The following is a 72089-nucleotide window of genomic DNA, read 5'->3' as shown; positions in this document are numbered from 1 at the left end:
GTCTTGTCTTATTTGACCAGTTTGAGGTATATTTATTTTTGATGTAAATTGAGACGCCTTCACCTTTAGCCCCTGTCTGTATAATAGCTGGTCTAAATGCATGGAAGGCATTATAACCTTAAACTACTGGTGCACTTCCTTTTTTTTTTTAAACAAGAAACATCTTTATTAAATTATCGTGTATGACACAATCTTACATTTATATAAATGAAAATAAACCCTACCCACACAATCTCAGTTGCAAACATTATACATTACAAACCATGCCAACACAACTGTAGCTGCAAACATTACACATCACTTTTACTATATCCCGTCATTGTCAGTCAGATATTACATAGCTCATTCAATTCCTGCCTTCTTTGAAATCTTGGTCCTCCTCTGCATGTATTGATCCCACACTTCCCATTTTTTTCCTGTGTAACTTGCTCCTACCGTTTTCTAAAGATCCCAGTTCTAGTTTCTATCTCTGTTACTATATCCATTACTTCTAGTAAAGTTGGTTTAGACTTTGATTACCATTTTCTAGTAATTGCTTTTTGACAGTCATCATAATTTGACTCAGCAAAGCCTTGCTGTGTCTAGACAATTCAGATTCTGCATCATAACTCAAAAATAATTTCCCTAGTTACTCCAGTTTGCTCACCCAGCATCTCTGACAGATCAATCTCCAGGAAATCTTTAAAGTCTGACAACTCATTACACTTACATAAAATATATTCCCAGGTTACCTCTTTCTTCCCCATCACACATCCAATATTTGCTATCTACCTGAGGAAAAAAATCTTTGAAGTCTGCTTGGGGTTTAAAAATACCTATGTAAACACGTCCAGGCACAGATCCTAAATCTTCTAGATTTTGTTGCATATTTGGGAGACATACTTATATCCCCCCATTGTTTCTTTGTGAATTGATTATCTAATCTCCCTTCCCAATCTTTTCTAACCTCCTCTGATTGATTCTTATAGTTAACATGCAATATTTTATAAGCTCTACTAATTATTCCTTTCTTAATGGCAACTTCTGTTCTAGGTTCCACTAAAAACTCTACTAGTGCTGATCTTTCATTAAGGACCCCCCTATTTCTTTATCTTTGCCTACACTCTGATATCAGTCCTTGATATGAAAGGCAATCTCTAGTCTACAGTCCAAATAAGTTCTTGGAGTCTTCCCATTCTATTACCTTTCCCTCTCTAGTTATTTACTCCCAATACCTTAGTTCCTTTGTCAGTTTTCTCCAATATATTCCCACCCCTTTTACTTATTTTCTGTATACCTAATTGCAGTCATCCTTATCGGCAGAATCTCCTTTCTCTATTCCCATGTTGGCTTAGTTCTTAGAAGACTTTCTGCTACTTTATGAATATAATATTCTGTATGATTAATGTTGTTTTCCTTAAAAGTCTACGTCCAGAATCACAGTCTCTCCCTCTCACTTGAGCATCTCCCATTTTATCATCATCTCTTTCCACTTTGAATTATAGTCTTCTGCTTGTGATATGTATAGGAGCCTTAACTGTGTTGGTCTGAAATACCTTTTCAACTCAGGTAATCCCAATCCACCCTGTTCTAATGGAAGAATAAGCTTATCCCACTTGACTGTTACTGTCTTCCCCTCCCAGATAAAATCCTTCATCTCTTTATTAATTGCTATCCACAACTACTCTTCTGGTTGCTAAAAATATGCCTGACCAGTGTATAAGACTAAAGGGACTAAAAATATTTTAACTGCTTGTATCTTACTCTAGATATCCATATAACAGAGCTTCCATTTTCTCAATTTTTGTATTACCTTTTGTTTAGTCTCTTCACACATATCCTTAGCTGCCACACTGGTATCATTTTTAATCCATACTCCTAAATACTTCATTTTATCATGTCCCCATAAATATGGGTATTCCTGAAATAGTTCATGTGTGGGGACATAATTTACTGCTATTACCTTTGTTTTAGCTTCATTAATTTTGTATCCCAAAAAGATCTGAAACTGTCTCAAAATGTTCCACAACACTGCAATGTCTTTTTCTGGTTTTGCAGGTACAAAATAATATCATCTGCAAATAAAGTCAGCTTTTCTTGACTACCATACCGTTTATATCCTTGAATTTCTGAGTGTCTTCTTTTCTTTGCCAGTGATTCTAAATATAATGAAAATAAAAAGAGGAGAGAGGACACCCCAGCTGGTTCTTCTACTCAAGCAGAAACGGTTTTCAGAGAGTCGCAACCCACCTTAAGTTTAACCTCTGATCCCTCATATATCCTCCTAACCGACTTTATAATTTTATCATGGAATGCAAATGCTTCCATTGCCCTACTAATAAAGTAATGCTTTCTCTGCATCAAGAACCACCAACAACAGTGGTATTTTCTTACTTTCTGCCTCCCTTTGGATCACCAGTGTTGGGTTAATATTGTCAAATGTTTGCCAAAACTACATTGATCCATATCTATCAATTATGACATCACATTTTTCCCATTCTTTTAGCCATTATAGGTTCATAGGTTCATAGGTTCATAGGTTAGTACTAGGCTATCAGCCCTAGGGCCTATACAAGCCTAGCCATAACAATTCCCTGGCTATTTCTTCCCACATTATTTACTTTCCTGGACCCCTGTCTAGCAAGGCGACTGACGTGATCCCTGGGGTGAATTTCCTTTCTCCCATCCAATCGTCAAGGTTCCTCTTGAAGAGGTCCAAAGAGGCACTCTGCTTGACATGTATGGGCAATCTATTCCAGAGTCTGGGGAGTCTCTGGGTCAGGAACCTATCCCTCCAACATGTTTTGTTTATTGTGATGACAAGGTTTAGATCCCTGGAGCATGTAGCTCTGAGGGATTGGGATTTCTTTAAGTATAGCATGTCCAACAGCTCTGGGTTTGACATGGCCTTGTATGTTAAGCAGAGATCGCCTCTGAGTAGACGATATGCGACAGAGTATAGCTGGAGTTTTTAAGGCGGTCAGCATAGGGCATCTGCTTTAGGCCTGTGATTCTTTTAGTGAGGTATTTCTGAGGCCTTTCCAGTTGTTGCAGATGTCTTGAGAGGTACATACCAAATGGGGCATTGTATTCTATAATGGGTCTAATGAGGGATGAGTACAGTGGGACAATGACCTCCTTTTTTCTGGATGAAAAGCCCTTCGTGATGAGGTGTGCCACATAGAAGGATTTCCTGACTGTTGTGGCGATGTGGTTATCGAAGGTGAGACCACTGTCCACCTGTGTCCCTAAGTCTCTTATCACACTTTCTGTGTTTAGTGTACTGCCACCTATATGGTAATTCATGGATACATGTTTTTTCCCAAAGGGGATAACAATACATTTCTTGGCATTGAGCTTGAGCCCATGGCTCTGGCACCAAGCATCTGTTTCTGTAAGGCCCTTTTGTAGAGTATCCACAGTATCCAGTATTATAGACATAAACACTTTATAATCATGGCTTGGCATTGAAATGGGCCTGTATGAAGCTGGATCTGATGGATCTTTACCCTCTTTAGGTATTACAGCTACCACTGCTTTCTTCCAGTATTTTGGAACTTCTCTTCTTAAAATAACTGTCTGATGCAGTACCCCTAGCGTTAAACCATGTCTAATTGACTGCAAAGATCTCAGCATTCTCTAAGGTAGATGTGTCCAACCTGCAGCCCGCGGGCCGCATGCGGCCCTCAGAGCTCTTCCATGCGGCCCTCAACCTCTAACTGCAACATCGATGCACGCATGCCCCAAAACACTTTTTTTGTTTTGTGTTTTTCGCTCCCGTGACCTGTAATGCTAATGTCGGTGTGCGCATGTGCCAAAGCACCCTTCTAGTTTTATTTTTGAGCCAAAAAAGGGTCAGTGTGTTTACGCCATTATTTTGCGCCGAACAATCAGTGTGTGTGTGTGTGTGTGTGTGTGTGTGTGTGTGTGTGTGTGTGTGTGTGTGTGTGTGTGTGTGTGTGTGTTTGTGTGTTCTCGTTGAAGAGGGACTCGTGTATGGATTTGCCACTGTTGCCTCTGAAAGGGACAGCAATTACATGTGTTAATAGGTAAGTACGGAGTGAGTGAGTGCATGCATGAAAGCAGAATTGTGTGCATGAAAGTAGAAGAAGAGTGTGTGTGTGTGTGTGTGTGTGTATATGTGTGTATATGTGTACATGACTGAGAGAGACGCATACACAAAGAGGCTAACAATGATCAGTCTACCTACTGAACACAAACAAGTTAGCTCACAAATATATCATACATTAAGAGTACACTTTCATTAAATTGTGGCTTTTCCTGACAGGGAGAGTGTTGTATTGAACATGAACTCATACCTCTTAACTGTATGTATTTTCAAAGAATGTCTGGATTTTTGCCTCATTTTCCAATTTGTGTCTTTTGCTTAGGAAATAAAAGTAGTCATCCAAGATAATGCAGTTCCAGGGAGTAAGAATGAGACAGCAGCCTAGGGTTAATGGGTCAGTAGTGGACTGACTATGTGGGACTGTAGCATATAAAGTTGTACTGTTTTTTCAGACAAACAAAAAAGCACCTAGTACTGTTTTTTCATTGGTGGGTTCTAAGCAGTGGTAGATTGGACAACAGTAAGCATAGCTTTGGCGGATCATCAATACTGGCAAATCAAGTGGGCACAATGTCATTTTTAAATGTTGGGGATTTTAGTGTGTACGTGAGTGCTTATGTGTTGGGAGTGCTGCAACAGTAGATGATTATTAAAGACAGAGACTTACGGACTGTGGAGAATATGTTTCTTTGTTTCAAAACCTAATACTTGGGTACACATGCCAGAAGTAGACTTTTAAAGACATAGCTTCTTGCCATTTACAGTGGATGGATACTTACATTTAATGGACAATGTATTAGCGTGGGCCTGTGGAGTTCTGAAGGATGCCAAGTCTACCACTGCTAATGTCTTGTAAAGTGACCTGGAAATGGATATTGGAATGTTACTGAAAAAATATAGTAAGTGGGCTTAGAAATATAGTTTAATTAAACAAACTATACTTTCAATTTACAGGCCATAATTTAATTTATTTCAGGTAGTCCAGATACTGGTAGATTGTATACCATTAGACTTAATTAGGGAGAGCTGTCATTCTGGGGAAACAAGTAGCCCTAGTTTCAGTGAAAGTTCTGTGGTTGCTTGCAGGTAGGAAGTTGCAGGATGTTGATGCAATGTGTTTTATTTATTATTTTTAATGCATTTGTCATTTCCAAGCATGGTTTTCTTTGATGCAAAAGAAGGCAGGACTGAATGAGCCATATAATGCTTAACTGACAATGATGGGATAGAAAGATTATAAGTGACGTATAATGTTTGCAGCTACAGTTGTTTCAATGGTGTCTGTGATGCATAACTATTTTTGGGCCTGTGTCTCACTTTTATTTTTCGCTTTGTCCAGATTTCTTGCTCTAAGGTTGAGAGGTATGGTTCCATACTAAATCAGAAGTTGTATTTACCTTGGAAGTCTTTTCGGCATAATTATGAAAAACAAAGCCTTTTTAATATCTCTGCTTATTTCCAATATAAGCTGCCATGTAACCTTGCAAATAACCTTCTTATTAAGCTACTTTACTTCTTTTGGAATTGACAGGTATGATTCATCTGTTCGGACATAAGCATAGAGTGCTAATGTGACTTTGATTTCTTGGGGCAGTCTGTGGTTTACATAATCACAACTACTTTTCTGTGTTTCTGGGTGTGTAATCAGTTTAACAGCTTTAAAGATGTTTTCCAAAAATAAATATATAATAAATAAATAGTCCTCTCTACACTTTGAGCTATTGACAAAGTCTGGGAATTTGTTTTTTTTTCAAAAGCGAAGGTCAGCATTACAGCTCAGTAAACTGTCAATCTGTGAGTAACTTCTGCACAAATTAAAATGTCTGAATGTCAAATGGCTTTAGATTGGAGGGAAGTTTATTTTTATTTATTTTATTTTATTTTACATTTGTTTACTGGGAAAGTCCGACTGGACACAGGTCCATTTTCAGTGAAGACCCGGGGAGAAAAGCTCCAAAAATAACGCAAAACAATATAATACAATGCATATATAATAGAAGTAGTATAAGAAGTCACCCAAAGATCCTTCTTGGTAAAAACGAACAGCAAAATCTCCAAGAAACTTCAAAGGACCACCAAAAGTATAAATCATATAAAATTTTTATATGATTTATACTTTTGGTGGTCCTTTGAAGTTTCTTGGAGATAATACAATACATGAGAGAGAGAGAGAGAGAGACAGCAAATTATGGATGTAGTACTCATACAGTATGGCAGAGATTACATCTCGCAACAGTGAGAATCATTGAGGTACAGAATAAACTTAAAAACATTTTTTTTACAGTTATAATTACAGCAAGGCAAATATCAATGAGTAAAGTTTTTAGGAGAAAGCTGTTTGTACATAGCTGAACCAGTATGTAGCATTATAGTTTATTTTTTTCTTGTTGATTTACTTTTTGCCGAGCAGTTGTTTGTTGATTTATTGATGGTCCTTTTGTTGGTGGGAAATTACATGGATTAATCCATCTCTATTATGATTTTTTTTTCAGATATTTTGACTTCCAGACAATTTCATTCAGTGAGTGGGTGTCATGTGATTACTGAGGCTGCCTATTTTACAAGCAGGGGCTTTTGTGTGTGTGTGTGTGTGTGTGTGTGTGTGTGTGTGTGTGTGTGTGTGTGTGTGTGTGTGTGTGTGTGTGTGTGTGTGTGTGTGTGTGTGTGTGTGTGTGTGTGTGTGTGTGTGTGTGTGTGTGTAATAGAGAGAAAGATTTAATATGTATACTAAATATAATTTTGCAAATGGAATTCTTAGTTAAACATGCCCCTCTTCTTGGGCAACTAGACTTGAGTAACCAATATTACATCTTAGCCATCCAGCTGGGAAAGGTTAGTATGTGGATTTTCCATCTAGTTTGATGAAGACTATGCTACTTACACAAGGACTACATTTATGGCTATCCATCCAGCGATCGTGTTGCTGAACTACATTGTTTGATAATGAGAGGAGCTTTTTACAGAAGTTGAAGGTTTTTGTGTCAAGAACCTGTCCATAAAAAGTGGCTTGTTTGTGTTGCAGTGAAGGCTGTGGTCTTTGAGTGAGCGTTTTAAGTATAACCAGTATTTCTGAGGTAGAGGAAGTCTCTTAAGGCAGGATTTTTCTTAGCCTGGAAAGCAAGCCAATTATGACATTTATAGGGGCCAGTGAGAGACAGAGTAATGCAAGAAGCTTTTTAGTCTGTTTGGATAACTAAGTGAACTTAGTCCTTTGACCTTTTTTGTCAGAAATGGTTATAGTCTTTCTTTTGGCAGGGTGTTTTGCTGCGGCACATGCCAAAAGGGGCATTGCACTTAATAATGGCTCTTGTAAAGGAAGAATACAGGGATGTTATGACCTCCTTGTCCCCGGATGAGATACCCTTACTAATGAAGTGGGCCATGTAAAAAGCTTTCCTTACAACGGAGACAACGTGGTGGTCAAAAGCCAGGTTTCTATCAACCTGGGTGCCCAAGTACCATACGACTTACTGCGTGTTTACAACATTGTTATTAATGTAATCATTTGTGAGGACATCACTCTCCTCAAAGGGGATGATGATGCATTTTTTGACATTTAGCTTGAGGTCATATTTCTGCACCAGTTATTTGTTTGGGTGAGACCCTCTTGTAGCTTATTCAGAATTGTTTTATTAAGTCAGTAATGTGAATTATTTACTTTATTGCAAATTTGTTGGGTTATTTTTGTGGATTTTCTTATTGTAGGACTGCTGATGTTGACATTTTACGTAGTTGGACTGCTGGAATGGTTTTCCCAGTGAGAAATGCTAGTGCTGTAGTGAATATCTGTTTATTTGTATTTGTAAAAATAAATAAATATATATATATATATATATATATATATATATATATATATATATATATATTAACTAAGATGTTAGAGTTAACTGTTAGATTAGAGAACTGGAATTAGAATTTTAAGGCAAATATTAGGCATTTATTACATTTATTCATTGCTCAAATGCACCTACAGTACAGCCAGGAGGTCGACTGTGGTCTTGTGGTCTTCCAGAGCAACGAAAGAGTTAACTATATGATATATTTTATAAGCGGCCCCAAGACCATTTCTGTTCATTCAATAAGGCCCCAGCAAGCCAAAAGGTTGGACACCCCTGGGCGAGGAGAGATTGTAAGGAGTGGAGTTTTTTTGTTTAGACTCCTAGCCTTGAGCAGTAACACTTTTACAATTTCTTGGTTTTTATTTGCTATGTCAGAAGTACTTTCAGTTTGGCATTGCCTGAAAAAGACTTTATGAAGAAAGACAATGTTTTAGCTAGTATTAAAAAGCCTAGGGGGAGAGGAGCAGAACATCCCTGGCAAAGAAGAGAGTTTTTTTGAGCTGGGATATAGGATCTGAATTGCCTAGACATAGTAATGCCTTGTTAAGTTTAATTCTGCTGGATGCCAAAATAGCAATTGCTAGAAAATAGTGCAGCAACCATAAAAGTTCAACTAGGAAAGAAAAAGCAGTAAATGCACTGTGTGCAAAATTCTGTCTCTGTGTCTTGGGAATTCGCCCCTATTCAACGCTCATAACAGTCCACAACACCTTCAATGAAACCAAGTAGAAGTAAAAAGTTTATTGCAATGCCAACAAACAAAGAATGGTTAAGCGCTTTCACTTGAATAAAACTGAGGAAGCTTACTTTTTACTTCTACTTGGTTTCATTGAAGGTGTTGTGGACTGTTATGAGCGTTGAATAGGGGCGAATTCCCAAGACACAGAGACAGAATTTTGCACACAGTGCATTTGCTGCTTTTTCTTTCCTAGTTGAACTTTTATAATTGCTAGAAAATGGAAATCAAAGTCTAAAACAACCATATTTGAAGCAGTGAATACTGTAATAGAGATAAAAGAACTGGAAGTGGAATCATTAGAAAAGGGTAGGAGCAAATTACATAGACAAAATGGAAATTGTGGGAACAATGCATGCAGAAAATGGTTTAGAGGAGGAATGAGGTTTAAGCGAAGTCAGAAAATGACTAATTTATGTAATGTTAAAATGATTATATTGTACAAAAGAATATAGGAGATGTATAATGTCTGTAATTGTGAACGTGTAAATATGGTTTGTTTTCTTTTATATAAATGTAATTGTGATTACGTCACAAGTGATGATTCCTTAAAGATGTTTAAAAAAATTCTTATCCTCCATAATGGCAGTTTTAGGTGGAATATAAATACATGCCAGCATAATCCTCCTCCCTTGCCAGTATGCCCTTACTAGCACAGATCTACCATTGTCTTTTTTTCCTCTTCTATTACTACTGGAGCTCCTGTAGCATTTAGTACTCTCCTTTTCATTTGTCACTGAATATCCCTTCTGAAATCCTTTCACATGCTCATTTCTTTTCAGGTGTGTCTCCTGTAGCACTGCTATTTTTACAATGCATTTCTTAAAATAATTCAATACTCTTTCGCTTTTTTCTCTGTACTTGTGAGGCCATTAATGTTCCATAATAATATATAAACAGTGTAGTCATTATAATAAGAAACTATTATTCCCATCAATTTCATAAAATAGCTTTTTTAAGTGTATTTTCCCAGGCTTTTGTGTTATATACACCCGCTAATGTTAGGCAGGCTGATCTTGCAAACAGTTGTTTCTTGTCATCTCCATTTGAACCTATGTCACATTTTTCAAGACTTTTTGTTTTAATGAATACCCTCAAAAAGCACCCTCCCAGAACACCCCGAACCTATTACCCTAAAACAAAGACACAAAACTATGTACATCTTCAAATAATGAAGTTTAACCCTCTAGATAGGAATAATTGTCTTAAATTAACAGCTGTACACACAGGCATAATCTAACCCAAAATTAAGGTTATCTATACTAAGATAAATGTTAAAGTCTGTGTTCCTACTTAGACTAATTGCTCTCTGTTCTTGTATTATCTTTATTCCCCTCCTAGATGTAAACAATAGTTGTATGTTTTCAGAAACCATTAACTTTTAGCCATAAAAAGTGCACTGGCTTTTAGTGCATACCAGTCAGCTTGATTCCATGGAAACCTAAGAATAACATATCCAACTGCCCTTGGCTGCAAACTTTTCAAACTGATCATTTATTTGATAAAAGGAAACTTTTCATTACATTCAGTTTTCTCTCATTTACTTGTTTACACAAAAACTTATTAGATTAAACCTATGCAAAAGTAAGAAAAACATACAAACTCTCTACATATTATACTCTGTGTACTTTTATACCCTATCCCCACCTCATTTATTTTTTTATTTATTTATTTTACATTTGTTGACTGGGCTAGTCTAGCTGGACATGTATCCATTTTCAGTAGAGGCCCGGGGAGAAAAGCTCCAATACAAGCAATAAACAATAATTCAACACATAAAAACACTAATATGAATAAAATAATACAAAGGTAGACTTGTTTAGAAACACAAGAAATTACAAAAAGCAGACAATTAAAATAGGAAAATAAGTTTAAAAGTAATGCATCATGCTGCAGTTAGCCTAATCAAAAACAGAGGCAAAAACACAAGATGAAATTGCAAGGGGGAGGAAAACAAATATAAGGTGGAGCCTATTTCTAAAATATAACTCTCAAAAATTGAAAGTGTTATTTAGGAGCTCAGTCAGGGGAGGAGGCTGAAAGTTAGGAGTAAGGAGATGTGATTTCAGTCGGGGTTAGAACAAGGACACAGCCATTGAGTTTTAAGATGTTCTTTGATATGTTTTTTGAAAAGAGAGGTAGAGTCTTGATTAGCTATTTTATGAGGGAGTTGATTCCAGGTTTTACCAATGGAATTAGAAAATAATGAGTCCCCAGCTTTATTGTATGATTTAGTCAGTGATACTAGGAGTTTATTGGCAGAGCGAAGTGTGGCTAGGTTTTTATAAGGTGAAATCAGTTTTGTAAGGCTAGGGGTATCATCAGGGTAGTAAAGAGTCTTATGAATGATGAGTAATTGTTGATAGAGTAATTGGTTCTTTAGCTCTAACCAATCTAGTTGTTTGAGGTTGAGACAATGGTGAGTTCTGAGGGGAGTAGTAGTAATGAATCTAGCTATATTATTGTAACAGGTCGAGAGTTTGGTAATGTTGGTTTTAGATAAGTTAGTATATATAGCAGAGGCATAGAAAAAGGTGGATATCAGGTGGGTCTGGGCAATGGTTTTTCTAGCTGCTGGGGTAAGGAAGGGTTTGATTCTGTAGAGAGTACCAATTTTTTTGTTAACAGCTTTAATGGTGGTGTTAATATGGTCATCAAAATTAAGCCGGTTGTCAATAGTTACACCTAATAGTCGAGTGGTCATATCAGGGGTAATACTGGTAGCATTATTAGAGGAGATAGTGAAGAATGGTATGGGAGATTTGTGAGTAGGAGTAAAGAGAAGAAGTGTTGTTTTTTGGGGGGTTAAAGAGGAGGCAGTGTTGCATAAACCATTTTTCTACATTTTGGAAAACTGTTTGGGTGAGGGACTGGAGGGAGGCAACATTTTTAGCAGTGTAGATTAAAGTTGAGTCATCAGCATATTGAATGCAGGTGGCTTGTGGTATATTCCAGTGTAGGTCATTGATAAATAATGAAAAAAGGAGGGGACCTAAGATTGAGCCTTGTGGAACCCCAATATTTACTGGGAGTAAGGAAGATAGGTTGTTGTCCCAAAGCACAGCTTGTTCCCTGTTTTGGAGATAACTCCTAAACCATTGCAGTGCATGAGAGCCAAGAGAATAGAGATTAAGTTTGTCTAGAAGTATATCATGGTTAACCATATCAAAGGCTTTTGACAGGTCTATGAATAGTGCTGAGGAGAGAAGATTATTGTTCCGATTATTATTTATGGAGTCAGAGAAGGAGAGGAGGGCAGTTGTAGTGCTGTGGAAAGGTCTGAAACCATGTTGACAGTTGGCTAGAAGTTTATTTTGTAGAAGGTAGTGAAGAATTTGTTTGTGCACGTATCTTTCCATTATCTTAGCTAATGGGGAGAGTAAGGCAATAGGGCAAAAGTTAGAGAGCTCAATAGAAGAGCCCCCTTTATGTAGAGGAATTATATGAGATATTTTCCATAAGGTGGGGATTTTTCCTTCAGAGATGGTCCTGTTAATAAGTATGGATATGGGGTAGTCTATAGCTTTTGCAGCAATTTGTAGGTATTCAGACGGGAGTTGGTTAGCAGATGGGGTACAAGGTTTAAGTTTTTTGAGAAGCTTATAAATAAGAGATGTAGCGACAGGTTGAATATGAAAGGCATTAGATGAGGTAATAGAGGTATTTGGTAAGGAAGCAGTAGATGTGGGTAATGAATTAGCTAGGGTTTGAATGGCTTCTGTAAAATACTTATTGAAGGCATCTGGGATCTGGGTAGAATTGTTGGGGTTAAAGCCTGAAGGGGTAGGAGTAGTTGAATGCCCTGGTTTAAGAAGTTTATTGATACTTGACCAGAATTTTTGAGGGGTTTTTTGACTGGTTTGTTGAAGGTGAAGATAAAATTCCTTTTTGTCTCTAAGAGTATCTTTTTTGGTGGTATTTCTTAATTGTTTAAAGAGTAGATGATCAGATGTACATTTGGTAGCTCTCCATTTAGCCCAAATCTTATTTCTAAGGATCATTTTTTCTTTTGTTTGCTTAGTTAGCCATGGGGCAGATTTGGATCTTATCCTAGTAGAGCAAGTAGGAGCATGATAGTTAAGGATTTGTAGAAAGTTGGTGTTAAAGTAGGTCACTGCTTCATTAAGTTCAAGGTGAGTCAATGGAGACCAGTCGCATGCTTGTAATTCAGTTAGGAAATTATCAGGGTTAAAGAATCTTTTTGAGCAGGATGTCTTGAGTTTATGAGTAGCTGGAATATTCAATTTTTGTCTAATGACATATGTAAGCATATGATCACTAATATTATCAGGAAGGGTTCCTGGAGTGTAAATGCTAGGGTGGTTGTTAATAAGGATCCAGTCAAGAGTTGTTTCTTTCCTATTTGGTTTATGGATTCTAGTTGGAGTGGTTATTAATTGAGAGAATCCATAGAGATTAATATGGTTAGTAGGGTGCTGGGATGAACAGGTTATCCAGTCAATGTTGAAGTCGCCAAGTATTATGGTTTCTTGGGGTAGTTGGTTAGAAACCAAAGATAACAGCATATCAACTTAAACATGCTTTTATCCAGCTTTTCTTCTCTTTTTACATTGTAATGCCAACATTTCTTAAAACTAAAAAAGAAGAAGAAAGGCACTTGTTTACTTTAGTATCTTTATCATATATAGCAATAACCGAAAATGCCTTGTTATATTCCATGCAATTTATATAATGACATGTTACATACAAATATGGTTAAGAACAAAAAATATTTTACTTACAGTTACTTTTCTTCTCTATCCTTTTAGTGTCCTGTCAAACATTAATGACATGAAGTAGGATATATGATTTTCATTCCTGCATCAAATTTAACAAAGTCAACAAAAGTCCAATCTTTCCACTTTTCCTTGCAAAGCCATATTTCACAAATGTGACTGATGCTTTATAATCTCAAATTTATTCACTAAAATTCAGTGTTGCTAGTCTTCCTCCTATTCATCTACATCTCCAACCCCCAGACTCAGGTTCAAGTAAAAGGAACTCCAAATTCTTCTAGTCAACTCCTATGCTTTGTTCTGTCTCTCAAGCATTTTCCTTTGGAATACTGGAAAAGATTTCACTGAGAAAGTGTCTCTACGAGCTTTATTATCAGAACAATGAAAAGCACAGTCCCCTTCTGTTTTCTGGGTCACTTTGTGTTGGGCAAATCTTGTGTTTCCTCCTTAGTCTGTTTTAAATAAAAAAAATGACTTTGATCCCCCAGGAAAAAAAATATTCTAGAGATGGCTGGAAACAAAAGCTTCACTCTCTAACCTGCATCTCAACATTCCCTGATTGCTGAGATAAATGTGTTTCTCTTCTGGCTGGTGTGCAGTGAATTTTGCACAAACACTCTACTGTCTCCAAGTTTTAATATTTTGCCCTTCTGCCACAGTTTGGTCAGGTTCAACTCTTTCTGCCGGTATGATTGTATCTTTACTAATGCAGGTCTTGGCTGCTTTCTGGTGGCCAGATTCAGAGCATAGACATGATGTGCCCTTTGAATTAAAAAATCCTGCTGTGGAATACCAGTCCAGTTGCTTATTTGTGCTTTCATAAAATTAATACAGTATGTTCATTCTAGTTTCTGTGGTACAGCAGAAAATGTCAGATTTTCCCTGCATACTCTGGCATCTTTCTCTACCATTTTTTGAAACAGCTCTTCTTGAGACATCTCATACTCAGCAAATCTTTGTTTCATTTTGACCTCTGATTTTTGCAGTTTTATCAGTTCACCTGAATAGTTGTTTAAAGCTACTTTCATGTTTCCAGCCTTATGTTATTTGAGTTGATATACTCCTTCAATATTTCATTTATTTTAATCAGCTCTGAGTACATTTGGTTTATTTTTTCCTCTAGATTATTGGAAGCCATGTCTTGCACCAAATATGCCACTTGAATTTCTTTTTGCTGAACAGCTGCAGGATTCTTCCCAGTCATTGATTTATCTTCAATTTGTTTTCTTTTAGGCTCCCTAAGTTTCTTCCTTGCCAGCATCTAGGCAGTATACTTACTAGCCAGTAACTGACTTTACTACATCTGGCAGAGATACTGGCCCTTAACTCCCACTGATTGGTGTGCGGCCTTCTTGGAAGCCAACTTTGATCATTACTACTGTTATTTTTTTTTAACACAGACATCTAAGAAGGATGCAGTTAACAATGTATCTATATTTACTGGGTTTAAGGGAAATTTGTGGATAAAAATGACTGACCCCGCTAAACTGATAAAGTTAAAAAGTCATTAGTCTGTCTTTGCAGGAGTGCTGAACATTTTTGTAAAGCAAACTGGAATACTTTACTGTGACCGTTTTTATCACAGTCAGATGTGATGAGTACATATGGTCAGTAAAGTGGCCGTAATTGTTGAGAATGAGCTCTTGTGGATTATAATGGCAGCAGTCTGAGTGGTCTTTTATGAGTGAACTTTTCTGAAATGGGTGTTTTTTTCATTATTGGTTCATAAAATTTGTTTTGCTGTTTACTGAAAAAAAAATTTCAAAGCTAGACGTTTAAAACACACACAAATAAATATTGCTGTATTAAACAAAAAATATATTTTAACACAGTCAGGTGAATCAAAGAACACATGCATTTATGCATAGTCTTAAAAATGCTGGTGGGAGGAGTGCATGGTTTGAAAACAGCCTAAGGTACACTATCTGCCACTGGCCAAATTAATTTTCAAGGAGCATGAGTTTCAATGTATTTTCAATGAATGTGAGTTACAAGGGAAGAGAAGTCTACAGTTGCTCATGCTAAGCCTGTTTTCAATGTAAGACTGTTTTGTTTAGCAAAAGGCCATCAGTGTTTGTACTATGAAATTTGAAATAAACGCTTTAAATTAAATCCAAATCTCTGTAATCGTTATAAAAGTAAAGAAGAAAACAGTGAGAGAGAGAGATAAATAATGAGACACTGGAATGGTTGCAGGGGTGGGAGGTGGCTGGTCCATTACCCTGCATAGGGCCTATTTGACCATGACCTGCCTCTACTCCTGGCAACTATATGACTCTCTATTTAGCCTTTAATACACCTATAAGGCGGTAGCACTGATGTTCAGATTTATTGTCTGTAATAAAATATATTTTAACTATTCATTTAGCAGTGAAACTGAATTCTCTAGTAATAAGCCAGATACACTGCTTGACTTTCCCAAAGAACCTGTGCAAATGTTTCCCTTATGATCCAGCTTTCAGCCTAATCCTTCACAAATATGATGATCTGAAAAGCTTGGAAGTGCCAACAATCAGTCCAAGGTCAGTGGCCCACCCAAGAGTGACTATCATTAGTCAATGCACTGAAAATTAAAACAGTGTGCTCCACCAGCCTGGAAAGTTCTGCAGTACAGATGTTACCTTACACATTTATAGCTAAAGAAGAGCAAAACACAGTGTCTTCCTATTAAAAACTCAACATACAATGCAATATGTACAATGTTGTCAGGCATCCTTATCAATTATGTGTCTGGCAGGGAAGATGGATGGAGAGACGGACAGAATGGCTGAACAATCAGTCTCTCTTAGAACAATGTCTTCTGCATCCATTATTTTAGATGATACAAATGAGGCAGCAACCACTCAACAGGTATCTAACAGCCACAGACTGCTACAATATTAGAGCAAATCCATGGATTCTCCTGTAGTGAGGGTAAATATAGTTCTCAGGCATAGAAGTTCTGGACAGTGTATTTTTTCCTACCAGTCTCAGGAACATCACAACTTCTAAGCTATATCAGGACATCATAGTTCATAAGTACTTACTCAGCTATTGATTCATGGGGATCTTTAAAAGCCTAGTCCTGAATTCCCATGAAGTTTTAGCCCTTGTAATTTATATCTGAATAACATAGAGCCTCTTAACTGTCCAGATTTTTGCCTCATATTTTTGGATTGTTCCTCATTAAATTTGTGGCTTTCTGGCAAAACACTGAGGATGGAAGTCACTATACAGTAACATGCATTTGAGTGTCAGACTTTATATCCTTCAGAAAAAGCATGCTAAGACAAATCCTGTTATTCTTGCAACTTTTTAAGTTTATAAGAGCAATATTTAAAATCTATCCCTATTTTGGGGCCTTTGTCCCGACATTATTTTAGGCTTTGTCTTGGTTATTTATTTATTTTTTGTGATAAGAAGTTGAGAAGAATGAGCCAGGCAGAACATTTACATGCTACCCCTATCTTTAAGGGACAAGAGTTCTAAACCAGGGATAAGTTCAAGGTTTCCCATCCATTCATCCAGATTTCATCTGAACAGAGTAAGGGAAATACTCTGCAATAGAGGAGAGGAAGACAATTCCAAAGAAATGGTGTTCTCTGTGATACATATCTCTCTCTCCATGTTCTATTTGTGTTGTAAAAGACATGAAGATCTCTTGAGTGAGTGTTTATTCCACCAATGGACTTGCAATGTGCAGTAGATTAGAGAGGACAGATTATGTTGATGCTCTGTATGCAAGGCAGATATCTCCCCTCAATTGCCTGTATGATACTGAGAAGAGGAACAAGGCTTCAAGATGGTCAGTGTAGTTTTTATGATTTAGACCGTGAGTTTTCCCTAGAGATAAAGTGTTATAGTCATTCAAGTTGTGTTAAGTGTTTGAATATGTACATACTGAAAGGGGAATTATACTCAATGATTGGCCTAATAAGTGCCGAATACAATGGAATCCCTGGACTTAGACACTATACCCTTACTAATAAGCTTCCTGTGGAAGTTTGGAGAGAAAAAAATGATCTGAAAGGTTTTGTTTAACAGTATTTTAAGAGAAGAAGTACCAACATCCTGGAAGAAGGCAGTGATAATGGTAATACCAAAAGAGGGTAAAGGTATCCATCGGATGCAGCTTCATACAGGCTCATTTCAATACTAAACCATAATTATAAAGTGTTTATGTCTATAATGGCTGAAAGAATATCAAACGTGATACCATCATTTATATATATATGGCTCAGTGGGGTTTTGTGGAAGGCAGGCAAACATTTAACAATATTAACACATCACTGATGATCCAGAAGGAAGAAGAATATAAGGAAATACTACTTTTATTGGTGGGTCTTGATGTACAAAAAGAAAAATCTAGCAAAGATAGACTTTCCACTGTGTGATACCTTAAACCTCTTGTATCAGAGGCAATATAGGATATATGTAAATTACCCCTTAAAGATCTCAGGTATTTCAGCTAAATGGCAATTCTGAATGTCTATTACTTTTCTTTTACTTTTAAGTCTATTTGTGAACAATTTCAGGCCAATAAAGCCAAACCCTCTACCTGTGGACATACATGTTTCTGGCTTTCTTAGTGCATCATCAGCACAGCATAAGAGGAATGTTTGACTTTTGGAAACACAGGGTTGTCAAACCCAAATGATATCCATAAACATTAGAGTGTCTACAAAATACCCCAACTAACAAACTAAAACAATGAGTAAAAAGGTCACACAGAAAAAACAACTGGTTAAAAAACGCAAAAAAAAAAAAAAATCTAGCAAAGATAGACTTTCCACTGTGTGATACCTTATACCTCTTGTATCAGAGGCAACATGGGATATATGGATATCAACTGGGTATGACAACCTTGTGTTTCCAAAAGTCAAACATTCCTCTGATGCTGTGCTGATGATGTCATAAGAAGGCAGAAACATGCATGTCCACAGCTAGAGGGGTTTGTCTTTATTGGCCTGAAATTGTCCACAAATAGACTTAAAAGTAAAAGTAAAAGAAAAAGCCATGGACATTCAGAATTGCCATTTAGCTAAAACACCTGATATCTTTAAGGAATAATTTGCATATATCCCATGTTGCCTCTTATACAAGAGGTATAAGGTATCACACAGTGGAAAGTCTAGCTTTGCTAGATTTTTCTTTTTGTGTTTTTTAACCAGTTGGTTTTCCTGTGTGATTTTTTTACTCATTGTTTTGGGTGTTGATGTAGAGAAAGCATTTGACAGAGTAAACTGGGAGCTCATGAGCAGGGCAAGGGAAACACTTGCTTTCTCTGATACAATTATAATGTTGATTTGAAGTATATATGAGGAATTGGAGGTGAAAATTAAAATGGATGTGGTCCTCTCTGATAACTAATGCTTGAGTAGAGGAACCAGGAAAGGTTGCCTGCTTTCACCCTTGTTGTTTGCATTATAGAACCACTGGCAAAGAAAATAAGATACTCAGAAATTCAAGGATATAGTCAGGAAAAGCTGTCTCTATTTGCAGATGATATTACTTTATACATGACAAAACCAGAAGGGGACATTACAGTGTTGTGGAACATTTTAAGACAGTTTCAAGTCTTCGTGGGATACAAAATAATGAAGCTAAAACAAAGGCAGTAGTGGTAAATTATGTACCCACACACAAGTTAGTCAAACAATATCCATATTTATGGGGACATGATAAAATGACGTATTTAGGAGTATGGATTAGAAATTACTCTATTGTGGCAGCTAAGAATATGTGGGAAGAGACTAAACAGAAGATAATACAAAAAATTGAGAAACTACTATGATACAAGCCATTAAACTATTTTTAGTCCCTTTAGTCTTATACACAGGTCAGGCATATTTTTATCAACCAGAGGAGAAGCTGTGGATAGCAATTAAAAAAACAGTTGAAGGATTTTATCTGGGAAGAGAAGACAGCAAGGGTCAAGTGGGATAAGCTGATTCTTCCAATGGAACAAGGCAGACTAGTATTACCCAATTTGATGGGGCATTTTAGAGCAATACAGTTAAGGCTCTTATACATAGCACAAGCAGAAAGCTATAATTCAAAGTGGAAAGGAATGATGATGATACATTGGGGAAGCTCAAGAAATAAGGAGGCATTGGGATTTTGGATGCAGACTCTTAAGGAGAACAAAACAAATCATACATAATATTATATTCAGAAAATAGGGAATATTCTAAGAACTAAATCAGCAGGAGAATGGAGAAAAGAGATTTTGCCAATTGTGACGACTGTGGTTAGATATACAAATAACAGGCAAGAGGGAGTTGGAATTATTGGAGAAATCTGGCAAAGGAACCAAGGTATTGGGAGCAAATAACTAGAAAGGAAAATGTAATAGAATGGGAAGAGGCCAAGAATTTATTTGGCCTGCAGGTTAGAGATTGCCTTCCCTAACAAGGACTGATATCAGAGTATAGGCAAAGATACATAAATAGGGGGTGCCTGAATAAAAGACCAACACTGGCAGAGTTTTTAAAAGAATCTAGAACAGAAGCTGCCATTAAAAAGGAATAATTAGAAAAACATATAAAATATTGCATAATAATTATAAGAATCAATCAGAAGAGCTTAGAAAGGATTGGGAAGAGAGATTGGATAAGCAATTCACAAAGAGACAATGGGGGATATATGTATATCTCCAAAATATGCAACAAAGTCTATAAGATTTAGGATCTTTGCCTTGAAGTGTTTACATAGGTATTTTTATACCCCAGGTAAACTCCAAATAATTTTTCCTCAGGTGGACAGCAAGTGTTGGAGATGTGATGGGGAAGATAGAGGTGGCTGGGAACATTTTTTGGGGGTGTAATGAGCTGGCAGACTTTAGGGACTCCCTGTGGGCTGCTCTGTCAGAGATGCTGGGTGAGCAGATTGGATTGACTGGGGAGATGATTTTGCTTGAGCTATGATACAGAATTGGAATTGCCTAGACATAGTAAAGCCTTGCTGAGTCTAATTATGGTGGCTGCCATAAAAGCAATTACTAGAAAATGGAAATCAATGTCTAGACCAACTTTACTATACATAGTGAATACAGTAACAGAGATAAAACAACTGGAATTGGGACCTTCAGAAAAATGAAGGTGCAAACTACATAGGAAAAAATGGGAATTGTGGGAATGAGTTTTAAGAGGCATGATTTGAGTGAGCCATATCATGCTTAAGTGACAATGACTGGATAGATTATAGGTGATGTATAATGTTTGCAACTAAAGTGGTGTAATTTTGTTTGTTTTTCATTTATATAACTGTAAGACTGCCTATGTCATATGTGAAAATTTAATAAAGATGTTTGTGGGGAAAAAATAAGCTGTGCAGAGCAAAAGGACTTTCTTACAACAGTGGATACACAGTGATCAAGGGACAGTTTGTTGGTCACATAGGTTCACAGGTCTGTAGCTACCAAATCAATTTTCATGGGTATATTGTCAATGTGACAGCCACAGGGGATGTCATTCTTGCCAAAAGAGACTATTATACATTTTTTAGCATTTAGCATTAGTCCTTGGCTTTGGCATCAGCTATTTATTTGGGAAAGCCCCTCATAGCGAATATTGGTGTTCTCTATGGAATTTATGATGGCTCCAAGTTTACAGTCATCTGCAATCTAGGTCATCCATGGACCTTTTACATTAGCTTTCACCTCTGAGAAGTAAATGCCAAGGAGGAGCAGCCCAAGGACTTAACTCTGGAGTAAACCATTAGTGACATGTCTTTTGGATGAGATACAGCCACCTACCTTAATTTCTTGGATTCTATGTGTGAGTCAGTTTGCTATCCAATGAGTTACATAGGGGTTAACATTTAGCTGGAGGAGTTTATCAAAACACTGGTGTGTCAGATGGTGTCAAATGTCTTTGCAAGGTCCAGATGTGCAGTGTGTACTGATTTTCCTTCATCCATTGCTTCAGTAACATTCTCAAAAATGTTAAGCAGGCAGGCAAGATCTGCCTTTTACAAAACCAAAATGGCTTGGGCCAGGAGCTGGTAGGCTACCTATGTTCTTATTTATTAATTGCATGCTGATCTGCTCAGTAGCCTTGCAGCGTGGTGACTGTTGCTATCCTCCATTCATCTGGCACAGTCTGTTTGGAGACTGACATTGAATGGCCTCTGCAGGGGGGTGGCAGGCAGAGCTGGTAGCACTAGTGTGGGTGTGATTGGTCTCATTATCCTTATTCTGGCAATATCTCTTCAAGGTCCATTGAAGGTTCCTCTTCACACAGATGTCAGCTCAGATGAATAATTTTCTATTACAAAGTTCAGTAGTATACACCCTGCCTGTGTTTCCTCCTCTGGCCATCCTGAATCCTGAAAGAACAAGCTTGGTTAAAAGCCTACTAACCACAGGCTATGAAGAAAAGGGCTTAGATGCCATAATTTGCTCAAGAAATAATCTGTGGCAAAGTCATACTTCAAATAACAGGATATGTTACAGGGGTCTACTTTGCTTGGTCGAAAGCCCATATACTTGAATGTTATTTTCACGAGATGAAAAATAACAAAAACTGAAATACCAAACTATGCAGTTTTTCCAAGGGCAAGTAAACACTTGGGGGGATATGCCCTTTTCCTCACTGTAGTACGATTCCAGAGTTGGTATATATACTTAGGGGGGTATGTGGTGGATGTAGCCCCACACATCGGGGTGGGTGTGGGGGGTCATAGGCCCCCACTTAGGTGGGTTTCAGATACTATGGTGTGATTTTGTGAAGTTTTGGGCATGTGTTTACTTGCCATGGGAAAATGCACAGTTTGGGATTTTAGTTTTCTTTATTTTTGTCTTGCACAAATAATGTTTGAGTATTTGGGCTTTTGAGCAAGCAAAGTAGATTCATGTTACAGATACATGCTTGAATTACCCAATTAACATTTTCACTTACATCAAAAGCACCACAAGAGGATCACTAGTTCTACATTGAGAGTGTAGGCTTCACTCAGCAGCTGCTCCAGCTGTGGGTAGCATAGGAAGCAGACACCCATCTAGGTCTCACCTAGCTGTAGTGCATATTTTGAAAAACACCATTTTATATTACCCCTCACATCAAAGCACCTCATGTATCCTAGCAGATAAAACTGGTACTGGGAGATTAAATTGCCACAAACGTAGTGGGACTAACCTGGTTAAAAAAAACTAAAATAAATAATATAAAGTTTTTAAGCCCTTAAATCTAAGAATTTCAGCCTACTTTAAATCAGTATAGTTCTGTTAGCAGCATTTTACCTAGTGAGGAAAAATAAGAAGATTGGCAGAATTCCTCTTTGAACTTCCATTCCTGACATTCCATGAGAACAGATTAACTGTTCAGAGTCACAGTTCATATATGGGTCTAGGACTAATGATTGCCTACGTTTCAATGAAACTGAAATGGGCTATCACACTTTCATGAAAGTGTTTTTTCACAGAAAAAGAACTTTCTTGAAACTGAGCTAAAAAAAGAAAAAAAACATGAGAATGGCTTTTGCTGAGATCGCGGCACAGTGGGAATAAGGGAATATTCCCTTTTCACCACTGTAGTGTGATCTTGGAGTGAGAATATAAAAATGGGTCATAGGGGTTGCAGGGAGGCTTGGCCCCCTGCAGAAACATGATTACTGTTATCGTTTTTTGTTTGTGTGTTTTTTTTTTTTTTTTTTTAGCAGACTTTCGTGAAAGTGTGCTCAAATGTTTCTGTTTTGTTGAAACGTGCTGTCGGTAATTAGTCCTAGATCCATATATATATATATATATATATATATATATATATATATACACACACACATATGTATGGATTCACTTCAGAAGCTCGAAATACTGAAATCTCGAATTTCAGTATCTCGAGCCCAAGAAGTGGAATCCACAAAACAATGAAAACTAAAAACCGCAAAATTCAAAACCTCAAATAGCGGAAGTTTTGAATGTCGTGGTTTTACTACACACACACACACACACACACACACACACACACACACACACACACACACACACACACACATCCACTCTACTACATGAACATGGGGGGCTGCGCCCCCCACACCCCCCTACTTAAATATTCTCACAATGAGGTCGTACTACATACAAACACACACAAAACACCACCACACAAGCTACTTTCTTTTCGCACACACACACACACATCACAGCAACAAAACACACTGACACACACTACAGCCCCTACACAAACCCCTTAACACACACTTATCTTAATACATAACCATAGCGGAACTTTAGAAGTGCGAAATTCAAAACTTCTGGTATTCGAGGTTTTGAATTTCACACTTCTAAACATTCGCTATTATGTGGATTCTGCTTCTTGGGCTGGAAATACTGAAATTCGAGATTTCAGTATTTCGAGCTTCTGAACGGAACCCATTAAGATTATATATATATAATATATATATATATATATATATATATATATATATATATATATATATATATATATATATATATATATATATATATATATATATATATATGGGGCTACTTCACTTGACTGAAAACTCACTAGAATGAAACCCACTTGATTGAGCACACTTGACTGAAAGTTCACTTCACTGAAAACTCACTTGACTGAAATTTATTTCACTGAAAGGTATATGCCCTTTTCCCCATTGTAATGCAATCCTGTATTTAGTATATAGGAAGGGGGCTGTGGGGGGCACAGCCCCACATTGGGGGGTGCTTGGGGCATAACCCTCCACCTATTCTATACATTTTAAACCATATATATGGATACTTACAACTGCAATAAATAACATACAATTCACACAAGCACACACATCTTTTTCATGTTTAGTCATTGAAGCTCCACATGCATTATGGTTAAGGAACTTTTTTTTTCTTTCAGGCTACATAAACATACTCCCTGTACTGCTTAATCTACAAACCATCATAGTGATCAACTTCCTTTCTTTGAGACAGAACTGCATTTTATTAAAAAAGAGATGTAATGCATTTTGCAATATATTAGACATTATCAGCATACACACTTCTTTTATGCATGAATGTTATTTGATTTTAGCTTGCATTGACATTTAAAAAACACATTTACTACTTTTGAGCAATGTCTCAGAAATAGTTAACAGTGATACAGTGTTCCTAAAATTGATGTAATATAGCTAGGAAGAGTAAGGCAATGTGAGATAAAAGTTTTACAAAACATTTGGCATAGAAACAGCTTTAAAAGCACTTGTCATAGTAGCTTCTAAACATGTCACTACTACAGTACCTTTGCAGATTTATAATACAAAGAGCACTGAGGCATTAATAAATACTTTTGACTTTAGAATGTCTAATAGCAATTTTAAAGACAGTCATTTAGTTCCTTATATGCCTTTGAAGTGGTAATTGATTTTGGTACCTTTGAAATCCTTATTTCATGCCCACTTGAGGAAAATTGTACAGACTGGAAACCTGCAGAAAGAAATTGGTTAGGTTCTGAATATGACAGTTTGACCACTTGACACAAGTCTGTCTTATTGGACATGTCCCTGACCAGTAATTTATACCTAGTTCAGATAACTATTGGATAACTTCTTTTAGATACTCTGCTACTGATCTACTTGCCAAAGTGTCTTTTGGGTGTATCATGACTAATCCTCTGGCTTAAATTCATCATTATGAATTGGATTCTCTCAACATCAATTTCCTCAGTTTGACATCTGTCGCTTGACATCACACAGTTGTCTTTTTGGTTTGAACATCTCAGGTATGGCCTAGAAGTGTCTCATGTTTCTCCTTAATGCAGCCCCATTATCCAGCTGGGTCACATATCACCTCAGTTGAGTTTACTGTCACACCTGTTCCTTACCCTCTTCTTCCTCCAACTTGAGGTGAGCTGTTTGGCCTAGTTCCAAAGCGAGCAGAGGATGACTAGAATATCATCTTTCGATAAAGTACATATAGGCAGATATGTCCCTTTTTTTTTGACTGTTTTATATGGAAAATTCTTTGGCTGTAATTCTGATTAAATCCTAAGAATATTTGTGCAGATTTATCTGCTCAATGTACGTTGCACTGGACTCACAGTAGTTGCTTTGTGTGGAGTTGCTCTGTAATATATTAAGATGTTAACCATTTGAAATATGTGGGGACCCACTACAGCAAGTCCCAAAACTTGGACAATGATTAGCTGAAAAATGGACATACATATATTAAGTTCGAGATGGACATTTCTCAGCATATTCCCTTTTCTCCAAGGTAAGGCGATCTCAGAGTTACTATATATACAAGTTCAGAGAGATGTGGGGGCTTGCCTAACCTGCAAAAAAAGAAGTTTAAAGGAGAAGAGCGACGTTCAAGATTCACTCTTATCCTGCAGTTTAAATATTTTTATGTGGCATGCTAGCAATCTACAATTGGAGTGCCAACATTTCAATATGGAGCCCATTAAGATAATATCTATATCATCTTGACTTAAAACTTTTCTTAGCTGTTTCTACTGCTCCCTCTGCAGCACCATTTGATTAAGGGTAGTAGGGACTTAACATAGTATGGACAGGCCTGTATTAGTGACATTTTGCAATTTCATGGCTGCAAAGGGAGTTAGATCACTGTTGATTAGTTTTGTGGTGTATCCCCTGCACTGACAACTTTTTAAAACACCTTTATTAAATTATCACTTAAGACACAGGTAAACATACAGCAACAGAAAAGAAAACAAACCATTTTAACACTTTTCCATTTTAAATACAATACACATTACATATATTTGCTTTGCTATCATCATCATTCCAACTGTGCAAAACATTTGCTGAAGTCCCGCCTTCCCTTAAACATCACTCCTCCTCCTCCTCCTGAACATTATTTTGTATGTGTTGTTCCCCAGTTTCCATTCACTTCTATGTAAATTTGCTCCCTCCCTTATCTAAACATCCCTCTTCCAGTTCTTTTATCTCTTTTATAATATTCAATACCTCAAATACAGTCAGAGTAGACTTTGAGTTCCATTTTCTAGTAATTGCTATTTTTGCAGCCAACAGAATTAAGTTAATAAGGCCTTACTATCTTTATGCAAGTCAGATTCTGTATCCCAGCTCAAAAGAATAATTTCCTTACTTAAAGGCATTTGCTCACCCAATATTCCTGAAAGAGCACTCTGTAGGGAATTTCAAAATCCACCAACTCATTTCACTCCTAAAACATATGTTCCCAGCTACCTCTTTCCTCTCCATCACACCTCAAATATTTGCTATCCACCTGAGGAAAAAAAAAAACACTTTCAAGCAAAGATCTTACACCTTCTGGACTTGGTTGCATACTTGAGAGCCAAACATATGTCTTCCAATTGTTTTCTTGTAAGTTGCTTTTCCATTCCCTCTCTCCAATCCTTTCTAATCTCATCTGACTTTTTCTTATAGTTATCATGCAATATTTTATATGCTCTACTAATTGTCCATTTTAACAGCTACTTCTGTTCTAGAGTCAACTAAAAACTCTACCAGAGCAGCTCTTTCACTTAAAAGTCCCCTATCCGTTTCTGTTTGCCTGTACTCTGAAATCAAGCCCTAGCAGGGAAAGCAGTCTCTAGTCTGAAATTCAAATATCTTCTTGGCCTCATCCCACTCCATCATCTTTCTGCTTGAGTTATTTGCTCCCAATAACTTGGTTCCTTTGCCAGGCTTCTCCAGTAAATTCCAATCCACTCTTGCATATTTTCTGCACTCCTACCTGCAGTCATCCTTATTGGCAAAATCTCTTTTCTCCATTCTCATATTGGCTAAGTTCTTAGGATAGTTTCTTCTACTTTATGAATATAATATTCTGCATGATTATTATTATTCTCCTTAAGGATCTGCTTTCAAAATACCACTCTCTCTCTGTCTCTTTCTTGAAGCTTCCCTGTGCTTCATCATCCTCCTCTTATAGGTTCATAGATAGATTAGTACTAAGCTAACTGCCCTTACGAGCCATTTCAAGTCTAGCCAATTATCCCCTGTGAGATTCAAACCCTGCACCTTGTGTTTGTAAGGCAAACACCTTAACCATTAGGCCCTTCCACTTTGAATTATAACCATTCCACATAAGTTATATATATGAGCTTTAACTGTGTATCTCTAAAATATGGGTCCTTATCACGGCATTGAAAAGGACATTAATTGAATGGATTTAATATTGAGAATGCCGTTCATCGAGGTGTGTACTGTGAGATCGCAGTACAGTGAAGATTGGAAAATCTGCCCTTTCCTCACTGTAGTGTGATCTCAGAGTCAGTATATATAATTAGTAGGGGATGTGGGGGGACGCAGCCCCCCACAACAGCCACTTTGATGAATGGGATTTTCGATTTTTAAGCTGTTTGGTTGACGTCCTTTTTGATGCCGTGATATAGACCCTAAAAATATCCCTTCAAATCAGATAAACCTAAACCACCTTGTTCTATTGAAAGGATCAACTTATCCAACTTAACTCTTGCCCTCTTTCTCTCATAGTTAAATTTCTTAAATTTTTTGTTAAGTCTTGTCTACAACTTCTCCTCGGGTTGATAAAAATATACCTGACCATATACAAGACTAAATATCATACTATCCATATCCATAAATAAGAGTTTCCAGTTTCTCAATGTTTGTATTATATCTTTAGTGTCTTCCCACATAGTTAGCTGCCACGATAGAAGCCTTTTTAAAACATATTCCTAAATACCTCACCTTATCACGTCCCCATAAATATGGGTATTGTTAAACCAATGCATGTGTGGGTACATAATTTATGGCTATAGCCTTTGTTTTATCTTCATTAATATCTAGAAAAGACTTGAAATTGTTGCAAAATGTTCTGTAACACTGAGATGACCTTTTCTGGATTTATCAGGTACAAAATAATATCATCTGCAAATAAACAAACTTTTCTTTTTTTTTTTAAACAATTTTATTGATTTTAAGTAAATATATATAGACATTCACATGGTCTTTTAACACAACAAATTTGCAATTCAAAAAGGTGTTCACATAGACATTCAAATAACAATATTTAACAAATAAAATGAAATTACTAAAACTATTTACAAAGACACCCATTGATTATTATTGTAATGACTAGAATTTGATTTTTCCACATATATAACACAATAAGAGGCTGAATTTTAATTTATATGATATCATCAATCTCTTTTCAACAGATTCTGTAAATTGACCCATAAATGATAGTTATAAGTTTTTCTAGTTGTTCTAGATGTCATAGTTGCAATCTGTAATTGGCAAACTTCCATTAGAATTTTCTTAAAATCATTATAAGATGGAGAGGATTCAGATATCCAGTTCCTTGTTATAGTTTTCCTGGCTACTGCCAGTATTGCCCAGAGTAAGGAATGTTTAACGTTTTTTACACAGCAAGGTATAGGTGTATTGAAGAGTATTAATGATTTGCTCAAAGTGAAATTGTCTGTGAATATTGCTTGTAGAAGTTCATTGATACTTTTCCAAAATAAACTTATTGCAGGGCATTCATAAAATATATGGGTCCAGTCAATGTTTATATTAGACTTGCATCTGTTACATATGTTTTGTTTTCCATTAATTTTGTTCATTAGTTGAGGGGTGTAGAAAGATCTACATAAAAATTTCCAGGAATATATTTTCCATTTAAGTGAAAGTGTTGTTTTCCCTGCAGATTCTAATATATTTGTTATATCTAAATTCCTTGGAAGTGTATTTGTTATATAATAGTAGTTCCAGAAATTAGATGGACAACAATATGTTTCCTCCCTAATAAGTCTGTATATAAATGATATTTTGTCTGAACAAGTTTGTTTATGTTGGATAATTTAATGAAAAAAAGCTAGTAGTATGCTAGTGTCATGTTTGTTAACTGGAGTAATCAGGTCTATTTTATTTTGCAAGAATAGTCTGAGGGATTGTATATTAAGCCAAAGGGATTTGTCTCACTGAAATTCACTTATCTGATTTACGTCCTTAACCCTTTCATCTGTGATTATTTGGAACCAACACAAAAGACCCTTTTGTTTAAACAAGGTGATTTTATCTATATCTGAGGATTGTAAGGATTCTTGAGTAAAGGCTATTGGGAACATTATAAAGAAAAGTTCTTTATATCTAGAATGTTTATATATAAAATTTCTAAAATTTATTAATATATTGTGTAAGTAGCTAAATGAATGTTTCGGTATGCTGTGTTAGTGAAGTAGTCTTTAAGTATCCATAATACTGGGTTGTTTATTAATTCTAATTTGTAAGGTTGTGGTTTCAATATTAGTAGCATAGCTGAAGATTCCTAGAATATTTTCCATTTGGCCTGATATGAAGTATTCAAAAGTTGTGCTATGGATCTAATAATAATGGCATTAGAATAAAGGTCCATATCAGGAAAGGCTATGCCCCCTTTGTTCCAACTATAAATATGGTGTTTGAGTGCTATTCTAGGTTTCTTGGGAAACCAAAAAAAATGTAATAACAGGGAATTGAGAACTTGTTAATGAATACTTTATTGGGAAGTATTAAAATAGATAGTATAATATAGAGAATTTTAGGCAGAATTATCATTTTAATGATAGTTAATCTTTCCTCGGTTGTAAATATAATTGTATTCCATTTCATTAATAAGGTTTGAATATTTATATAACATTTATTATAGTTTAGTTTTGTGATTAATTTAATACCTTTAGCAAGGATGATACCTAAGTATGTAATTTGATCTGTGATGATTTTTTTTTGTATCATTGTTAATGTTTCCCTTATTATTGTTTGAATAAATAGGTATGTTCTTAGTTTTATTATCATTAAATGTCAGTCTAGATATGTTTTGAAATGTGTTAATGGCTTCAAATAAAGCTGTTATGGAGGAATTCTCTCCCTTAGTGGTGATGAGCACATCATCAGCAAATAACTGAATTTTAGAAGTTATTTATCATTTATTTCCAAACCTCCTATGTTTTTATTTCCTTGTATGTCATTAGCCCATGTTTCCATTATAAGGGTAAACAGTAAGGGGAATAGGGGGCATCCTTGTTTTGTTCCCTTAGTGATGGGTATTTGAATTGACATGTATGTTCCAATTTTGATATATGCCAGGGTCCCTTTATAAAGATGTATTAGTAGGTTAATAAAATTATCTGAAAAGTTTAAACATTGCAATAATGTGAAAAGATAATCCCAATGTATTGAGTCAAATGCTGAATTAATGTCAAGACTAACCAGTGACAAGTTTTTTTTTTTCTTTCTGTGTGAATAATCAATTAAAATAAGAGACCATTTAATGTTGTCATAGGTACTTCTATTAGTTACAAAACATGTCTGGTCATCATTAATTAACTGGGGTAAAAACTTTTTTAATCTATCAGCATAAATATTCATGAACATTTTATAATTAATATTTAAAATAGATATGGGTCTATATGAAGCACATAATTTAGAGTCCTTACTAGATTTTAGAATGGGCGATATAAATGTATATTTCCAGGATGGAGGCAATACTATGTCATTCTGGGCTATAGTAAATACCTTGTGGAGTAAAGAAATAGCTATTTTAGGCATAATTTTATATAGTTCGGGTATGATACCATCATTGCTTGGTGCTTTGTTCTGTTTAAGCTTATTAATTTGAGTTTGTATGTCAACTAGAGAGATTTGTTTGTCTATAACTTCCGACTGTTTATTGAGTTTGACATACAAGTTTTTTTTAATGTATTCTTTTATTTTATCTATAGGTTGAATGATATGTCAAGTTTGATTACTCGTGTGAAAATGTCTGAATTCATCTATTATGTCTTGTATATCATAAACCTTTTTCTTTTTTCTTAATGAGTATATTTCTTTAATATGATTTTGTTTAATGATTCTTTTGGTTTTGTTTGCAAGGTTAGTTAAATGTTTCGGGTTTGCTGAATAAGCAAGGAATTAAAATTTTTCTAAGGAAATCATAGTCTTATGATGTAAGATAGCATTATATTCCTCCTTAGTTTTGTTTATTTCATCTCAAATATTCTTAGGAGTGAACTTGTTAATTTTGAGGTGTAACCTATCTAGTTTGTCTTATATATTTTTTTAAATTTTCATCCCAGGACTTTCTTTTGTTATAATACCATTTATTTATTTGTCCGTATAAGTAAGCTTTTAATGCATCCCATACATATATGTCATGAGAGTTGGATGTTAAGTTGATTTTTATAAATGTTTGTGTTTCTTCTTCAAAAAAATGTTTGAAATTCTTTTAATTGAGTTATGTATGCAGGAATTCTTCTTATATGAGTCTTTGGGGTATCATTTAAGTTAAGCTCAAATATCATTGTATTATGATCTGAAATAGGGCAAGACACAAGCTTGGTGTTTATTAAATAATTTATTATTTGTATGGATATCATTACCCTATCTATTCTGGAGTATGTTTTGAATCTATTGGAAAAGAATGTGAATTGAGGTGAGCTCAAAACTGTATAGTCATGTATATATTTTAGATGATATGTATCCATGAATTGTATTAGTTGTTTAGCTTGTGAGGTAATCTTCCTTTTCCCTAAAGTACTAGAGTCTTTTTCATTTAAAACACAGTTAAAATCTCCTGCCATAGTAATATTACCCTCAGATTAAGATACAGTTTGGTTCAATTGTTGTTTAATAGTGCTAATTCCAATACCCGGTAACCAACAGTTGTTTATTAAAGTGAAAAGTTTTGTGTTTATTTTGATCATCACCAAGCAAAGCATCCCTTTATCATCCTGATAAGATTTAATAATTCTAGGTAAAGGGAGTTCTGTTCCAAAGAATTGCTACTCCTCTTTTCTTTTTAGAATGTTCAGAACTAGCAATAACTATATATTTATTAGTGTTTAAAAATTAATATTTTCTTTTAATAAATGTGTTTCTTGTAAAAATATTATCTTTGGTTTGTGTATAGTTAAGTATTTAAATAAACTTCCCTTTTTAATAGGGTTATTCAGACCATTTATGTTGATTGATAAACCTTTAATGTGGTCATAATAGCATTATAATTGAGCAAGAAATTCTTGTGTTCTGTGTGTTATATTGTATATGTTTTATGTAATCCTCTCCAAAATATCTGTTATTTAAATTATAGTCAATTTCTGTTACTATAAAATACACAGAATATGGTATACAATTCTTGCAACTTACAATTATATACATTTGAATAATAATGACATAATGGATGTCAGGAAGAACTTATTAAGAAAATTAAATGTAGTATATATGTCATAAAAATGGGGTAGCTACCCACCTGGAGTTGTAAACTCCTTGTCCCAGTGACATCTGTCCCTTGGATCAAACACCTAAACAGAAGCAACAGAACACAGCCTCCATTATATATAAATGTTAAACAGACAAAACAGTAACTATATATATGATTACATATTCATTAAAACCAGTAAAACAGAGCTGTAATTAGTGTAACTCATCTGGTATTGCTTATACCATAGTCATGTTTCATGAGAATTATGTAACTAAATATATCCTAAAATAGTATGACATTTGTTAGAAATCCTCTATTAATGAAGTAATTCTTTATGCTTGCAGACAACCCACATAAGAAAGAGAAAAAAAAAGGGCACTTAAACTTCTACTGATCCATATGCTGTTAGATATAGTGAAAATTGCTGTTACGATAGTTCATTTGCTAATAATCTCTGTTGAAATCAGTAGAACATATGACCCTTCGGGGGAATTAAACTAAGTTAGCATACAAATCTAATGTTATAACATATTATTCTTGGTATCATTCAGAAGAAAGGATTCTGATATCTAAAATAAGCAACATTCTAATAAAGGAAAATGTCATTTGAAGCAACTGCTAGCCTTGTTAAAACAGATGCTATATATTAATATAGTGTTCAAAACAGATTTGTATATGTATCTTTAGCATGAAAGCTCACATGACAGTTTAAGCACCTGAAGTAGAACATGCCATCATATCTTAAATGAGCTTACTTTAACCCATGCTATTTTCATATCAACTATCAGCCTCTGAATGAAAATTAGTTATAATTTATAATAAAACTACTTTTATCAGGTTAAGCAAGGCACAGCAATATATATGGCATTCATTAGTTAAAGTAAATGTACACTTACTTTTCCTTTTTTCTTCTTCTGTTAACAGATATATGAATAAAAAGACACAGTTGAAAAATGATTTCCTTTCTTTTTAAAGTTAAGATTTGTCCAAATATTGTATTAAGCAGGCTTAAAAAAACATTTTTAAAGTATAAACTGCTGTTTTCAACATTTCTGAAGATTTCTGATGAAATTACATGTAATGACTTCCTGGTTAGGCTGGGCGACTAGCTCTGATGTCATCAAATCATGTTGTGATGTTGTGAAGCTCGTTCGAGATTGTAGAGAGGACTTTTTGTGAAAATAAGGCAATTCAAGATGAAATAAGCTCATGGACAACAAGCTCGAGCTTCACAGAGTTACTAGAAGTTGTCTTTCGCTGTTTTACACAAAAAACCCTCCAAAAATGACTTGTATGTACTTGTTTTCATTAAGTATGGGAAAGTTCATGTGTGTAAGATCTGTAAGCTTTATATAGCCTGCACGAGTGTATAGCCAATGCCTGTGTTGCCCATTATTATTAAACAGTACCACACAGCTTCAATTGTAGCAAAAAGCATTTTAAATAAATTACTAAACCCCATTAATACATTTGACATTCACATAACTCAAAAAAAAAAAAAAAAAAAAAACTATATTTAAAACTGTAAGAGAGTGCATGTGTGAATAAGAACTTACTATTTCATAGTATCAGAATAAGAATTTAACATATATAAAAGCTTTAAATTAATTATTAAGATATAAACTATGAGATAAAAACAGTATCAAATAAGGAAAACAGAGAAATATATATGTGTTGTAAGCTCTTATCTACTTATATGTATGTAAACCATATTTAATCTGAATGCTGTTAGTTTAAATTAATTAGAGATTATAGAGGGAATCTAAAATGTTTATATATGAGAAGTGATTATTTTATTTTCATGATGGATTTATTTACCATCTAACTTTAAGATATCTTTATAACAATATTTAAGACTGTATGTTTGTAATTAGTATACCATTTTACCTCAGTTTAAGTAAAAGCTAAAATTATGTGTATACTGAAGGTTATATGGGAATAGGAAGGTGAAAAAAAGAAACAGGCTTACCTTGTAAGTAAAAATATCAACAAAAAATTAACACAGTGACATTGTTTCCAGAAACATAACAAACTGCAAATATATATATTTAAATCACTTGTTTCTTAGTCTTTTTTGTTTCTCCGAGGTTTTCCATGTAGGATTAGATGCCATTCTCTTAAGTGTAGGATTAGCCCATTCCATCTCTTCTATTTTTTCCAAGATCTTATGGTCTTTTACATAGTGCAGAGCAGAGTCCAAATCTTCAAACATTTTGGGACCCTCCAATGAAAATATCTTCAGCTTCGCAGGGAAAAAAGGATGAATCTTCACCTGTGCTTTCTTCAGTTCCTTTATCAAAGGTAGGCATATTTTTCTTTTAGCTATAACTGCTGATGAATAATCATTGTCAAAGCGTATTATAGCTTCATTTGATTTAATTGGTGACTTGAACCATGCAGTTTTTAGAACAAATTCCTTGTCGGAAGACAAAAGGAATTTGACAATGATAGATCTAGGTTGTTTTTTGTTGGATGTATTACTTGTAGTAAGAGAATGATGTGCTCTCTCAATACCAAAGGACATAGCTTCAGTGAAATCAAGAGTTTTAGGTAACCAAGTAGTGAGAAAGTCATGTTGTTCCCCTCTATGCCTTCAGGTAATCCAAATATTTTTAGATTGTTGCGCCTTGATCTGTTTTCAAGATCATCTAGTTTATTTTGTAGGAAAGTATTTTGTTTGAGTAATAACGCCACATTATTTTCATTTTCTATCATTCTTCCATCCATATAATTTAGAGCTTCTTCGATACCTGATATCTGAGATTTTTGTTGTAGTAAATCTTGATGAAGTAAATCCATTTGTTTGGTAGTCTTCTCCTTGAAATTGTCTATTTTGGTATCTAACTTATCAATTTTTGTGGTAAGGTATTGTATATTTGTTATCAAAGTCTGAATATCTCTTTTAAGGCTGGAATCCTGGTTGCTGGATTTAGTGAAGCTCATGATGAATTTCTTCAGATAAGAAGAATAATGTGACAAGACAATCTGCCTTCTTTTAGTTTTAAAGTTGATATTATTATAGGTGAAGTTAAATTCTAATAAATCATGTATAAAAGTATTTTCAGTTTTTAGTCTGAAGGCAGAATTCCAGTCAGAATAATATTTCTTTAGTGGAGCTGTTGAATTCTGCTGTTACTCACTGCCCATCTTGGCCACGCCCCCCAAAAACTCTTTCCTTGATTACCATACCAATTATATCCTTGAATTTTTGAGTCCCTTATTTTCTTTGCCAATAGCTCTAAATATAAAGCAAATAACAAAGGAGAAAGAGGAACCCCCTGCCTGGGTCCTCTGTTCAAGCACAATTTATCTTAGAGGAACATTTTAATTCTTGCCTCTGACCCTTCATAAATCCTTCTAATTAACCTTACTATTGCATAAGGGAATGCAAATGCTTCCAATGCCCTACTCATAAAACCCACATTGAGAACATTGTCTTAAAATGAGAAAATTAATTGTGGATAGATGGATATTTTCATTGTCTTTGATACAGTAGTTTACTACTACCGAATAGTTTTATTCTATCATATTTTCACACATTTTTATTTTATTTTATTTATTTACTTACTTATTCTTAGTTGATTAGTTAGTCAGCCTAGGCTATCATCCTCTTTTCAGGGGAGACATGAGATGGCATTCATACTGACTAAGAGAAATTTGCCTAGGGCACTGTGGAACTCCTCCTAAGCTTTCATCTTGCTGTTTTGCATGATAATCATTAGGTGGCACCAGAAATCTGCTGCTGACTTGGTTGTGAGAAATACAAGATGTTGGATGCCATGGGTTCTAATTATAATATAACTAATTATATTAATTCATCGAAAGAAAACATCATTGAATGGCATTTCATCAGAAATGCCATTCATCAAATCCCCTCATCCCTGCTAATTATATATACCAACCCCAGGATCGCACTACAGTCGGGAAAGGGCAAATTTCCTGAATCCTTCCATACTGCTATCTCAGTCAGTATGGTTAGATTAATGGCATTTCCGATGAAATGCTGTTCAACTGTGTTTTAGTTTGAGGAATTAATACAGACCTGATTCCATGAGGAATGGAGCAGTGTGTGTATTTTGGAAGAAGCATATTGAGAGATGACTGACACTATTGGAACTGAAGAAATTATTGTAACAGAGTCAGAACTCAGTGAGTTACCAACACATGATTTACTAAATTTGATGAGCAAAGTGAAGCGGAAAATGGAGCAGAAGTAAGCTGGAGTGAAGTAGCTGATCATGTTATGGAAGCCAAAGAAATGGCGATTTCAACAGGAAAAGCAATGGATTTTGAAGGAACAGAAAAGACTGGAGTATTTTTGGCTAGTGGTGTAACTTGTTTTAAAGGTACACATCAGCAACAGGGTATAAACAAATTTAATGTTGATTTGTTAAGAAAAACTGACAAGCAGCTGTGGTAACAGAAAGACATATAAAGCAACAAATTGTAAGTGAACAACTCAGAACTAAGAAGCCTGTACTGATAATTAAAAGAAACACTGAATTGCTTAAATAGATATGATGTTTTGGATAATGTCATTTTGCTTTTAGGATTTAGTATAAAATATATAAGAGCATTAATCTATTGTAGTACTGAGAACTTCTGTGAATTGACTTTTGAAGCATTTGATTTATTATAAAAATTCATGTCTGAGGTAAGAAGATGACAAGAAACTTCAGCATGGAACTTGAAGGACTAATATATATATATATATATATATATATATATATATATATATATATATATATATATGTGTATGTATGTATATGTTGTGTCTTTCGGCTTTTCCTGGTTAGGGGTCGCCACAGTGGAACTCCGGTCAGCTAATGACTGGCAGTAGATTTTTACGTGCTGAGTTGCCAGCCTTGACGCACAACCTTCAACGAAGGTACGCCCATTCATGCATGTCTCCACACAGAAGACGCTCTAGCTGAGAATCGAACAGGACAACGTCTTACTGTGAGGCGACAATGCTACCGCAGCACCACCACCACAGTGTGTGTGTGTGTGTGTATATATATATATATATATATATATATATATATATATATATATATATATATACTTAAAAAGAAAATTCATGTACAGTTCAGAACTACCAACAAAGGCATTGTTGAAATTAAATCTTTCTTTTTATCTATTTGTAATGTAGCACACCATGTAGAAATGGTATCTGATGTAAGAGGGGAAGTGTTAGCATCATTAAATGTGATAGAAGAAAGGATACAGCATGTTAAAGTAATAAATGTTAATGGAAAGAGAGAAACTGTGAGATACTGGGTGAACCAAAGGCCTATTTTTTGTGGAGATGAAAGGCATTTATTACAGGGCTGTAAAAAGAGATGATACTGGTAATGTGGAGGGACAGGGACATACAGCTGAAAATTTTGAACTAAATTGTTGTAAATATCATATCCAAGAGAGTTTTTGGTTTGAGTGTCCTGTTTAACAGGACAAAAGATTAACTGAAGAAAATATTGAAAATAACAGCAAAGTACACGAGATAGATAATTTTGTGGAAGAAAATATACAAGAACATATAATAAATTCAGAAGAAATTGAGTTAAAAAACAGGAAAAAATTGTGTGGCTATTCAGGAAGAGCATAGGTATGAACTATTGGGAGTTGAGGAAGGGAAGGGGGATTATGACACATGGGAAGAGCAAGAACAAAACACTAAAACGTGAATATGAGAAAGGATGTTAAAAAGGAAAAGAAAAAAAAATAAACATTGAAAAAAGCACAAAAAAGGAAAGGGATGATGTAAAGATATTAAGTGTTAGTGTGAATAGTATTAGAAATGATGTCAGGGGGCTAATGATAATTGAATAGTTTAAGAATGTGATAGCAGAAATGATATGTTTATTAGATGCAAAATGTATTAAAAAGATGAAAAGGGGTAGAAATGAAGTCTTGTGGGGGAACAAGATTATATAGTCTATAATAAATGAAGAATGTGCGGGTATAGGGATTTTGATAAGAAATGAATGCATTAAAATATTAAATGTTACACTATTAATACTAGATAAGATGCTTATGTATAATAAAGGAAAGGAGGAAGATGTGTAAAAACATTGACAATGTATGCATACACAAATATGACAGACAAAAAATATGTTTGAGGTCTAAAAAATACGTTTTGGTTAATATGTTTACTATTAAGATAGGAGACTTTAACCATAATTTAAAGAAATAGAAGGGGAAGTAATACAAGATGCGAAAGTAATAAGAGCATCCTTCTCCCAATATACTCTGCATCCCTCCTCAGCACATGTCCAAATCAACACAATCTCGGCTCTCTGGCTTTGTCTCCAAACTTCCAACCTGGGCTGACCCTCTAATATACTTATTCCTAATCCTGTCTACCCTCGTCACACCCAGTGCAAACTTTAACATTTTTAACTCTGCCACATCCAGCTCTCACTCCTGCCTTTTTGTCAATGCCACTGTTTCCAACTCATATAACATAGCTGGTCTCACTACCCTCTTGTAAACCTCCCCTTTCACTCTTACTGGTACTCGGCTGTCACAAATCACTCCTGACACTCTTCTCCACCCTGCCTGTACTCTCTTCACCTCCCTTCCACACTCACCATTGCTCTGAACTGTTGATTTGAAGTATTTAAACTCATCCACCTTTGCCACCTCTACTCCTTGCATCCTCACCATTCCTCTATCCCCTTTGTCATTCACACACATATATTCTGTCTTAGTCCTGCTGACCTTCATTCCTCTCCTCTCTAGAGCATATCTCCACCTCTCCAGGGTCTCCTCAACCTGTTCCTACTCTCACTACATATCACATTATCATCTGCAAACATCATAGTCCATGGGGACTCCTGTCTGATCTCGTCTGTCAACCTGTCCATCACCACTGCAAATAAGAAAGGCCTCAGAGCTGATCCTTGATGTAATCCCACCTCCTCCTGAAATGCAGCTGTCACTCCCACTGCAAATTTCACTGCTGACACACTAACCTTGTACATATCCTGTACCACTCTTACATACTTCTCTGCCACTCCCGACTTCCTCATACAATACCACAACTCCTCTCTAGGCACCCTGTCATAGGCTTTCTCTAAGTCTACAAAAACACAATGCAACTCCTTCTGACCTTCTCTGTACTTCTCCATCAACACTCTCAGAAAAAACATCACATCTGTAGTGTTCTTTCCTGGCATGAAACCATACTGCTGGTCACTAATCATCACCTCCCTTCTTAACCTAGCTTCTACTACTCTTTCCTATAACGTCATGCTGTGACTGATCACTTTTATCCCTCTGTAGTTACTACAGCTCTGCACATCACCCTTATTCTTAAAAATCAGTACCAAAACACCTTTTCTCCACTCCTCAGGCATCCTCTCACTTTCCAAGATTTCATTAAACAATCTGGTTAAAAATTCCACTGCTATTTCTCCTAATCACCTCCAAGCTTCCACAGGTATGTCATCTGGACCAACAGCCTTTCCATTCTTCATCCTCTTCATAGCTATCCTTACTTCCTCCTTGCTAATCCATTGCACTTCCTGATTCACTATCCCCACATCATCCAACCTTCTCTCTCTCATCCTCTTCATTCTTCAGCCCGTCAAAGTACTCATTCCATCTGTTCAACACACTCTCCTCACTTGTGAGTATGTTTCCCTCATTATCCTTTATCACCATTACCTGCTGCACATCTTTCCTAGCTCAGTCCCTCTGTCTAGCTAATCGGTACAGGTCCTTTTCTCCCTCCTTAGTGTCCATCCTTTCATACAACTCTTCATATGCCTTATCCTTAGCCTTTGCCACTGCTCTCCTTGCCATGCACCTCATCTCCTTATACTCCTGTCTACTTTCTTCATCTCTCCGACAATCTCACTTCTCCTTCACCAACCTCTTTCTCTGTATACTCTCCTGTACTTCCTCATTTCACCACCAGGTCTCCTTGTCCTCCTTCCTCTGTCCAGATGTCACACCAAGCACCTTTCTAGCAATCTCCCTTACTAGCTCTTGGGTAGTTATCCAGCTGCTCGGTAACTCTAAACTGCCACCCAGTGCCTGTCTTAACTCTTCTCTGAACTCCACCTCACAATCACTCTTTTTCAGTTTCCACCATTTGATCCTTGGTGCTGCCCTCACACTCCTCCTCCTCCTCCACTTCTTGATCACCAAAGTCATCCTACAGATCACTATTCTATGCTGCCTAACTACACTTTCCCCCATCACAAATTTACAGTTGCCAATCTCCTTCAAACTGGCCTTCCTGCATAGGATATAATCCATGTGTGTGCATCTCCCTCCACTCTTCTATGTCACCCTATGCTCCTCCATCTTGAGGTTAACTGGTGAAGTTAATAAGACAAAAGGAATGAAGTTGGATAGTAAGAAATTATGGGAAGAACATATGGCAATGAGGGAGTTTTATGAAAATCGGTCTGTATGGGGGTAGTGATTAAAGAAAGGTACAAGAAAGTTTTTAATGCCAGAAACAGAATGAAAAATAAAAATAAAAAGTAATATAATGATAAAGTGGAAGAGCTTCAAGCAGAAATTGACAAAAAAGGAAACAGCATAACTGAGATAAAAAGAAACTTATATGGCAAAAACAGAAAATTTAGAATCTGTTATTTTGGCAAAGTTTTTTGCAAAAGGTAATAAAGAAGAGGAATCACCTTATTTAGACAAACAAGTGAGAGTAATAGAAGGAGGAATGGATACATTATTTGAAGAAGAGGGCAGGGCAAGATAGAAACAAAATCAATGCAAGTAGTAGAAATATTTGCAGATAAAACATATGAAAAGGAAGAAGTTGAGAAAAGGGAATAGTGTGTTAATAAATGAAGATGACTGAACTGGAAAAGGAGATTACTGTGTAAGAAATGCAAGTAATAAAAGAAGGGAGAAAGAAGTCAGCACCAGGATTAAATGGACAAAGTTATTAGTTTTACGAGTGAATGGAGATAGAAGACACTTTTTTGTAAATATTAAATAATTGGTTACATAAATGGATAGTACTGGAATAAATATATATAGGAATCATAATAGTTATATAAAAAGATGAAAGGAAAGATATAAGAAAGTGGAAACCTATAACTTTAGGGAATACTGATTATAAAAGATTTATGAGAATAATACAACAAATAATGCAAAAAGTGTTGAATTAAGTAATATAAGATGTATTTGGTGTAAAGGGGAGAAAGCTAAAGGAAATGTTAATAACAGCAAAGGAAATAAGTATAATCTTAACAGAAAAAAGAAGAGGTTAGCTTGGTTATGTGTGCTGTAGAGAAGCTTTTGATAAGGTATGTAATGAGATGATGGGAAATTTTGGAAGAATAAAGAATACATATAAAAACAGTGGAAGCTATAAAAACTTATGAAAATTCATGGGTGAAAGTAATGGTAAATGGATGTATGGAACAAGAGATCAGGGTTAGACGGGGAGTTAAGCAGGGGTGTCCTTTAAGTGTGTGTATTTTTATTCTAGTAATAAATGCAATTATTCCAACTATGTTAGAAATGAAGTATGTTGGATGATGGGAAAGGAAACTGAGATACCAGTATGTCTGTCTTATGCAGATGATTTGATTATTGTAGTAAAAATAGATGACATATAAATGAAAGCATTATAAGATTTGAAAAGTTATTTAAATAAAGATTAAATAAAGGAAAAATAAGGGGGGTTGGTAAAATAAAGAAGATAAATAGAATTTATTATAATAGGAAGGAAATCAATATATTGGGGGTTAACTCTGGGATATGAAAACATACTGAATCAGTGGAAGATGAAATTGAAAAAAAAATAAAAATAAAAACATTCTTGCATGGTGGAAAATTTTTAATTATCACTTAAAAATGTGTATGTTATGAGGAAGTTTGCTTATGTTCGGGGAATTTATTTGAAGAAAAAGAATTGCTAGATATATTTGTTCAGTTTTACATTGAGTTCTAGAATGAACCCTGTTAAAATAGGAATGATGTACAATAAACAGAATGAGGGGGTTAGATCCGAAAAAACCCCGATATTTTTTAGCATCAATGTACCTGTTTTGGTTTATTAAGACTGTAAGAAACAGGGAGAATAAAATGTTGTGAAATTGTTATAGGATAGGTATGAGGAGACATGAAAACCAGTAAAAAGGAAAAGAGATTACAGAAAGAAAATAATATGTAAATAAGGTAAAGTTATGGAAATTAAGAAATTGTTGAATGCAGTGAGAAAAGGAATGAGTGGTATGAAAAAATATATAAGATTTGTTTCATATCCATGGAGTGATTAATCAAATTGTGTTAGAAATGTAATAAAGCAAGGAAGGAAAAGGTTATGAAGCTGGGGACTTTTTGTGGAGAATTTTGTTAAATGAGTTATATATGGACTATAAAGCAATACAAGAAAGAATGTGCTTTGACTGAAAAATAGACAAAACTGCAAAAATGTGTTTTTTTAGAATGTAAAACAAACCAGTCTTTTGGGGAAAGTTTTACAAAAGTATATAGCTGTTAAGGTTTCAAGGAAATATATATGGAAATGATAGTGTGTAGTAAATATGAAAAAGGAAGGAGGAAACTGCTAAATGGGATAAAATATTATTTATTATAATCTGGTATTGTGGGGAAAGGTGTAAAGGACTATTGTATAACAAAAAAATGGAAGAGATGATGATACATTTGCAAAAGACAGAAAACGTTTGTGGAAAAATGCATTGGGAAATATATATGAAAATGAAGGAAATGGAAATGGAAAAAGTATGCACAAAATTGTGTTGTACTACTGATGAAAGTATAAAAATATCAATAGGATAGATATGGGGTTGCAAAATATGCAAATATTGTAGAATAATATTTAATAATAGATATAAAAATAAAGACAGCACTATTCTTTTTGATAAATGCAATGGGATCTTTTACTTCCACCTAAGATACCATTAACTCTAGCAGATGGGACCTCTGTTTTATTTCTCTTCTGAAAGATGGCACTCAGGAGTGCAACACCCCCCTTATGCTGCACGGCAGTGTCAGTTTTGAGAAATTAATTCAAGTACCTGGTGTGGGAATAGACCCACCGCCTTCTGATCTTCGAGCATGAAAGCTGTATGTGTTACCTGTGTAGACACTGACAGCTCTATTTTTTTTTTGTCAAATACCTTTTGGCAATGGTACAGTCATAAAAAGTGCTTTCCTTTGAGCTGGACTGTATTCAGTACAGAAATGACACACTGTAACCACTCTTGCACTATCTTGCCACCATACAGACCCTTATGCCCTCTCTCTAACTGGGTCAGCCCCTGATTATCTTCATGAATTTGTTTAAGGACTTCAGTGATTTAATTGTGGTACAAAAAAGACCTTTATGGTCTGAAAACTGTGGTCTTACTATACAGAATAAATACAGCAGATGCTTTGTGCCCGCCACCTATGTCATCTGTTTTTATCATCAATCATCATTTGGAGGACAGTGTCTTGTCCAGTAACTTCTTTGAAAATGTCTGTGTTGCATGTTATCACAGGTTGGTTCTGTGAAATAGTTTGCACAAAGGCAGTCACATCTTCTTTGGTATCAGGTACAAACAAGTCAATTATTGGGTTTCTGTTCAGGACATTAGCCACTACTAGTTTTTCCCAACTATATGTACCAGTTCACAGGCCACAGTTGTGGTTAGCAAATGTTTCACATATGGATCCATAAGTACATACACCCAAAACTCATATTTGCACCCCTTTCACTCAGTCATTGCAAGGATTTCCTCTTACATCAGACTTTCATGCCAGTACTATATATTTCCATTTCTACTCTATCCAACAGTGGATATTTTGAGGTGTGTGTGTGTATATGTGTATATATATATATATATATATATATATATATATATATATATATATATATATCATGTGACATTACTATAATGACTGTCCCATGTCTATTTTCAGATTCACTGGAGTTCCATGAATTGGGAGATTTCATGATATTTTCCCTATATGTCTATTGCTTGATCACACAGACTAAAATAAAACCTCTTTTGCAGTTTTCTCCATCTGCGGTGGTGGTGCTGCGGTAGCGTTGTCGCCTCACAGTAACACGCTGTCCGGTTCAATTCTCAGCTATAGCGTCTTCTGCGTGGAGACATGCGTGAATGGGTGCACCTTCATTGAAGGATGTGCATCAGGGCTGGCAACTCAGCATGTAAAAAATCTACTGCCAATCATTAGCGGATCGGAGTTCCGCTGTGGCTACCCCTAACCAGGAAAAGCCGAAAGACACAACAACAACTTCTTTGGCCGCTTTACTCTTACATGCAATGTCAAAATGTAACATTCTGTTACACTATTTTACACCTCCTGTGTTCATGCTAAGCATTACTTAGACCCAGCATGCACATGGTTGCAGCTGGTGTGATTTCTAAGCTTGTATTCATTTTTGTTTTTGTCATTAATGTTTGGGCCATGGCTATGTTTTTTAACTTAACACTATATTTTTGTTAATCCCACCCACATTTCTAACAACATAGAAATCAGCACCTTGCCTTTTAATTAACTCAGACTAGCAAGCTATCTATATAGCCTTTTCCAGTGTTAAATTTAGCTCTAACTGTGGTTTTGGGCAAAATTCACTGTCAGGAGTTCCTGTAACCATTTTGTCTCTGAGTTGATCATCTTTAGCATGCCCAGATTCACAGTATTCAGCCAGGTTAGTTCATCATCACTGTAGGTTTATTGAAGGTTTATTCAACAGATTCACCACCACCTTGCACATACTTGTGAAAAGATGTCCTTTCATAAATCATATTTTTTTTGGCACAGAATGTTCATCCAGTTTAGCTAGAACAAACTCAGACATTATGCTTAGCCATTCAGTAAATGTAAATGTTTTACAAACTGACTCAACCTCTTTGGCTGTAGCACACAACAAAGAGTTTACCTGGATCCTTTTTATATAGCTTGGAAACATTTCTAAAGTGTGCAAACCTCTGCTTTCAAGTTGGTTCGGCAAATGGATGTGAGAAACTGAAAGGATTTGTTGAGTTGAATTACATAATTTTGTTAGGCATTTGTCTCTTTAGCTTGGTATTCATTCTTTGGGCACTTGCTACAGCTATTATCAGGCCAGACTGGTGTGAATCCCATTGGCAACATCCTTCTTAGCTGTTTAAAATGGTTTGTGCTTCTCCAGGTCATTTCCACAGTCTTCTCTGGCGATGGTGGTATTCATTTCTGCAGTTTCAGTCCAAATATCTGGCTTTTGCATAAATTTTATGATGCAATGCTTTTTTTACAAGTGTTTACATCAGTGCTCAAATCAGTAGGTGTGCAGGTTAAATTGCTTTATGTTTATTTTCAAGTCTCAGCATAAGCATGGCAGCACACTACAAACACCCAAATAGCTTCTTCATGATCAGTCCCTGAAGCCCCATATGCATTATGGGTAAGGAGCCTCTCTTTCAGGTTAGATGGGCACAATTAGTCTATTGCTGACTGCACAGACTAGTATGGTGTTCTGGCATTTGCCACAATAAACTATCACTGTTCCACTCTCATGTCACACAGGGATTCATAAACCTTTTCTATTCATTAGACCATCACAGGACATGATAATGTAATATGGTAATTGGGAGATCTCCTACTGGTGGAAACATGACTATATTACTGTGTGCAGTAGCATAGCTATGGCAGGACGAGAGGGAAAATTACCCCAGGCACAAAGTGTTGAGGGGCTAATCTGGATCGCTTTAATGCAATACCAACTTTACATTTGTGGTCAAACATGAGCAATGCAGTGCTCTGTGTGTGGTCTAAACTGCAGCAAGTTTAAGTTAAAAAAAAAAATAGAACCCCCCCCCCCCCCCAAGTACAACTTGAGAGGCGTAGCCCTCCATGGAGGCAGGGTATAAGCTGTAGCAACTATTTTTTAACCAAATGTGGGAAAGGAGGTTGTGGTCAGGGCACAGAAACATGACATCTTGTGGCACTGACAGAAATAGCTATAAATATTTATTTTTCATCTTTGCCTCTGATGGTAACATGAAGTCCTTTCCCCAAATGTCCTGTAAGATTTACTAAAACACCAACAAGCCCATGAGCTGCATGATGGAATCAGGTCATATAATTGTATATTTGGAGCAGCAGTTAAAGTTAATGACTCATGTTTGCTCAACATTTTGAAACACTGTCATATTCAGTTAATTTCATATTCTAAATAAAGATAAGCAAAATTAAACAAAATTAACCCAAATTGTCGCCTCACAGCAAGAGGTTCTTCGGTTCGATCCTCGGCTGTGGTGGCTTCTCTGTGGAGTCTGCATGTCCTCCCTGTGGTCGCGTGGGTTTCCTCCGGGTGCTCCAGTTTCCTCCCACAACCCAAAGACATGCTGTAGGTTGATTGGACACACTAAACTGGCCCTGAGTGCATGCGTGTGTGTGCCTTCTGTGGAAGGTTGGGAGTCGGGCTGGCAACTTGACACTGTAAAACTCCACTGCCAATCATGAACAGACAGTGATCCGCTGTGGCGACCCCTAACCGGGAAAAGCCGAAAGAAGAAGAAGAACCCAAATGATAATTTTCCACGTTCTTTATATGAATAAAAACTTGTGTCACTGTTTGTCTCTCAAAGGCTGCAGTATCACACCTTTTGTATTTGTCGTTTTAACTTGTTTGAATTAGGGCAGCACATTAACTAGTATTATCACCTCAAAGCAAGAGATTTTCTAGTTCATTTATAGCTGAATGCCTTCCATGAAGAGTCTGCATGTCCTGCTTCTGTGTGTGTTCTCTCTGGATGCTCCAGTTTCCTTCCACTTCCCAAAAACATTTCAGTAGGTGAAATGACACTCTCCAAATTGCCTTAAGGTGTTCATACAGTGTGTCAGTGAGTGACTGTGCGTGTCCTGCAACACACTGGCACCTAGCCCAGTAAGGGATTCAATGCCTTACAGCCAGGATAAGCTCTAACACCCCTATGACCCTATAGAAGATAAAGTGTGTTATTAGAAAATGGATGGATGACGGATACACATGAATGTGAGATATAAGACCTCAGATCTCAACGGAAACCTCTGGTTATCATCTCTTTTTTTTTTTTTTTGGCCTCAGGTTTTGCTATTGAACTCAGAGTCCTCTCATCTTCTCACTGGATACTTTTTTTCCCATCCCCCATTGGGGCAGCAACCCATCAATTAGAATGGCACTCTGTTATATGGTTACTTTACTTGTGGTTTTCCCATGCAGCATTTAATGCACCTGGGGCATACTGTGAAATGGCACAAGTGTGCACACACTCATGCAATCACCACAATATACCTGCTTGTCTCCCTTGCAGTTATATTATGTAGCATATTCTCATGGTCTTCCAAGGGTGATACAGCAGTAGTCCATGCACCATCCCTCCTCCTAGGGTAACTGAGTTGGCTTCTGGCCATTCAAGTTTACTTTCTTGGCTGACCATCAGGTTTCTCAGGTTGCTAGCCAATCCCAAATCACTGGTAGTGCAACCTGGAACCCTGTCTCTGCACCAGCAAGTCAGCACATTTGTAATTCTTTCAGCTGGTCTCCCTCCCTCACAGTACAGCATGCTTACTTTTCTGAAAAGTAGTATCATTCTGCATCTTTTTAATTACTTCTGAGCATCAGTTAAACCTCAAACTCTCTATTCTAGCACTCGAAGAATATTTGGTAACTGTCCAGTCTTAAGAATATATCACTTTAAAGGAATCTCCACCAAGACAGTGAAAGATGCATGTTTTTCATCGTAGCTCAGTCTTGTGTGTAATTTTAAAACTTCAGTATCACTCTCAGCAGTTCAGTTTATTCTGCTGTTTTTTTATACCGCAAAAATGGTTTAATGGGGACTGATGTACTGACAGGAGTTTTTCATTCTTTTTCTCAGGTTGCAAGGCAAGTTAATCTTTAATATTAATTAACTGAGGTTTATAAAACTAAATATTACCAAGCATTAAACAATAAATAAATGCAAAAGAACAGAAGAGTTTAAACAGTAAATTCTAGACACACAGATAAGGACATTAATACATCTCCTCCTTAGACAGATTAAAATATACTTTCTCTTAGAAAGACAGAGTTTAAGGGATCTCTGAAACAGGGATTCAACCCTGGATGCACAGATCCAAGAAGGCAAACATTTCCAAAACTCTCTCTGCAAGAGCTTGAAGACTATTGTCTTGTAGCCAGGGAACTGAACATTTTGTAGCTCAGGTAGGCTGCCACTCATGCTCAAACTCAGCCGCAGCTTGAACACACTGAGTTCAAGTGACATAAATGAGGCTGCCATGGTGAGGGAATGGGGGGTGGAGTGTAGATTAGGGTACTGATCAGGAAGGGAGATTAAGGTTTAGGGAGTGATAGGGGAGTCTTAGGATTACTGAACTACAGGGAATTTTAAGTTCAGGAAGTGGGAAGGGAGTTTTAGGGTTAGGGAATGAGAAGAGAATCTTAGAGCTACAGAGCAGGAGGGGAATTTTAGGGTTAGGAAACAGGAAGGGTTAAAGTGCGGGAAGAAGGTTTTAGAGTTTGAATTTTCGTACGGCTATACAGTTTTATGGGATAGGATATTGGGAAGGCTAAGTAGTTATGGGAGATCGAGTTACTGGGAGTTAAAGCATTTACCTGTTCAAGCAAGTGTGTTGCAAGCATATAGCATCAAGTACTTGTAGTTGACATTCAGTGGCTCCTTGCCTGATGACCTGATGTGTCTAACCGGAATATAGGAAGGAAGAATCCCCTTGCAAACATATGGGACCCACACCATGAATGATTTCATATGTTAAAAGATTTTGAAATTTGACTTCACTGTAAGGGGCAGCCAGTGCAGATTCTGCATCACAGTACCAGTAGTAATATGACTGCTGTAAAGAGCCCTCATCAGTACCTTTTGATATGGAATTCTGTACCTGAGATAAGTGGACAAAGTCATTATTAGTAATCTACTCAGGAAAATACTACAGTTTGGCCACTGAGACAGAGTCCAAAGATGGAACTGGATGCTTAACCTTAGACATATTCTACTGGTGATAATAAGATGACATAAAAACTTTTGACACTTGGTTTGACCATTCACTGTTACAAATGAGGAGGCATGCATGTACCTGCCCACCTCTTCTAGGGGTGATAAGTATTTTCATTGACAAGAATTCAAGTGGCATCATAACACAAGCAGAAAGCTATAATTCAAGGTGGAAAAACAAATGACTGGTGCCAAAAACATGGTCTCAAATTGAATGCCAAAAAATGCATCATCATCATCCCCTTTCGAAAGAGTGACATCCCCACAAATTATCACATTAATAACAAAGTCCTAAGCATGCAATCAGTCGTGAGGAACTTGGGCACCCAAGTTGATGGCAAACTGACTTTTGACCACCATATTGCCTCTGTTGCATGGAAAGCTTTCTATATGGCCCACCTCATTAGTAAGGGTATCTCATCCAAGAACAAGAAGGTCATATCATCCATGTATTCTTCCCTTATAAGGCCCATTATTGAGTATAATGCCCCTTTTGACATGTACCTCAGAAAGCACATGCAGCAGCTGGAGAGACCACAGAGGTTCCTCACCAGGAGAATCCAGGGCCTCAAACATCTACCCTACACAGACAGGCAAAAAGTCCTGTCCCTCTACTCATTCTCAGACGTAATCTCTATCTGGCATACAAAGCAATTGCAGATCCTGCTGCATATCTGTAAGTCATGCTCCACTCGAGTAACCCACACGCACAACCTCAACCTGGTCTGTGACATCAACAGGACTTGGTGGTACAGATTTGTGTCCCAGAGGCTCCCCCTTCTGTGGAATAGACTCCTTCTCCACATCAAGAAGAGTTACTCATCAACCCTTTTTATTGGCAACCTGGATAACTGGATGGGGAATAGAAAATACAACCCTGGGATTCCATCTTTGTCCCTGCTGGACAGGGGCATCGGGTGCTAACTTGTCAAAATATGGGCTAAATTCATGACTAGGCTTTTAAGAGCCTCAAAGGCCAATAGTCTAGTAACTTCCTATGATACTATGATAAAGATAATGATGAAATAGGAAGAAAATTCAAGAAATAATGAGAGAGTGGGATTTTGGATGCAGATCCTTAAGGAGGATAACCGCAAGCATACAGAATATCATGTTTAAAGTATCAGAAAGTATTCTAGAACTAAACCAACACAAGAATGGAATAAGGAGATTTTGCCTACAGGGATGACTGCAATTAGGGATACAAAGAATGGGCAAAAGGGGGCTGGAATTTACTGGAGAAAACTGGCCAAGAAATCAAGGTACTGGGAGCAAATAACTAGAGATGGAAAGGTAATAGAATGGGAAGAGGCAAAGTAAACATTTGGACTGCAGGTTAGAGACTACCTTCCTTACCAGGGATTAATATCAAAAAGCACAGGCAAAGAGAAAGGGACAGGGGAATCCTAAGTGAAAGACCTTTGGCAAAGTTTTTAGTTGAATCTAGAACCAAAGCTGCTGTTAAAAATGGACAATTAGTAAGGCATATACAATTTTGCACAACAGCTATAGAAACCAATCAGAGGAGGTTAGAAAGGATTGGAAAGAGTGACTGGATAAGCCATTTATAAGGAAACAATGGGGGATGTATGCATGGCTCCCAAGTATGCATCAAAGTCTAGATGGTTTAGGATTTTTTCTTGGAAGTATTTGCATAGGTATTTTAACACCCCAAACAGACTGCAAAGAATTTTTCCTTAGGTAGATGGCAAATATGGGAGGTCTGATGGGAAACAAAGGGGTAACTGGAAACATTTTTTTTGGACTGTAATGAGTTGGAGGACTTTAAAAATTCCTTACAGAGTACTCGTACCAGAAATATTGGGTGAGCAAATGGGTCTAATTAAGGAAATTATTTTTTAAGCTGGGATACAGATCTGAATTGCCTAGACATATTAAAGCCTTGCTAAGTTTAATTCTTGTGGCTGTCAAAAAAAAAATTACTAGAAGGTGGAAATCAAAGTCTAAACCAACTATATTAGAAGTAGTGAATATAGTAACAGAGATAAAACAACTGGAATTGAGATCTTTAGAAAAGGGTAGGAGCAAACTACGTTGGAAAAATGTGAATTGTGGGAACAATATACACAGGGGTGAAATAAAGTTTAAAAGGTAGGACTTAAATGAGCTATGTAATGTTTGCAAATGATTGGGTAGACTGTAAGTGATTATATAATGTTTGCAACTGGGAGTGTCAGCATGGTTTGTGATGTACAATGCTTGCAACTAGGATTGTGTCGGTGTGGTTCATTTTCATCTATATAAATGTATGATTGCTTATGTTGTAAGTGATGGTTTAATAAAGATGTTTCTTGTTTAAAAAAGGGGGCAGGAACTGAAATATTTATGTAATGTTGCTTATATGATATATAGCAATATATATGAAGTATAATGTTTGTTACTGTTAATTTGTTAATAGTTTGATTACGTCTGTATAAATATAAATTTGCCTACATCACAACTGATAATTCAATAAAGGTGTTAAAAAAAGGGTAGAAGGCAACATACCTTGCAAGAGTAATTTGTTTCTCCTACCCAACAAGGCATTAGGACTGAAGGCCGAACAAATACAGCAGCTGGCATTCAAATGCCTCAGCCCAAGACAGTAGACACATCTCTTGTGAACATTAGAATTTGGGATTTTATGCCCACAAGAGGTGCACCTCTAAAAACATGTTGGCTTGTCTGACATCTGAAAAGAAGAAAGTCAAGTTACCCACACACACAGAAAGCAGAAACACTCAGCTACACACAACCTACTATTATAAGAGAGTTGACAGAAAAAAACAAATATATATATATATATATATATATATATATATATATATATATATATTTGTAAAAGGAAAGTAAGAAATGAGTGTGCCAGCAGCACTAAAACTTTATCGAAAGGAAGGGGGAGGGGCAGTAAACTGACGCTAACGAGCTACTACCAGACTGGAAGAGAGGTAAGGGCAACAAAAGAAAGATGAATATAAAGTGATTTTAGTTAAAAATAGAGAGAGACAAAAATTTAACAACGTTTTACTCACAAACTCTAAAACCCACACTTGAGACTCAAGGACCACGTCTGTGGTATATGGTGGTAGACGAGATCTGGGGAGTTAGGGAAGGTATGATGCATTATGGGAAAGTGAGGAGCTTAAGGCTCGGATCCTAAAGTCTTGTGAAGGTGGCTGAGTCAGATCCGAGGTCGGATCCAAAGACCCAACAGTGAGGGAGACTGAAAAGAACATTATCAGATCTAGAGATAATCAGAGGGGGGGTAAGTAACATTAACTGCAATATTTAAACAGCAAAAAATAAGCTAAAAGCTTAACAAGAAAGGAGTCAAAACATTTTTCTCACTACTTGAGATCAATCCATCTTGTCACAATGGCGGCAAACAAGATCTGAGGAGCTAAGGGGAGAACAGAGCATTATCGGTAGAGGGAGGAGATCGAGATTACGATCCAAAGTCTTTGGTATGCTGCACAGTCAGATCCAAATCTCTCTGTGAGGAAGAATGAAAAAGGACAACATCAGATCAGAGGGATACTCCATATACCAACAAAAGACTGGGAAAGGGAGCCAGATAACTTTGCCTTGCCTCTGACAGCAGTTACTAATAACCAGTCAAAATCTTGAAAGATGGCCAAAGTAGATCTCCACACTGAAGGATTACATTGTAAAATAAATACAACTTCTTTACTAGGACCAACATTCATTAAATTAAACATGCAGCAACATTTGGTAGACTGAGATAGGACAGAAGCTGCTTTTTTAACAATTTGTGACAGCTACCTGCTTGATGGGTTCCATGCTTTTATGCGTAATCTCAGAAAATGGAAAGGAAGAAGGAAAATACGATATCCTGGGCCACTTATGTCGCCTATACAATATCTTAACTTGGGAAAGGCATCCTTTCTGGGAGCTTGAATGTCAATGAGGTGGTGGGCTTCCATGCAGAATTGCAAGTCTGAGAAGAATCTTACTTCTCCTGAACTGAAAGCATCTTTTCATACAAATGAAGGTTCGAATGGTTCCATTTTAATTATCGCAGAGGTAAACTATTTATACACATGGCACTTAGAATCACTACTATTACTGTCCATACAGACTTCAAAATTATATTGGCACACTTTCTGAAGGCGCAGTTTGTTTAATAAGCAGGCAGATACTCAGAAAACAGTACTTGTGGGTTATCGCAACCACGTTCCAAACATGTTACAGTTGTACATGCAGTGCTGCGAAATGGCAATGAGCAGGTTGCAGAAAACATAACTACCCAAATTTGTAGTAATAAAAGCAGTAAAACTGAAGTGATTTCCTATATGTAAGTATCATTGTTTGTTTTCCAATACTTGGAGACATCATCAAGAATTGGTAGTGTGGGAAAAGGAAAGTGGTGTAGCTGGTCTGTGGGACATTACTGACATTCAAGAAAATAATGGATAACTGCATACCCCTCAACCTCTTAGCACAAAACAACTTAAAACTTGCCAGAATGGGGGACAAAGTCCCAAAATAGGGACAGATATTAAATATTGTTCTGAAAACAAACAAACGGTACTTACATATAAGAAATCACTTCAGTTTCACTGTCTTTATTACTACAAATTTGGGTAGTTACATTATCTGCGACCTGCTCATTGCGGTTTCTCAGCACTGCATGTACATCCGTGACATGTTTGGAAGGTAGTTGGGCCTCTTTAATTCAGATACTTTATCTGTTATACATATTGCCAGTGAGTTTTTTTAAACTAAAAGGAGGAGAGTATAAATGCAGTACTTGATGACTATCATCATCCGAGCTTGGTGTGACTGTCATAAAGATGGTCAAAGCTACTTTTATGAAATCTACAACCCATCTCTGAAGTTTACAAATAATCAAGAAACCAATGTGCTTCCAGACAGAAATGTTATGCAAAAGTAATCTTTTTTTAATAAGTTCCAAAAAAGTCAGAGCTCCTGTACACATCTTGCTGCCCTTCCCTCAACCTAGGTCCCTATCTGTTAATGTTATGTACAGAGCCGTTTGATAAACCAGGAGTTTACATCCTGTCCCATGAAAAGTTACATGTAAAGACCAGGATATTATTCTCTTTTTATGAAACTGCCAAAACTCAATCTGGGACAGCTATCTGGAATAAAGTCGCCACATGAATGGTATATCAATATATCAAGAGTGAGTTGTTCCCAACGTGGTTGCGATAATATGTAAGTACCCAGAAAACATCATACTAGTAAGAACAGTGAGGGAAAATTAAAGTTATCTATGCAAGTCCCATAATGATAGATTTTCATACTCTATGTCTGTTCACTTCGCACTCCGGACTAGTTAGCTGCAGGCAGTTGCTCAACACATTTTAGATTCTCTCAGGTTGTAGAACTCTTCCTGTAACTTTCACAATGCACGAAACTTCCTGTTCTCTCTACATCATGTTTGCCCTAAGTCCAGTAAGTAAAGGCTTCACAGCCATTCCTCCAGATCTTTGTGCAGAAGAGAAAAGCAAATGGAAGGGACAAAGTGGATGTGACTGCTAAAGCTGATAGAAATGGATCATGAAAATCTGTTGCAGTGCTGAGTACATACTTTTCCTATCTTTTATGATCCATTCCACCCATTCCAACCAAAACACACTCTCCAGCTATAACCTCTATGGGGGGGATAGAATGGCACAGAGTACAATGGGCTCAGCAGTAGTCCTGGAGTTGTGATCACATGTAGTGTAATGTGTCTTGAAAAAAGAGTGTAATAAAGCCTATGTCACAAGAATATTTCAATAAAAGAATTCTTGAAAAAATTCTGGGATGTAGATATAGTTCTAGCTGAATGCACTTTGCACAGCAGTTTTATCTGGTAAGTACTCTTGAATATTGCACCACAATAAACAGTGCAATACATTAGCCATCTAAAAGGGGTAATGTTTAAAAAATATTACCTCAATTAGTAAAACAAACAATTGATCATCTTTTCTTTCTAGATAAAAGTATAGCTGATGATGGTCATTCAGGCAATGCAGTCCCATTCCCCTCACGATGGAATACTGAGGGAAGAAAAAATGAGAAGGCTGATTGTCTGATTACAGTTAAGTTCCATTGCTACCACAGGCATTAAATACGTATTTGTTCATAATGAAACTATATCATTGTGAAACTCAGTGTAAGAAGGTTTTGAAGAGAAGGCATGTATTTTAGAACTTTCTCCTAGCAAATGTCACTGCCAACAAAAATAAAGCCTTTCTTAACAAGAATGTAACATTGACCGCATCTGCTGGTCTGAACAGTAGTTAAGGCAATTTTTCCAGCAGATCTGAGAAGGAAGATCCTCCTCAATAATGCCTTCAATGAAGACAAGAAGGAAGAGCTTATATCTTTATGGAATTTAGAAATGGGTGCTAAGTCTATCTTAGCTGTAGAAAAGCTGGATGCTTTACAAAACATGTCGGTTAAAAACTGTTAGAACTGCTGATACTGGGGCAGAGTATGGGTATGAACTTTGATCCAATGTCCACAGAGAAAACAGTCTATTTGTCCATGTATATTTTCCAGGTGGAACATTTCTGAAATGCCAAAACTGGGTCCCTGGCTATTACAGGAACTGAAGAAACCATGCAGTTAGTCTGAGAGACTGAAGATCCAGGTGAGGCTTGCTAGATGGGTGACAAATGAGACTGTGAGGCCTGAGGAGACTAGGCTTCTGTAACAACTGAGGCCATAGCAAGGGGAACGTACAGCTGTGTACACTTACCATAAATGTAGATGTTTGAGTGTATTCACTGTTGCAGTCATCACTTGTGGGTTATCCCTGCTGGGTTGCCCTCAGTCAGCCCGAATACCAGAGTCAAGCTTTTCCCCTGTGCCGGCTGCTGTTGCCTGTGGACTGAAGTCAGATCGTCAGTGGTATAAAGGAGAGCAGACGGTACCATTACATCAGTTTTTCTTGCCCTAACCTGTAGGAGCCCCTTGAAGGAAATGTTTTAAAGAGCTTCTGGTGGCCCAAGACCAAAAGAATGACAGTTAATCTTTAAAAAGGATAAGATTAAGGGGGAAGGTGGGAGGGAAAATAGGACTGCAACAGTGAATACACTCAAATATCTACATTTATGGTTGTGTACACAACTGTACTATGTTGTTTGTGTTTTACTGTTGAAGTCATCACTTGTGGGAGGATTCCCAAAGCTGAGGAAGGGGAGGATGGAAGTATGAAATTCCTAGGACTGAACTAGCATGCCTTGCAGGACTACAGAGACAAAGCCTGCCAGAGCCCTGGAGAACAGAGACAGGTGGTAGTATTTGGTAAAGGTGTGGACCGAGGTCCAAGTGGCAGCTTCCAGGATGTCCCTGGTGGGTACTCCTCTAAAAAGGCAGTGGAAGTAGAGGCTGCCCTAGTGGAATGTGTTCTAATAGAGTTAGGAGGAGCTTTTCCATGAAAAGTGTAGCAGAATTGTATGCAGTGATATATCCATTTTGAAATGGCCTGTTTGGAGGTAGGCTTCCCCTCTTTCCCAGGGGCAAAGTCAACCAACAGTTGATCCATCTTCCTAATGGACTTTGTTCTGTCCAGGTAGTATCTTAACTGTCTGTGCACATCCAGTGTGTGCAGAATTCTCTCCCCTTTATTCTGAGGGTCTGGAAAAAAGGTGGGGAGATGTATAGCCTGGTTTAGGGTCATAGCTGATACTACCTTTGGCATGAATGAGGGATTGGTCCTGAGAGACACCCTGTCTGCATGGAAGATAAAGATGGGTTCAGTGCCCATGAGTGCTTGAACTTCTGACACCCTCCTAGCTGAAATAATAGCCAAGAGGAAGGCAGTTTTCCAGGAAAGGTGTTTTATGTCTGCTGATGCAGCTGGTTTGAAGGGAGGCAATGTCAGTTTTTCTAAGACATAGTTCAGGTCCCAGGCTGGAGTGGGTGCCCTTCTAGGGGGCTTAATGTTAGACACACCTCTGAGGAATTGCTTAATCAAAGGGTGAGAGAAGACAGGCTGTTTAGCATGAAAGTGTGCTGAAATGGCTGAGGTGTGGATTTTAATGGAGGAAAAGGAGAGGTCCTTGTTAAGTAGCTTTACTAGGTAGTCCAGAATAAGTGGGAGGGATGGCTGGGAGCTGCTGTGCCTTTTGATAGGCACCAGAAGTTGAATCTTTTCCATTTCTCTGAGAAATATTTCCTGGTGCTGGGCCTTCTGGCATCCTTAATAATGTCTAGGACCTGCTTGCTCAACTGTGGGTTATCCCTGGTCCCTGGGGGATAAGCCATGCAGAAAGCTTGAGAGTGTGCAGGTTGGGATGCACAATCTACCCTCTGGCTTGTGTCAGAAGGTCTGCAGTAACCATAGGGGCCTCTACGGTTCCTTGGTCAGGCTTAGCAGCAAGGGGTACCAATGTTGCCTGGGCCAATCTGGTGCTATAATGATGGCTTTTGGTCCTTCCTGCCTTATTTTCAGCAGTACCCTTGGGAGTAAGGGTGGGGGGGGGACATAAATGAAGAGCTTGGTCCATTGGAATGAGAGAGCATCCACTTTCCAAGCTAGGGGGTGGAACTCCCTGGTGCAGAATTTGTGTAGCTGATTGTTGTGTTGTGAGGCAGAGAGGTCCACCTCTGGTGTCCCCCAGGCCTGGGTGATTTGGAGGAATGTCCCCTTTGGGAGTTTCCATTTGTGGGGGTCTAAGTAGTTTCTGCTTAGATGGTCTGCTAGGGTGTTGTTTGCTCCTGGGATGTACTAGGCTATCAGGTGTAGGCCCATGGAGGAGGCTGAAAAAACAAAATACTCCCAATGTACACAGGACTTAGCTTTAATAAAAAATAAAATAAAATAAAAAGTAAGCGCTTTCGCAGACATACACTGTCACTTCATCAGACTAAAACTTTAAAATGCATCAAATGTTTAAATAGGAATGAATAGAACCAATTTGTTCCGATTAATTAATCAATCAAGTAATAAAATTAGTAGATGCAATTCAAGTAAAACACACATACTTAATTTTAGAATATATACAACTTACAAAAATATATATATACAATTTGCAAAAATATATATAAAAAACACATATATATGCAGATAGATGCTTCTATCTAAAACTAATGTTTAAGCCTTTTTAGTTTCCAAAAGGGTTTCACAGAAAAAGCACCATTTAGTCCTGGAAATTTTTCAGCATCCAACAATAAAATCCATTTCTGTTCCAATGCTTCAACTTTTGTTTCTATGTCGCCCCCCTCGTGAGTTAACATTCAATGATTGAATAACAAAAAAATTTAAAATGTGTTTTGTCAGTGGCCATAACATGGGTTGCCAAGGCATTACTCAACTTTTGATTGTGAATGTCTCTATTATGTTCTAATATTCTGTCTTTTAATAATTGATTCATTTTACCTACATAAAAAATATGGCATTGCTGACAAAAGGCAAAGTAAACTATATTTGACGTACGACAGTCTGCATAGTGTTTAGCATTTATGGTGAATTTTCTAGTGGGATGTATATATACATAGCTGGAATAAATATATTGGCAGGCAGAACAGTTTCTGCAAGGGAAAGTTCCTATTCGAGTCGATTCATATATTCTTCTAGTATGGTTACTATCTTTATTACACAGATGCTGTTTAAGGGACATATTATTTCTAAAAGAGAATGAAGGTACTTTATCAATTTTGTTTCTCAGCTCAGGATTGATATGTAAGATATGCCAATTTGTTTTGATGACATCACAATATTCGTTGATGTCACTGGAGAACTGAAAAATAACCCTAGGGTAATTATTCAAATGTGCATCTGCCCCTTGAATTTCACATTCATTTACAGCCATATCTTTATAATATGGTTTACATCTATTGTTCCTACGTCTCCATGCTTCAGTTATAGTGGTGTTTATTTCTTTTTCAGAGTAACCCCTCTGCAAAAAATCCCGTTTAAGCTTAGCCAGGGCATTGTGTGCCTCTGAGTCATAGTTGTGCAGTCTAAGTGTTCTACAGACTTGTCCTTTAAGCACATTACGTGCTATATGCCAAGGATGCATACTATTTCTATGTAGTAATGCATTCTTTCTTGTTGGTTTTTTGTAAATACTACTATGGACCTGATTCAAATCGGATTTAGTAAGGAGTACATCTAAAAAATCTATTTCAGTTGTGGAACATTTATAACTAAATTTTAGAAAATTAGTACTCCTGTTCATGTAGGTAATCAGTTCCTCAAGTTCCATATTATTTCCTTTCCAAAGCATAAAGACATCGTCCACAAAACGGACATACCATGCAATATGGTCACTTAGACAATTGCTTGGCGCTAAGATGGTTGTCTGTTCCCATTGGGTCAAAGTTAAGTTGGCATAGCTATTGGAACAAGCTGTGCCCATAGCTACACCAACCTTTTGTAGAAAATAGTCTCCTTCAAAAAAGAAATACATTATTTTCAAGAATGACTTCCAATAAACTACTGCGGTGGTGGTGCTGCGGTAGAGTTGTCGCCTCATAGCAAGACGTTGTCCCATTCGATTCTTAGCTAGAGCATCTTCTGTGTGGAGGCATAAGTGAATGGGATGTGCCTTCATTGAAGGTTGTGCGTCAGGGCTGGTAACCCGGTACGTAAAAATCCACTACCAATCATTAGCGGACCGGAGTTCCGCTGTGGCGACCCCTAACCGGGAAAAGCCGAAAGACACAAACAAACAAACTTCCAATAAACTACATATAAGTTTTACATCATCATTTGTAAGGCATCTTTGCCCATTAAGAAAATCTCTAACCATCTCAATGCCCGAGTCATTAGGAATGGACGTAAAAAGTGACTCTATATCCAAGGTCACAAACATATAGTCACTATCCATTGTCTGAATCCTGTTATAAAGTCATTCTAAAAAACTTTTAGTATCTCTTTTCTTCTAGAAAAGGATGTAACCTGCTTTCAACATAAATCGATAGAGCTTCAGTACACCAACCACCACCAGAGACAAAGGGTCTCATAGGTGGGGGAACCCTGTTCTTGTGTATTTTAGGTAGTCCATATATTTTAGGAATGACAGGATATGGTGTATTGAAATATTTAAATAACCTCTCATCTATTAAACCTGTCATTAAAAGGTCAAATACAAGAAAATAAACTTTCTCCATAATCCCATTAACAATATGTTTAGATATGCAACTGTAAGTACTAGTGTCTTGCAACAATAGCTTCATTTGATTGATATAAATCTCTCTATCCAAGATAACAATACCATTGCCTTTGTCCGCAGGTTTAATATCAATAGAATGTAGTTTTTTTAGTGCATTTAAAGCATTATAATCACTTTGAGACATATTACAAAAAACAAGTCTAGTGACCTTATCAAACAGAGACCTAAATTCATTTTCGCATAAATCAATAAATGTTTGTACTGTTGGATCAATAATGGGCATAAATGTGCTAGGTCTTTTAAACGAAGAAACATTGTCAATATGGTTGTCATTATTAAAAATACATTTTAAGGACAGATTTCTTCCCAACAAACGCAAGTCTTTTAGTAATTCAGCATGTTCTGCCCTCCTGGCTGGAATAAAGGACAAGCCTTTATTTAAGAGCTGAATTTGTTCATTAGTTAAAACAAAAGAAGATAGGTTAAAAACCAAACCCTCATTCAAAAATGGCGTCTCTTCATTGTGGGTGTGTTCCTTTCCATGCTGCTCATTCTCTCGGGTCTGCCCTTTCTTGTAACACTCTTCGACCTGTTCTTGAAGGGCAGTGGCTTCATGAGCATAAACCTGCTCTTCCTGTTCTCTCTAAAAAAGGTTCTTTAGAGGAGAGAACTGCTGTGTTATTGTTCTGAGCAGGTATCGTTGAATCGGTGCAAGAAGTACTAGGAGCTAGTTCTAAGGATATAGAATGTTAATGGCAGGCACGTTGTATCAGTCAGATCCCTTTGAGAAGGTGTATTTTGTTCAGCACTATTCAGTGCCAGTAATTCACTGGCTGTATGGTTAACAGCCATTGACGAGTACGTAGTCTTCACTACATCTATTGGTGTAGATAGACCCACTATTTGAAGGATGACATATATGATCAGATGTTTCTCTAACATTACTTCCTGGTTGTTCTCTCGGCCAGGAAAAAACGTGTTGCTTGCGGAAATCTTGTAGATCTCTCTGCAGTTTTTTTATTTTAGTAGTTTGGAGCCTCTTGTCATAGGAAAGGATACTCTCTTGCAAGTGCTCTAACTTATCACCTGTTAAATCAGGTGAAAAACGGTTAGAGATATCCTTTTCAATACGTATGATTTCATTCTTTAAATCACGTTCTATGGGGGTAAAGAAATCAATTAACAGCTTCATATAACCAGCACTGAACTGTAAGTTAAGTTCCTGCCATCTACATAACAGTTCAGGATATTGGTCCCCATAGCTTGGCATATTTAAGATGCGCAGTCCTCTTGGAATAACCTTATGTTGTAAGGAGGCTTGGAGATGTAGGCGCTGCCACTGCAGCCTTTTATATTTATACATTTTATTCTCCAAGTCTCTGAAACATTTCATAAATTCAGGTTGATTCTTGTTAAACCCTCAGTTAGTTTGAATCCCAGAAATACACTGTAGGTCCAACAAAGGATTTTCACATAAATCAAGTACCCGAAGTAAACGTTCATTACCACTTTCTTCAGAAGGCAGGTTCACAGCAAAGTCCATTGTTACAGTCATGTATCCCTCTTGTTAAATAAAACTACAAAAAGGTAACAGATAAAAATAACTCGAGGGTAAGATTGGGAGCAGAAGAGAAAAATTGAAAAAACAAAATACTCCCAATGTACACAGGACTTGGCTTTAATAAAAAAATTAAAGAAAAAGTAAGCACTTTCGCAGACATACACTGTCACTTCATCAGACTAAAACTTTAAAATGCATCAAATGTTTAAATAGGAATGAATAGAACCAATTTGTTCCAATTAATCAATCAAGTAATAAAATTAGTAGATGCAATTCAAGTAAAACACACATACTTAATTTTAGAACATAAACAACTTACAAAAATATATATACAACAATTTCAGCATCCAACAATAAAATCCATTTCTATTGCAATGCTTCAACTTTTGTTTCTATGTCGCCCCCTCGTGAGCTAACATTCAATGATTGAATAACAAAAAATTTAAAAAATATGTGTTTTGTCAGTGGCCATAATGTAAGCTTGGGAGCAGAAGAGAAAAATGAATCTGCTCGAATAGGAACTTTCCCTTGCAGAAACTTTTCTTGCCAATATATTTATTCCAGTTATGTATATATACATCCCACTAGAAAATTCACCATAAATGCTAAACACTATGCAGACTGTCGTACGTCAAATATAGTTTACTTTGCCTTTTGTCAGCAATGCCATGTTTTTTATGTAGGTAAAACAAATTGATTATTAAAAGACAGAATATTAGAACATAATAGAGACATTCGCAATCAAAAGTTGAGTAATGCCTTAGCAAACCATGTTATGTCCACTGATAAAACACATATTTTTTAATATTTTGTTATTCAATCATTGAATGTTAGCCCACGAGGGGGCGACATAGAAACAAAAGTTGAAGCATTGGAACAGAAATGGATTTTATTGTTGGATGCTGAAAAATTTCCAGGACTAAATGGTGCTTCTTCTGTGAAACCCTTTTTGAAACTAAAAAGGCTTAAACATTAGTTTTAGATAGAAGCATCTATATGGATTCAAAGATGGCCGCCATTCTGTAGACACTGCATATCTACAGCTCTCCAGATATTCGGAATAAAAATTAACCCTATTAAACTAAAATTAACTAAAATTAACCTATCTTTGGGGTGGTTTTGCTTTTAGACCTTAGTAAATCCATGTGTCATTGGGATGTGGTAGTCAGAGGCGAAGACATCGGTTTTTGCCTTGAATTGGTTGTGCGAAGAACCTCCTTGGAAGTTGGTGCCTGCTTAGCAGCTCTGGACCCAACCGAAGCAGAGTCAACCAAGGGATTGGATGATGAAGCATTCTCCAGTCGCATACCGGACTCCGAAAGGGTCTCGGTAGAGGTCTGCAAAGAAAACGAGTCGGGCATCAGGGGCTGCAAATCCGCCTCACTGAATTCCTGAAAACTGGCGACTAGCTTCTGGGACAGCTTGTCTGAAGGCTTAAGTTTGTGTGGTCTGTCCCTTTCTTTATCTTTTAATTTTTTGGGAATATCCACAGACTGCTGACCAACAGATGCCATTTCGTAATCTGAGCAACTACTTTGGAAATGCCTGGCTACAAATTCAGTTCTACAGAACCCTAATGAACCATACAGCCAATGAATTACCAGCACTGAATAGTGCTGAACAAAATACACCTTCACAAAGGGATATGACTGAAACAACGTGCCTGCCATTAACCGCTAACCCTGTCCAGTCCTCCGAATTACCGACACTGAATAGTGCTGAACATTCTATATCCTTAGAACTAGCTCCTAGTACTTCTTGCACCGATTCAACAACGATACCTGCTCTGAACAATAACACATCAGTTCTCTCCTCTAAAAAACATTTTTTAAAGAGAACAGGAAGAGCAGGTTTTATGCTCATGAATCCACTGCCCTTCAAGATCAGGTCGAGGAGTGTTACGAGAAAGGGCAGACCCGAGAGAATGAACAGCATGGAAAGGAACACACCCACAATGAAGAGACGCCGTTTTTGAATGAAGGTTTGGTTTTTAACCTATCTTCTTTTGTTTTAACTAATGAACAAATTCAGCTCTTAAATAAAGGCTTGTTCTTTATTCCAGCCAGGAGGGCAGAACATGCTGAATTACTAAAAGACTTGCATTTGTTGGAAAGAAATCTGTCCTTAAAATGTATTTTTAATAATGGTAACCATATTGACAATGTTTCTTCGTTTAAAAGACCTAACACATTTATGCCCATTATTGATCCAACAGTACAAACATTTATTGATGTATGTGAAAATGAATTTAGGTCTTTGCTTGATAAAGGCACTAGACTTGGTTTTTGTAATATGTCTCAAAGTGATTATAATGCTTTAAATGCACTAAAAGAACTACATTCCATTGATATTAAACCTGCAGACAAGGGCAATGGTACTGTTATCTTGGATAGAGAGGTTTATATCAATCAAATGAAGCTATTGTTGCAAGACACTAGTACTTACAGTTGCATATCTAAACATATTGTTAATGGGATTATGGAGAAAGTTTCTTTTCTTGTATTTGACCTTTTAATGACAGGTTTAATAGATGAGAGCTTATTTAAATATTTCAATACACCATATCCTGTCATTCCTAAAATATATGAACTACCTAAAATACACAAGAACAGGGTTCCCCCACCTATGAGACCCATTGTCTCTGGTGGTGGTTGGTGTACTGAAGCTCTATCGATTTATGTTGAAAACAGGTTACATCCTTTTCTAGAAGAATGTCATACTATTTTAAGAGATACTAAAAGTTTTTTAGAACGACTTTATAACAGGATTCAGACAATGGATAGTGACTATATGTTTGTGACCTTGGATATAGAGTCACTTTTTACGTCCATTCCTAATGACTCGGGCATTGAGATGGTTAGAGATTTTCTTAATGGGCAAAGATGCCTTACAAATGATGATGTAAAACTTATATGTAGTTTATTGGAAGTCATTCTTGAAAATAATGTATTTCTTTTTGAAGCCAATAGCTACGCCAACTTAATTTTGACCCAGTGGGAACAGACAACCATTTTAGCTCCAAGCAATTGTCTAAGTGACCATATTGCATGGTATGTCCATTTTGTGGACGATGTCTTTATGCTTTGGAAAGGAAATAATATGGAACTTGAGGAATTGATTACCTACATGAACAGCAGTACTAATTTTCTAAAATTTAGTTATAAATGTTCCACAACTGAAATAGATTTTTTAGATGTACTCCTTACTAAATCCGATTTGAATCAGGTCCATAGTAGTATTTACAAAAAAACAACAAGAAAGAATGCATTACTACATAGAAATAGTATGCATCCTAGGCATATAGCATGTAATGTGCTTACAGGACACTTAGACTGCACAACTATGACTCAGAGGCACACAATGCCCTGGCTAAGATTAAACAGTTTTTTTTGCAGTGGGGTTACTCTGAAAAAGAAATAAACACCACTATAACTGAAGCATGGAGACGTAGGAACAATAGATGTAAACCATATTATAAAGATATGGCTGTAAATGAATGTGAAATTCAAGGGGCAGATGCACATTTGAATAATTACCCTAGGGTTATTTTTCAGTTCTCCAGTGACATCAACGAATATTGTGATGTCATCAAAACAAATTGGCATATCTTACATATCAATCCTGAGCTGAGAAACAAAATTGATAAAGTACCTTCATTCTCTTTTAGAAATAATATGTCCCTTAAACAGCATCTGTGTAATAAAGATAGTAACCATACTAGAAGAATATATGAATCGACTCGAATAGGAACTTTCCCTTGCAGAAACTGTTCTGCCAGCCAATATGTTTATTCCAGCTATGTATATATACATCCCACTAGAAAATTCACCATAAATGCTAAACACTAAGCAGAAATTCTCCAGGTGCAACTAACACTAAGTAAGACTGCAATCCAAACTGTAGCTTGCTACAGATCCTCCACCATACCCCAAGATTCTCACTACACCTTTCTAAATATACTGGAAAATATTAAGATAGAACCAAACACCCTAATACTGGGTGATTTTAACTACCCTGCCATTAACTGGGAATACTACTCATGTGCCAAAACCTTTGCCCAACGGTTCTTGGGATTCATAAATTCCAACGCCCTGGATCAACTAACTACCCTGCCATTAACTGGGAAAACTACTCATGTACCAACACCTTTGCCCAGTGGTTCTTGGAATTCATAAATTCCAACGCCCTGGTTCAACTAATCCGTAGTCCAAACATGGGCTCCAATATCCTAGACCTGGTCATTACCAACATGGGAAATCGATACTCCACACCTATGGTCACCCCCTCGTTAGTCAGGTCTGACCATAAGCTAATCACCCTTAACATCCACATCCCACCTCCACCCCCCAGTAAGGAAACCTCCATAAAAAACTTCTCCAAAGCCAACTTCATGCTACTCAAGTCAGAAGTGACAAACCTCATGACACCCATGCAGACGGGAACTGAAAGTTCAACTGCTGAATCCTACACTAAGGCACTGTATGAACACATCCACTCATGCATGAATCGTGCCATCCCAAATAGAACCAAGATGCTCTCATCCAAAAAAAGGAAGCCAATCTGGTGGTCTCCTGCCATAAACAAACTTTACAACAAAAGGAAGAAACTGTTGCACAAAAGAGGAAAATCCCAGGATGCAAAAAACTTCCTTACCAGCCTCAGTAAGAAACTGAGATCCTTCATAAAATCCTCCAAAGCTAGTTACAAAAATAAAATTGCCAAAGATTCCAAAGACAACCACAATGCATTCTATAACTATGTCAAGAATCTAAATGGCAATGCTCAGATCTGCTCTGAGCTAAAACAGAATGGCATTAAATATACTGATCCCAAGGATATTGCCAATATCCTGGCAGATCGATTCAGTGCCAACTTCACCCCCCTCTCACCCCCTAAATGGCCCATCTCAATACCAGATGATCGCCAAATTCTGGTAATAATGGCCACACAGGTAAAAAAACACACTCTCCAAAGCTAAGAATACAGCATCCATGGGACCAGATGACATCCTGGACTGTGTACTACATGAACTACAATATGAACTGGCACCTCACCTAAGTGTCATGTTTAATCATAGCCTCACCTCAGGTTTTGTGCCCACTGAGTGGTGCAGAGCTACAGTTATCCCACTCCACAAGGGGGGAATCCACCTTGGATCCCAGAAACTACCATCCCATCAGTCTGACAAGCCTTATCTGCAAGGCCATGGAGCGTATTATCATGGAACTTATAAACAAAGACATTGGCAACCTTCAAACACTGGACCCCACCCAGTTTGGGTTCGTGAAGGGCCGATCTTGTCTCCTGAACCTGATTGACTTCTTCGAATCAGTCTCCAGAGCCATGGACAAGGGTAAGGTGGTCCACACAGCCTATCTAGACCTTGCCAAGGCCTCTGACACCATCCCCCACTCTGGAATCATAGATAAACTTACTAAGCTGGGCATTAATCCCTACATCACCCAATGGGTTGCTAACTGGCTTACTGATAGAACCCACACTGTAAAAGTAGCCGACTCCAAATCCAGCTCCAGACAAGTGACAAGTGGAGTACCTCAGGGTCCAGTCCTGGGACTGCTCTTGTTTGGCATCTACTTCTCTGAAGTACAGGCCAACACTAAGGGACTCTGGATAACAAAGTTCGCAGATGACTGCAAACTGGGAGCCATTATTGAATCCCCAAATGATGTGGATACTCTGCAAAAGGGCCTTACAGAAACAGATGCTTGGTGCCAGAGCCATGGGCTCAAGCTCAATGCCAAGAAAAGTATAGTTATCCCCTTTGGGAAAAAACATGTATCCATGAATTACCATATAGGTGGCAGTACACTAAACACCGAAAGTGTGATAAGAGACTTAGGGACACAGGTGGACAGTGGTCTCACCTTCGATAACCGCATTGCCAGAACAGTCAAGAAATCCTTCTATGTGGCACACCTCATCACTAACGGCTTTTCATTCAGAAAAAAGAAGGTCATTGTCCAACTGTACTCATCCCTCATTAGACCCATTATAGAATACAACACCCCATTTGGTATGCACCTCTCAAGACATCTGCAACTGGAAAACTGGAAAGGCCACAGAAATACCTCACTAAAAGAATCACAGGCCTAAAGCAGATGCCCTACGCTGACCGCCTTAAAAAACTCCAGCTATACTCTGTTGCATATCGTCTACTCAGAGGCGATCTCTGCTTAACATACAAGGCCATGTCAAACCCAGAGCTGTTGGACATGCTACACTTAAAGAAATCCCAATCCCTCAGAGCCACATGCTCCAGGGATCAAACCTTGTCATCACAATAAACAAAACATGCTGGAGGGATAGGTTCCTGACCCAGAGACTCCCCAGACTCTGCAAATGATTGCCCATACATGTCAAGTAGAGTGCCTCTTTGGCCCTCTTCAAAAGGAACCTTGACTATTGGATGGGAGAAAGGAAATTCACCCCGGGGATCACGTCAGTTGCCCTGCTAGACAGGGGTCCAGGGAAGTAAATAGTGTAGGAAGAAATAGCCAGGGAATTGTTATGGCTAGGCTTGTATAGGCCCTAGGGCTGATAGCCTAGTACCAACCTATGAACCTGTCATACATCAAATATAGTTTACTTTGCCTTTTGTCAGCAATGCCATGTTTTTTATGTAGGTAAAATGAATCGATTATTAAAAGACAGAATATTAGAACATAATAGAGACATTCGCAATCAAAAGTTGAGTAATGCCTTAGCAAACCATGTTATGGCCACTGACAAAACACATATTTTTAATTTTTTTGTTATTCAATTATTGAATGTTAGCCCACGAGGGGGCGACATAGAAACAAAAGTTGAAGCATTGGAACAGAAATGGATTTTATTGTTGGATGCTGAAAAATTTCCAGGACTAAATGGTGCTTTTTCTGTGAAACCCTTTTTGAAACTAAAAAGGCTTAAACATTAGTTTTAGATAGAAGCATCTATCTACATATATATATTTTTGCAAGTTGTATATATATTTTTGTAAGTTGTATATATTCTAAAATTAAGTATGTGTGTTTTACTTGAATTGCATCTACTAATTTTATTACTTGATTGATTTATTAATTGGAACAAATTGGTTCTATTCATTCCTATTTAAACATTTGATGCATTTTAAAGTTTTAGTCTGATGAAGCCACAGTGTATGTCTGCGAAAGCGCTTACTTTCTCTTTTATTTTTTATTAAAGACAAGTCCTGTGTACATTGGGAGTATTTTGTTTTTTCAATTTTTCTCTTCTGCTCCCAATCTTACCCTCAAGTTATTTTTATCTGTTACCATGGAGGAAGCTGTCTGACAGAGGGTCATGGCTAGTCAGCAGAGATGATAGGGGTGTGTCACCCCCTGCTTGCTGATGTACCACATGACTGTGGTGTTGTCTGTTTCTATGAAGATGACTCATGGTTTTAGGTGGTCTTGGAAGGATGTGATAGCCTTGTGAACTGCCATCATTTCCTTTAGGTTGATGTGCCAATTAAGGTGCCTGAGGTCCCAAGAGCCTTGGGTGCACCAGGTGTTTAAATAAGTGCCTCAAGCTAGGTCTGAGGCATCTGTGGTGATAGTCTGGCCTTGTGGTAGGTAGGTGAAGGGAAGGCCCTTGTTCTGAGTTCAGGCCTCTGCCCACCAAACAAACTCATTCCTTATGCATGGAATGAGGGAGAGAGTGGTCTCCATAGACTGAGAGTGTTGGCACCATAGGTTCTTTAGGTACCACTGGAGTTTCCTCATGTGCAGCCTGGCCAGGGGAATCATCAGAATGCAGGATGACATGTAACCCAGTGCTTGCAGAATTTTCCTTGCTGTGAGTTTTTTTCTGAGAGCTAACTGGGAGAAGAAGTTTGTCAGAAAGCATTGTTTTTCTGGTGAGAAGGAGGCTGTGTTCAGGAGTGCGCCCAAGAAGGTGCTCTGCCTGGAGGGGTTTAGGTTTGACTTTTTCCTGTTGATAGTGAACCCAAAAGAGGTTAGGGTTGTTTGTACAGAGAGTAGGTCCTGTAGTAACTTCTCTTTGTTGTCTGCTTGGATTAAAACAGTCATCCAGATAAGGGTAAATCTGGACGTTTTGCTGTCTGTAGAAGGCAAACACTGGGGCCAGGCATTTTGTGAAGACTCTGGGAGCCGTAGATAAGCCAAAGGGTAGGGTAGAGAACTGAAAGTGTTGTGAACTTGCTCTGAAGCATAGATACTTTCTGCAAGACTCCCTTATGGGTATATGAAGGTAGGCATCCTTTAGGTCTAGAGTGGCTAGCCATCCATTTTTGCCTACCATTGGTAAACGTTTTTTAAGATTGATAATTTTGGGACCTCTAGGAAGGTGTTTAGAGTGGACAGGTTGAGGATGGGTCACCAAGTGTCTTCTTTTCTTGGCACTAGGAACAGTTTGGAGTAAAAAACTTTTCCTGCTTGCTCCTGTGGCACAGGCTCCACTGTCACCTGAGCTTGGAGTATGTGCACTTGTTTTAATGCTTCTGCCCAGTGATTTGGAGGTAGATGTTGGTAACCTGTTAAGGTTGAGACTTGTTGGAAGGTAAAGTTGTAGCCCTGAAAAATGATTTTTAATACCCATTGGTCCTTTGTTACAGACAGCCAATTTTGTTTGTAAAGGGATAGCCTTCCTTCTAACCTCTGATGGGAGGGGGAGTGAGAGTCATTGCACATTCTTAGAGTAGTGAGTGGACTTAGAACTCCCTGCTGTGGGAATGGTGGTGGGCCACTGCTTGGTTCTTCGCTGGGCTTGGTTTTGTGGTCTAACTGGTCTGTCCCTGCAAGGCTTCTCTTGAACCTGTTTATTGGGGGCTGGGAAAGACCAGTGCTTAGAAGGAAAGTTTATGCTGAATCTGGGAGGTTGAACTTGGAGGAAGTCTTTTAATGTTTATATAGATTTAGCTTTATCCTCCATCTTTTTGATGACCTCTTCTGCTTTTGATCCAAACAAGCAGTCTTTATCCAGGGGGCATCAAGTAGTTTTGATTTTTCATGATCAGGCAGTGACTGTTATTTTAGCCATGCATGCCTCCTAATGACTGAACCTGCCACAGAGGCCCTACTTGAGGCTTCTAGGGCATCGAATCCACAGTGCAGAGAGTGTTTAGCTACTTGAGAAGTAGCGTGCAGAAGATCTGCTAACTCTTTGGAAGTATTAGTGTCAGGTAAAGATGAAATTATTTGTCTCATAAGTTCCAAGGAGTGCTGTTGATATTTTAGCATATGGAACTGGCAGTTAAGAGCTCTAACAGTTAAGGTTGTGGAGGTGTACACTTTCTTACCCCATCTGTCCACAGCTCGAGTCCTTGTCAGAGGGAATTGGGTTTTTAGATGAGCTAGCCTTGGCCCCTTTGGGCCCCTGTGTGATGACCTCTGGGTCTGCTGCAGGGTTTTTAAACAAGTACTTATGTGAATCAGGCACCCTGTAGTACCTGTCAGGTTTTCTAGGAGAAGGGGGTAGGGCATCAGGGGTATGGCTAGATTCATTGAAAACATCATCTACCATGTCCAGAATAGGAGGGATGGCCAAGGGTCTGTGCTGAGGAAGATCTAGAAACTCTCTTAGTCTTTTCTTAGACTGAGTATAATCTTAGGTTTTCCAGTGAAAATGCTCTCTGAGAGTGTGCAGGGTTTCCCCATATGAAAGATCCTCATGGGGGAGGCAGAAGGAATGGATTCCTCTGCATCAGAATCCTCAAAGGAGGTGAGAGGTTGTTGTTCCTCATCTGAATCAAGTTAGTCTGAAATTTCAGAATCCGGTTCTGTGTGAACCTCAGGGGAAGTATCCCTTTTTCTTTTAGAAAGAGTGGTATGGCTACCCCTGATGAAAGTGATGAGGTCCTCCGCCATTTTCAGTAACTGAGTCTGAGACGGTGGAGGAGAAGTCAGATGGTGACTAGAGACTGTTTTCTTTGGGGTGGTTTTGCTTTTAGACCTTAGTAAATCCATGTGTCATTGGGATGT

Source organism: Protopterus annectens, chromosome 8.part0 (genome assembly GCF_019279795.1).
Source record: "Protopterus annectens isolate FY-2018-M chromosome 8.part0, PAN1.0, whole genome shotgun sequence".
NCBI lineage: Eukaryota > Metazoa > Chordata > Ceratodontiformes > Protopteridae > Protopterus > Protopterus annectens.
The sequence above is the reverse complement of the archived record's forward strand: the minus strand, read 5'-3'. Positions refer to the sequence as shown.